This window comes from Equus asinus, chromosome 14 (assembly GCF_041296235.1).
Source record: "Equus asinus isolate D_3611 breed Donkey chromosome 14, EquAss-T2T_v2, whole genome shotgun sequence".
NCBI lineage: Eukaryota > Metazoa > Chordata > Mammalia > Perissodactyla > Equidae > Equus > Equus asinus.
Window position 1 is genome coordinate 12,491,660 of NC_091803.1, and position 72,089 is coordinate 12,563,748.

General features: G+C 41.4%; 1 protein-coding gene across 1 annotated transcript; it reads left to right on the plus strand.

Annotated features, from left to right (window-relative positions):
• The first annotated feature begins 22,549 nt into the window (after window positions 1-22,549).
• Window positions 22,550-54,843, plus strand: LOC106832276 (cytochrome P450 3A12-like). Its single transcript, XM_014842972.3, has 13 exons — window positions 22,550-22,742; window positions 26,836-26,929; window positions 29,033-29,085; window positions 29,679-29,778; window positions 35,069-35,182; window positions 35,446-35,534; window positions 36,864-37,012; window positions 40,312-40,439; window positions 41,525-41,591; window positions 45,046-45,206; window positions 45,818-46,044; window positions 52,220-52,382; window positions 54,537-54,843. Exons 1-13 carry the CDS (start codon window positions 22,672-22,674, stop codon window positions 54,630-54,632), a joined length of 1,512 nt encoding a protein of 503 aa, XP_014698458.1. The 5' UTR covers window positions 22,550-22,671; the 3' UTR covers window positions 54,633-54,843.
• Window positions 54,844-72,089: the final 17,246 nt, after the last annotated feature.

Sequence of the window (72,089 nt, forward strand, 5' to 3'; positions counted from 1 at the left end):
GAGACAGACAAAGGGATGAGCTCACTCCATGTTGCTGATGTCACTCTTAGATCACTGGTTTATTACAAAAGACTATAATGCAGGAACAGCCAGGTGGAAGAGATGCATAGGGAAACGTATGTGGGAAGTGTTCAGAACTTCCATGCCCTCTCCAGGTGCCACTTATCCCAAATTGCCATGTGTTCACCAACCTGGAACCTCTTCTTCTTTCTTAATGTAGGCTTTTATCACTATAAACTTCCCTCATAACTGCTTTTGCTGAATCCCATGTTGTATTTTTATTTACGTTTGTCTCAAGATATATTTTGATTTCCCTTATGATTTCTTCTTTGACTCATTAATGTTCAGGAATCTGTCATTTAATTTCCACATGTATGTGGATTTTCCAGGTTTCCTCCTGTTTTTGATTTGTACTTTCATACAATTGTGGTTGTAAAAGATGCTTGATATGACTTCAATCTTCTTAAATTGGTTAAGATGTGTTTTGTGATCTAACATATGATCTATTCTGGAGAATGTTCCATATGCACTTGAGATGAATGTCTATTCTACTGCTGTTGGACAGAATGTTCTATATACGTCTGTTTGGTCCATTTGGTCTAAAGTTTAATTCAGTTCCAATATTCCCCTATTGATTTGCTGTTTGGATGACCTATTCATTGTTGAAAGTGGAGTATTGAAGTACCCTCCTATTATTGTATTGCTGTTTATTTATGCTTTCAGATTTGTTAATATTTGCTTAATATATTTAGGTGCTCTGACGTTGGGTGCATGTATAGTTACAATTGTATATTCTCTAGATAAATTGACCACTTTATCATTATGTAATGACCTTCTTGTCTATTATTACAATTTTTGACTTAAAGTCTATTTTCTCTGATATAAGTATAGCTACCCTTGCTCTTTTTTGGTTTCCATTTAGGTGGACTATCTTTTTCCATCCCTTTACTTTTAGCTTATGAATGTTCTCAGGGGAAATGAGTCTTTTGTAGGCTGCGTAATTGGGTTTTATATTTTAATCCATTCAGCCTCTATGTCTTTTGATTGGAGAATTTAATCCATCTACATTTTAAGTAATTATTAATAGGTAAGGACTTATTATTGGTATTTTGTTAACTTTTTTGCGCATTTCATAGATCCTTTGTTCCTTTCTTCCTCTCTTGCTATCTTCTTTTGTGATTTGATTTTCTCTAGTGGTGTGCTTTGATTTCTTTCTCTTTCTCTTTTGTATATCTACTATAGGTTTTTGCTTTGTGGTTACCATCATGCTTATATATAACACCTTATAGCTATAACATTCTATTTTAAGCTGCTAATAACTTAACTTCTATCACATACAAAAACACTAGCCTTTTACTCCCTCCTTCCCCACATTTTATGTTTTTGATGTCACAATTTACATCTTTTTATATTGTGTATCCATTAACAAGTTGTTGAGCTATAGTTCCTTTTAATACTTTTGACTTTTAACCTTTATACTAGAGTTAAGTGATTTATATACACCATTATAGTATTAGCATATTCCGAATTTGACTATATACTTTTCTTTAACTGTAAGTTTAAACCTTCATATGTTTTCATGTTATTAATTAGCATCCTTTTATTTCAGCTTCAAGAACTCTCTTTAGCATTTCCTCTAAGGCAAATCTAGTGGTGATGAACTCCTTCAGCTTTCGTTTGTCTGAGAAAGTCTTTACCTCTTTTTCAGTTCTGAAGGACAGCTTTGCTGAGTAAGGTATTCTTGGTTGACAATCTTTTTCAGCACTTTTTATATATTATCCTATTCTCTCTTGGCCTGTAAGGTTTCAGCTGAGAAACCTGCTGATAGCCTTATGAGGGTTTCTTTGTATGAGCTGCTTTTCTCTTGCTGCTTTCAAGATTCTGTTTTTGATTTTTGACAGTCTTATTATAATGTGTCTCAGTGAAGTCCTCTTTGGGTTTAATCTGTTGCTGACCTAAGAGCTCCATGTACTTAGATGTCTATATCTTTTCCCAGACTTGGGAAATTTTTAGCCATTATTTCTCTAAATAATCTTCCTGCCCCTTTCTCTCTATCTTATCCTTCTGGGACTCTCATAATGTGAAGGTAGTTTTGCTTGGTGGTGTTTGTAATTCATGTAGACTTTCTTCATTCTTTTTCATTCTCTTTTCTTTTTTCTCCTCTGACTGCATAATTTCGAATGATCTGTCTTTTAGCTCATAGATTTTCTCTTCTGCTTGATCACATCTGATATTGATGCTATTTCATTTTTCATTTTGTTCATTGTATTCTTCACCTCCAGAATTTCTGTTTGGTTCTTTTTATATGATTTCTCTCTGTTGAACTTATTGTTTTGTTCACACATTGTTTTCTTGATTTTATTGAGTTGCCTGTGTTCTCTTGTAGTTTGCTAAGAATTATTTTGAATTCTTTGACAGTTCATAGATATCCACTTCTTTGGGGTCAGTAACTGGAAAACTATTGTGTTCCTCTGGTGCTATGATGTTTCCTTGATTTTTTTCTGTCTTATAGCCTTGTGTTCATGTCTGTGCATTTGATGGAGCAGTCATCTCTTCCAACTTTACAGACTGGTTTTGGGTGAGGAATACCTTCACCTGTGCGTGGGTGTGAGGGTGCTTGCTGGGTAGAATGTGGCAGTTCCAGCTCTGGGGAAGGCCAAGTGGCATAGTCTTTGTACAGCTCCATCAGCTTAGGTCAGAGTTGATGAAGATTGCAGCAGTTCTCAATTGTCAGTGCTGCAAATGTCTGCAGCAGCTGTTGGGGTCTTCAGTGGTGAAGGTCATGAAGGCTACTGGGAGCCTCCTGATCTCTTTTTCTCCCACAGGCTATAATAAGGCTGAGGGTATCCCATGGCTGTGGGTATCCCTCTTGGCACTATGTCCAGCTTGTGGGTGCCTTTGCCTTGGCAGTGACATTGGTGTCTGATGTGTGGGTGGCCATGTGGCAGCTATGGAAGAAACAGGAATGCAGGTGCTCATGAGAGTAGTAGCTCTAGGTTCTGGAGTGCTGGATAGCCTGAAGTGGTGATGGCACTGTTGCCTAGACACTGGCACTTGCAGAGAAGGAACAGAGCCAGAGTCTAGAGTGCAGGTACTCACAGAGTGACAGCAGCTCTGGAGTCCTGGGTGCTGGCTAGCCCACAGTGGCAGTGGCTCTGTTGCATCAGATGTGAGCTCATACCAAGTGGAAACAGAGGGAGGGCCTAGAGCACAGGTGTGTGTGGAGTGGCAGTGGCTTTGGGGTCTCTGTGTTGGCTGGCCTGCAACAGCAGTGGTGCTGGTACTTGAGACGTGAGTGCACAAGGAGCAGTCACAGAACTGAAGTCTGGAGTGAGAGTGCATGCAGAGAGGCCATGGAGTCAGGGTGTGAAGTGTGGATAGGCAAAGAAGTCATGGCTCTGGGGTCTAGAGCATGTAAAAGATTAAACGGGACCGACAGCCCTGGTCCCACTGTGGCACAACAGCAACTCGTTCTGTGGGGATGTGGCAGCATCTTCCTCTTTAGGGGTGTCTGCCATGGCAGTGGGCTGTTAGTTACCTCAGTGGCAATGCTGCCAGCGTTACCTGCAAAACAGGCCATTCAGGGTTGTGCTGATGAACACTATGGGAACCTCCACTGAGAAAGCTGTGGGGAGTCTGCAGTTCTTGAACTAAAATCTATTTTGTCTGATATTAGTATAGCCACCCCTGCTGCCTTTTGGTTTTCATTTGCATGAATATCTTTTTCCATCCTTTCACTTTCAACCTATGCATGTTGTTAGACCTAAAGCGAATCTCTTGTAGATACATTATAGCTGGATTCTATTTGTTTTACCAAATCTCACAATCTATGTCTTTTGAATGAATACTTTAATCCATTTATATTTATATTTAAAGTAATTACTGATAGGGAAGGACTTGCTATTACCGTTTTGATGTCTTCTATATGCCTTAGAGCTTTTTTGCCCACAGTTCCTGCCTTACTGCCTTCCTTTGAGTTTGGTGGATGTTTTGTAGTGACATGTTTTGATTCCCTTCTCATTTCCTATTGTGCATATTCAACAGAGATTTTCTTTGTGGTTACCGTGGGGCTTACATCAAACATTCTAAAGTTATAACAATCTACTTTAACTGCAATCACATAAACAATTTCTCCACAGGACCCCCTTATGTTATTGATGTCCTAAATTACATCTTTATATAGTGTGTTCCCATTAATAGAGATTTATACATATTTTTTATGATTTTGTCTTTTTTTGTGTGTGAGGAAGATTGGCCCTGAACTAACATCTGTTGCCAATCTTCCTCTTTTTGCTTGAGGAAGATTGTCACTGAGCTAACATCTGTGCCAGTTGTCCTCTACTTTTTTTTTGTTGGATGCCACCACAGCATGGCTTGATGAGCAGTGTGTAGGTCCATACCTGGGATCTGAACCCTCAAACCCCAGGCTGCTGAAGTGGAGTGAGCTAACTTAACCACTATGCTACCAGGCCGGCCTCATGATTTTATCTTTTAAATCCTATAATATAGTAAAAAGTGGAGTTACAATCCAAAGTTATAATAATACAAGTTTTTATGTTTGTCCATACCTTTATTGGAGAACTGTATATTTTTGTATGGTTTTGAGTTACTGAGTAGCAAAAAGAAAAAGAGAAAGGAAAATCCATTTCTTTCCACCTACCAGAGTCCTAAAGAATGTTACACAGTCCCTGCCTCCTTTCTGAGAGGTATTTGAAAATTCTGGTCTCTGTAATTGCTAAAGTAACTTCCAAAGCCTTGGATTTTATTTATGAAAGTCCCCCAGAAAATTTAATGGGTATGAACCTATTACGTTTCCATCAACTTCCATAGTACCTTTTCTTAGGTGATTATAGTGTCTAGGAATGCAAGTAACCGCCTTTTATGCTCTACTTCAGTGGCTACATTCCGGGAGAATTGAAACTGTCAAAGAAATCTTGACTTTGGGTGGCAGGCACTAGAGTTGTCCTACAACAGTGTGTTCCTGGGGTGAGCTGAATTCATATTCTCAACCTGCCTGAACTATTCTGATTATAAGTGAACTTCCTAAGGTTCTTGTGCCAAGTTGAGGCCATTGTTTAACATTCAACAAGGATTATGCCATTGAGGCAGTGCTATAGGAAGACATCAGATATCTGTTATCGCTCGTCACTTGATTTGAGTTGCAACATATTCCATCTGCCTGCTGACCTTTGCCACCACATCTGCTTTCTCATCTCTCTATCTCTGCAGTGTTGGAAGTTTTGAATTTAGCTCGTGGACTCCTAGTACCTGGGCACTGAGAACATAGAGTGCAGCCTCCTTATGTGACAGACAGGAAGTTGAGAGTGGAAGGGTCTGGCCGACAGTCAAATGAGTGAATGACAGATTGGAGTGGGACTCTGGGGTCACAACTCCCGGGATGACTTCCTCCCAACAAGACTGTTGCAGTTGTCCCTTCATTTTATCCGTAATCTCATGTCTTGTCTGATGTGGCTGTTTTCTGCTATCTACTCCCTGCCTTCTCCAATGCCCCATTCTGTAGGTTACTCTGACTCAGAGATCTTTTGTGGCCCTTGACCATATTCTTAGAAGCAATGTTTAGCCTCAGTTTACAAAGCTGTTCTGGGTGAAGCCAATGGGAAGCCTGGGCCTTATACACTTGATATTGTCATCTTCTGACATGTGTTTTCCACTTCTGGAGGTGGCCCCTGCTTGAAAAGAGCTGACCTAGAAGTTCAGACTTGACTCTGGCTGATCTTGGAGGGCTCACTCAAGCTCTGCCCTGTTCCTTCCTCCTCCATCTTTCAGGACCCTAGTCATGTTCTGTTCCAACCCAAGATTGCTGTATGTTGTCTCCCTGCATGGACTTTGTCTTCGAGGATTGTGCTGGACTCCATGGAGAGAGCTACAGGTCCTTGGGAGTGGCTTGAAGGCTCTGGAAAAGGAGGCGAGGGCAACATCAGCAGTTGGCAGACAAGGAGGAAAGCCTGAGCATAAAAAGACCCTCACTGTCATCCAGTGGGATAAGCAAGTCTTCCTATGCTGTCTTGCCAAGCATGCTGCTTGCTAGTGGAGAAATAAAAACAGTTTTATGTCTATCAAGATTTTCAACCCATTATCTATTACTTTCATTTTCCTGAGAATTTTGGGGTTATATGCTCCAGGTATAAAGGAGAAAGGGGAAGGAAAACTAACATTCAGTTTTGTGTGTATTGAAGTAGATGCTTTTGGTGCCTTCACATATCCCTGCAGAGAGTTTCCATGTCGAGGGCTTCCTGTGCTTCAGGGACTCGGGATGCTCTGTGCCACTGACACATGCTTAGCTCCCTAAGGGACAGGCAGGAAGTGCTAAGTGGTTAATGCCCAAAAGAACATACTGCTGAGCACATAGTAGGCCTTCAGTAAAAACATCTCATGACTGTTTTTGGAACACATGTTGGAAAACCACGTGGACTCCCACCAGCACCACTCATCCTTATGTCATTTGGGGGTTCTCCAATACCTGCTGTCAGGAGGTTCACCTGAAGCTTACCCCTGGGAGGTCAGCAGGAAAGTTCTTGTGCAGGCTTCTGTTTAGACCCACAGACATTTCTTGAGCACCACTCTGGGTCACACACAAGATGTCCACAGTTTGGTGGGGAAACATGAGACCCATGAACAGACCAATTCAATATGGCAGGAGTTCAGCCCTGGTGCTTTGGGATCGCAGATAAGGAGCACTTGTCCCCAAAGGGAGTTGGGAGGAGATGACACTTGATTGAGTCTTTTAAAAATTTATGTAAAAAAATCACATTTATAGATGTACATGCTTTATAATATTGAAGAATCCTAGAAGGTTTATAACAAATCTAGAGGCACCTTGCCCTACCTGATCTCCACTCTGATTTTTCCCTCTAGAATTTACTTTCCATCTGTTTAGTAGTTTCTTCTGGTGTTTGTTGCTGTGTCATTAAATGACATGCTTATACTCCTGTTTCTTGATTGCTCTGGAAGAAGAGAATTTAGGTTTCTGATATCCTCCTTGCCTCATACCCACTTCCCACCTTCCCAAACCAGGGATAGGGATTGGATTCCTAATCAATGTGTGCATCAAAATGACTTAAGTACTGGGTAGTCACTGTTGAGCCATGTACACTTCTGTGCTTCTGCTTTTGTCTTGACAACTTTTCACTTTTTTTGGAATCACTAATTCTTTTTTGTAATTCAATGAGTTTTCTATTTCCCATCATTTGTTTTCTACCAAATTGTAATTCTGCTGTTTGTGAGTTTAAGCCCTCCCAAGACTGTCTCCTTGCTTCAGTCCAGGCTCCTTACTTTATTGATGTCTGCAGGGCTGTCCTCCCTGGCATTCCTCTTGCCAATGCTTTGCTGAATTACATGCTTCTGAATCTCTTTTTTGGTTTTCTCCCTGGTTTTGGTAGAGGGCATCTTCTTGTAGCTTTTTGAAACATGGCTGATTTGACTGAGAAATCACCTTTCTGATTTTATCTAATTTTAGTTAATTTATGTATAAATTTAATGAGTTACATGTACCTAGGGTACTACCATGTTGGACATGCAGTACATTGGTCTTTGGTTCTGGGAAGTTTTCTTGAATTCTTTCTTTTATTTTTTTTTTGTTCTCTGTTCTGAATCCCTTATTGGTCAGATGATGGAACTCTTGGAATGATTCTTTAGTTGTCTTATTTTTTTCTCCTACATTTTCAGTCTCTTTATTTTTCTTTTGGAGCGAATTACTTAACTTCATGTTCCTACCTTCTGCAAAATATTACATATTCTGTTATATTTTTCTATTTCCAAGAGTTTCTTTTTGCTCTATGTACTGATTTCATGTAAGCACAGCTCTCAGGCTACTGTGACTGTTTCAAAGCTCCCTTCCTACTCCTGCATTGCTTCTGTTCCTTTGAGCTCCTTTCTCTGTTTGTTTTGGTCTTTCCCTTGAATACTGGCTGATCCTTGCATTCTGCTTGTATTTAAGAGTGTGTTGAATTTGTCCATGGTGGGCTTTGGTGTAGAGCCATCTGCTCAAGGACCCCTAAATATCAGGATCTGTAGATCATTCAGACTACTCAGGTTCCCAAGGGGAAATTCTCTGGTCTTCTGCCCAGGAGGTAGAGGGTGACGGTAATGTCATGGTTCCTCCTACTTTCAGTCCAGCATCCTGTTCTCCCCTCTGCCAGGAGTCCCCAAGTCCAGAGTCTGTCCAGTATAACATATGCAGAGAATTGTCCCCCCATCTTCCTCAGGGTGTTGAGGTGGTCATAATAAAGTACCACAAACTGAGTAGCTTAAAACAACAGAAATTTATTGCCCCACTGTTTGGCAGGCAAGAAGTCAGAGATCAAGATGTTGGCAGAGTTGGTTCCTACTGGAGTTTCTGGCGATAATGGGCTCCATGCCTCTTCCTAGCCTCTGGTAGTTACCAGCAATCCCTTGCTGTTCCTTGGCTTGTGAGAGTGTCAGTCTGATCTCCACCTCCATCTTTGCACAGCTGCTTTCCCTCTCTGTGTGTCTGTGTCTCTTCTTATAAGGATACCAATCAGGGATAGCAATCCTTATATCAGACAAAATAGTCTTTAAAATAAAAACTGTAAAAAGCGACAAAGAAGGGCACCACATAATGATAAAGGGAACAGCCCAACAAGATTATATAAAACTTGTAAGTATCTATGTACCCAACATAACAGCAGCTAAATATATAAAGCAATTATTAACAGACATGATAAGAAAAATTGATTGTAACACAACAATAGTAGGGGACTTTAACATTCCACTTACATCAATGAATAGATCCTCCAAAGAGAATATCAATAAAGAAACAGGGCCTAAATGACACGTTAGACCAGATGGACTTAGTGGGATATACAGAACATTCCATCCAAAAACTGCAGAATGCACATTCTTTCAAATGTACATGGAACATTCTCCAGGATAGATCACATATTAGACCACAAAACAAGTCTCAATAAATTTAAGATGATTGAAATAATACCAAGCATCTTTTCTTACCACAACAGTGATATGAAACTGGAAATCAACTAGAAGAAGAAGAAAACTGGAAAAGCAACAAATATTTGGATATGAAACAAAATGCTACTGAACAACTATTGGGTCAACAAAGAAATCAAAGGAGAAAACAGAAAATACCTGGAGACAAATGAAAATGAAAATACAACATACCAAAACTTATGGAATACTGCAAGAGCAGTACTAAGAGGGAAATTTATAGCAATGCAGGCCTACCCGAAAAAACAAGAAAAATCTCAAATGAAAACCCAACAGTATACCTAAAGGAACTAGAAAAGAGAACAAACAAAGTCCAAAGCCAGTAGAAGGAAGGAAATAATAAAAATCAGAGCAGAAATAAATGAGAGACTAAAAAAGAATAGGAAAAAATCAATGAAACTAAGAGTTGGTTCTTTGAAAAGATAAACAAAATTGAGAAAGCTTTAGCTAGATTCACCAAGGAAAAAAGAGAGAAGGCTCAAATAAATAAAATCAGAAATGAAAGAGGAGAAATTAGAACAGACAACACAGGAATACAAAGGATTATAAGAGAATACTCTGAAAAGCTATACACAAAATTGGATAATCTAGAAGAAATGCATAAATTTTTAGAATCATATTACCTTAAAAATCTGAGTCAAGAAGAAAAACAGAATCTGAATAGACCAATCACTAGTAAGGAGATTGAAACGTAATCAAAAACCAAAAGTCCAGGGCCAGACAGCTTCACCAGTGAATTCTACCAAACATTCAAAGAAGACTTACTAGCTATCCTTCTCAAACTCTTCCAAAAAATTGAATTGGACAGGACTCTTCCTAACTCGTTTTACAAGGCCAACATCACCGTGATACCAAAACCGGACACGGACAATACAAAAGAGAAAATTACAGGCCAATATCACTGATGAATATAAATGCAAAAATCCTCAACAAAATATTGGCAAATCGAATACAACAATACATTAGGAAGATCATGCACCATGATCAAGTGGGATTTATTCCAGGGATGTGGGGATGGTTTAACATCTGCAAATCAAGCAGTGCACTACACTACGTTAACAAAATGAAGAATAAAAGTCATATGATTATCTCAATAGATGTAGATAAAGCATTTGACAAGATACACATGCACTTATGATAAAAACTCTGAATAAAATGGGTATGGAAGGAAAGTACCTCAACATAATAAAGGTCATCTATGACAAAAAACCCACAGCCAATGTCATACTCAATGGTGAAAAACTGAAAGTTATCCCTTTGAGAACAGGAACAAGACAAGGTGCCCACTTTCACTGTTCTTATTTAACTTAGTATTGGAAGTCCTAGCCAGCGCAATCTGGCAAGAAAAGGAAATAAAAGGAGCCTAATTTGGAAAGGAAGACATAAAACTGTCACTATTTGCAGATGACATGATTTTTTTTTATAGTAAAACCTACAGAATCCTCCCAAAACTATTAGAAATAATAAACACAGTAAAGTTAGAAGGTACAAAATCAAAATATGAAAATCAGTTGTGCTCCTATACATTAACAATGAGATAGTGGAAAGAAAAATTAAGAAGATAATGTCATTTATAATCGCAACAAAATGAATAAAATAGGAGTAAATTTAACCAAAGAGGTGAATGTCCCAATGACATTTTTCATGGAAATAGAACAAAGAATCCTAAAATTTATATGGAACAACAAAAGACCCCAAATAACCAAAGCAATCTTGAGAAAAAGGAACAAATATGGAGGTATCACACTCCCTGATTCAAAAATATACTACATAGCTATAGTGTTCAAAACGGCATGATACTGGCACAAAAACTGACACACAGATCAATGGAACAGAATCAAGAGCTCAGAAATAAAACCACACATCTATGGACGGCTAGTTTTGACAAGGGAGCCAAGAACATACAATGGAGAAAAGAAAGTCTCTTCAATAAATGGTGTTGGGAAAACTGGACAGCCACATGCAAAAGAATGAAAATAGACCATTATCTTCCACCATATTGAAAAATTAACTCAAAATGGATTAAAGACTTGAATATAAGACCTGAAACCATAAAACTCATAGAGGAAAACATAGACAGTACACTCTTTGACATCAGTCTTAGTAGTAGCTTATTGAATACCATGTCTCATCAGGCAAGGGAAACAAAAGAAAAAATAAATGCAACCATGTCAAACTACAAAGTTTCTGCACAGCAAAGGAAACCATCAACAAAACGAAAAGACAACCAACAAATAGGAGAAGATATTTGCAATCATGTATCTGATAAGGGGTTAATATCCAAAATATATAAAGAACTCATACATCTCAACCACAAACAACCCAGTTAAAAAATGGACAGTGGATCTAAACAGACGTTTTTCTAAAGAAGATGTGCAGGTGGCCAACAGGCACATGAAAAGATATTCAACATCACTAATTATTAGAGAAGTGTGAATCATAACTACAATGAGATATCACCTCATGCCCCTCAGAATGGGTATAATTAACAAGACAAAAAATAACAAGTGTTGGAGAGGATGTGGAGAAAAGGGAACTGTCATACACTGCTGGTGGGAGTGCAAACTGATGCAGCCACTATGGAAAACAGTATGGAGATTCTTAAAAAAATTGAGAATAGAACTATCATGTGATCCAGTGATTCCACTTTGGGGTATTTATCCAAAGAACACAAAAATGTGTATGTGAAAAAATATTTGCACTCCTGTTTCATTGTAGTCATTCACAATAGCCAAGACTGAGAAACAACCTAAGTGCTCATCAATGGATGAATGGGTAAAGAAGATGTGGCATATATATACAAGGGAATACTATTCATCCATATAAAAAGTGAAAATCTTGCCATTTGCAACAACATGGATGAACCTTGAGGGTATTATGCTAAGTGAAATAAGTCAGAAAGAGAAAGACAAACACTGTATGATTTCACTCATATGTGGAAGATAGACAAAGAAACACATACATGAGGAAAACAGATTGGTGGTTACCGGAAGGAAAGTGGGGAGGGAGGAGGGCAAAAGGGGTAAAGGGGCACATGTGTATGGTGACGGATGGTAATTAGTCTTTGAGTGGTGGACACGATTAATCTACGCAGAAATTGAAATATAATGATGTACTCCTGAAATTTATGTAAAGTTATAAAGCAATGTTACCTCAATAAGAAAAATAAAATGAAAAAAAAAAAAAAAAGGGCACCAGTCATTCAGTTAAGGTCCAAAGACTCCAATATGACCTCATGTTAACTAATTACATCTGCAAAGACCCTGTTTCCAAATAGGGCCACGTTCTGAGGTTGCTGGTGGACTTGAATTTTGGAGGGAACACTATTCAACAGAGTACAGGAGGGAATCTGGAAGTCTAACTCTTTCTTATACAGACTTTAACAACCCTCTGTTGTCAGCCTCACTTACACCTTCTTTCAGACAGACTGGATACATTCAGTTCCTGAATCTTTCTGGGCCCCAGAAGCCTGTCTCTGCTTGCTTCTGGTCTCCCCAGTGCTGCAGCCTTCAGCTTGAGCTTTCTCTGCTCTGCTGTGTTGTCATGGAAGACATACGGTGATCATGGGCCTAGACTTTGAGGCCAGAGTCTGGATTTAAATCCTTACTCTGTGGCTGTGTGACTTTGCCCAAGTGACTTACCTCTCTCTGCCTGTAAAAGAAGGGTAATAATGAGTACCCACTGCATATGGTTGTTCTGAGGACTGAGGAGAGTGCTTAGAAAGTGTCTGGCATGAAGAGCTTTGATGACTCTTGGCTACAACTACTTGTTGCATTCAAACGTTTGGTGGCTTTTATCTCCTCTCTGGTTGTCTTTGTCTCTGTGGATTTATGCCTTTTAAGAAAGCCCTTTAGTGTACTTTACTGGGGCTTCAGGTGGCTTCGGAGGTAAATGCCCGTGTTCAATCTACCATGTTTAAGTTTCTGAAGGAATCTTATAGATGAGGAGGCATTTGGGAGAGAATAAGGCAGGCAGAGCAGCCTGAGCAAAGGTGTGGAGCTCAGGGTGGAGCTCGGGGTGTGCAGGGACCTGCAAAGACTCCAGTCTGACACAGCATGGGGTCTGAGGAGGCACACTGGGAGCCTAGCTGGGCGTGGTCACCTGTCACCTGTAGAAGACACAGGCAGTACTGGACTGAGGGAGTGGTCAAATTTGAGGGTGCCCTGATTAAATGGGCAAAGGTGGCCCTCTGTAGTGAGGTCTGTGGGAGGCTGTGGTTGTTGCCTAGGTCAGAGATGATGAGGGTCTGACTAGGGCAGGGAGAATAGGGAGTGAGGAGAGGTGGAAAGTTTGAAAGATATTTAAGCTCTTAAAAAATATTGCTAGTTATCACTTCCAAAATTTTATAACGACAATTCTTAAGTACAGAAATTGTGAACAAGATGGAAAAAATTGTTTAGTAACAACCATGTACCCACCACCTAGACTGAAAAATTAGCATTTTGCTTTATTTGCTTTATCATCTGTCTCCACCCCTCTATACATCCATGGACCCATTTTACCTTTTGACTTATTTTGGTGTAAGTTACAGAATAACACTTTGCCCCTAAACATTGCAGCATATGTGTCATCTTAGATTGAGACATTCCTGATTTTTTATTTTTTTCCAGTTAACAAAAACCACTTTTTTCTCTATTCTCTTAAGGAACTATGATTTATAGCAAATGTAAAAAAAAATTGAGACATTCATCTTTTTCTCCCTGTCTGAGCCCTCCAAAACGTAAAAACTCCTGATGAGTAAGTATTCTTATTCTCACGGCAATATGGTTGTTTGCATAAGTACAATAAGAATCTGTTCTTCTTAGAACAGGACACAGTTTGAAACACTGGTTGTATTACCAAGGCTTTGACTGGAGCATCATATTTGAAAAAAAAATACGAGCTTGGATATAACAAGACAGCTTTTGAGGAACAAAGGTCGATATGCTGGAATAAAACCACTTGGAAATATTGGCCTGGTACCTTGCTTATGGGTTCAGTGACCTGGTAAGGTTGAGCAAAGAATGTTGCTCCCTCTGGCATGCACAAGGAACCTCAATATTTGGGGGAACCTCACAAACAGAGGGATTCGCCCAAATATGTAGGTACTGCAGATGGAATCTGATGACAGGTCCTTTACTGGGCTTTCCTGGCCTGGAGAGGCCTTTAAAGTTTAACCTGAGATTCTTTATAAGGTTCCAGCAAAGCAGATTTAAAAGAGCCTATATGATCAATTACTATTCTTGCTGTACTTATGTAAATAGTTATGCCAAATTTACTAAAACTAGACTTATTTTGCAAACCAGTTAGTCTTAACTTGGCTATGTCTAGTAAAATTAAGGATAATTTTAGAGAAAAAGATTATGGTTCAATAGAAACTATAGTACACATTTGTGGATATTAGATTTGGTTTTGTCAATTGTCTTTAAAATTTTTGTTACATCTGTTAACTGAACTAGATCCTGAATTCTTTTGGCCTCCTGAAATATCTGGCTACAAACCTCCAAACTAACAAAGTAACATAATGATGGTTTTTTTTCCCCCATCATTTTCATTTGGAGTCATTGAAAACTAAATCTGCCATTTTTCCTAAAGCCTTGCAAACTGAAGCTGGAGAACCTAATATAAACTTAAGAGAGATTCATGTCTACTGCTGCATAAGCCACTCCAAAAACTACCTGAGTGCCCAATGACACCATCAGAGGCATTTCAAACTGTCAAAGATGCTTTGACCTTGACTTCTAGGAATCTTGATTGGCTGCCTCCTGGCCTCAAAAACCAGTTTATAATTTGTTCCAACCATTAACCTTGTTTTTCTCTTTTTGTTTCTCTAGAGAAACTTCTTATCAAATACCTGGTTACTTACTTACCTGATACAGGCCTAACTTTGGGAGCCCACTTGCATCACCACCTTATTAAAAGACTGGTTCAATGAGATGAAGCAACCTACACCCCATTTCAGCAGGAAGTAGCTAGATCGGTCGCCACCCCAAATCCCTCAAGATTGAGGGATGAACATAAGGTAGGGGGGAGTTGATACCGACCTTGATATCAGTTTCCCTACATTAAAGCCAGCACATACGGGGTTAAAATCAAAACACTCATTCCCTGCTTACTCTCTGGATTTCTGGCTCCAGAATCCACTGTTCTCCATGGAGACAGACACCACCAAGGACAAGCACCTGGATGCATTAACTCCTCCCCACAAAGAGATACGGGCTGGTGGGAAAGCCACTGACCAGCAAGATCATGGGTTCCCTCCTCTCTGCAAGTCATCCCAAGGCCAAAGACAGGCTGGTGGGAAAGCTCCGACAAGCAAGGCCATATGTTCCCCCTCCCCTACCTAAAACCCCAAATAAAAACCCTTCCTTTTAGCTTTTCAGGTAGTTTGGGATTTCACCATTAGCTGCCCTCTCTCCTTGTCCAGCACTGTGCAATAATAAAAATTCCTGCTTTCTTCCACTACCCCCGGTGTCAGAGATTGGCTTTCTGTGCAATGGGTGAGTGAACTCACTTCAGGTTCGATATCAAAAAGGTGGAAACAGGGCAAATCAGTGGATGAATAGATAGAGAAACTGTGGTACATACATACAATAGAATATTATTCCGCCATGCAAGGAGTGAAGGACTGACACATGTTCCAACAGAGATGAACCTTAAAAAAATTATCCTAAATGAGGGAATCCAGACACAAAGGCCACATATTACATGGTTCAATTTATATGAAGCATCTAGAATGGGTAAATCTAAGAAGACTGAATGTAGAGTCATGGATGCCAGGGGCTGGGAGAGGAGAGAGAGGGGAGAAACTGTTTAATGGGCAAGGGATTTTCTTTGGTGGAATGGAAATGCTTTAGAACTAGATAGAAATGGAGATTGAACAACATTGTGAATGTACTAAATGACACTGAATTGTTCACTTTAAAATGGTTAATTTTATGTTATGTGAATTTCACTTCAATAAATTGTTTAAATCCTGGAAATGTACCCTAACAAGTACAAGACAGGACAATCTGGTACCTGCCAAGCCCAGTGACTTGTTCCAGAGGCCCTTTCGAGTCTCCATCCTCCTGCTGACCCGTCCAGGGCCGAGCCTTGGCCTTAGGAGCAGAGGATCCCTAGCTTGGCCTATGATCTGATTACTTTCTATTAGCACTAAAAACAGTTGGCTCGATTTAGACACTGTCTTTGCAACCAAGAAATGACAGACATACTCAACAGTGATAAAGACAGTAAGCTAGGCCGTTCTCACTTGTCTTCTTCTGGCCAAACACTCCTGTAACCATGGTAGTGCAAGCAGAGTGTCACCTTCTCTGGGAAGCTCAACCCTCACCCCCAAATCCCCGCCCCTCCAGCCCAGGCAGCTCTACCTCTCACTTATCTCTGCCTTCCCAAAGCTCTTGATGCCCTTGGAGGTGTCTGCTCCCTGTGGAGCACCACACCTGGCTCCTCTGCGTAAGCACCTTTCGTGATGGTCTTGTTTACACTTTGCTCCCATGGTGCTTGATAGCACCAGGACAGTGAAGACCCAATTCAGACAGATAGAGAGGGCCCATGGCCTTGTGCACCACCATGTGACTGGTCATAACAGGACGTCTTGTGCTGGAGTTCAGGAGTGTGCTGAACTTGGCTGGGCAGGGACCCTGAAAAAGTCACTGGGATTGGCAGGCACCATGGTGATATGTCTCCTTGGAAACCCCTTGGAAGTGATATGTGAAAATGATGAGTGTTTGTTTATTTTCTGGAGAGATGTTTCATTATTTCCATCTGCTTGTCAGAGCAGCCTGTGTTCTAACCAGTGATCAAGAACTCCAGCTTCTGAACCTAGGTGATCTCTGTTGAATGAACCATTGGTCCTGTCCTTTCCACACTGCCTCTTGCTGGTCAGTTCAAGCTGCCTCACAAGGGAGAAAAATATTTAATTTTTTAAATGGTTTTCGAACTGTTCACCCTGGAAGCCACAGGTAGATTCCTGACAAAACAGGTAGTAACATTCTTTCCATTTACAGCAAAAGTTAACTGATGGGATTTTCTTTATTTAAAAGACATTATTCTGAGATGCCAATGCATTATATGTGCACATGGTTAAGGATTAAAGTGGAGGTAGAAGAGGCAAATGCTTTTATACTATGGAGATTTAGGTTTTCTTAGGTTTTCTGGTAGATAGTTCAATCAGATTAAGGAAATTACCTGCTATTAGTAGTTTAAGGTTTTTTTAATATCATAATTAGGAGTTAAATATTATCAAATGCTTTTCTAAAACTATTGAGATGATATGACTACTTTTTAAAATTGGTTAACTTGATAACTGATATTTATATTTTTCCTCTGTTAACTGCCCTTGAGTCCCAAGATCAAATCCACCGTGGCTGTGGTGTGTCATCACTGTTGCATTTGGTTTGCTACTAATTTCTTTAGTTTTTTTTTTTTTTCAGGAAGATTAGCCCTGAGCTAACATCTGCTGCCAATCCTCCTCTTTTTTGCTAAGGAAGACTGTCCCTGAGCTAACATCTGTGCCCATCTTCCTCTGCTTTATATGTGGGATGCCTACCACAGCATGGCTTGACACCCAGGATCCAAACTGTTGGCCAGCTGCCTCCTTTGGTTCTCCTTCCACCTGGGCCTTTCCATAAGGCAGCTCACAATATGGAAGCTGGCTTCCCTCAGAGAGAGTGAGAGAGGATGGCCAGGAAAGAATCCACAGTCTTTTTAAACCTAATCTCAGACATGGCATCCCATCTCTTCTGCTATATTCTAGTCATTCAAAGCACTTGATCCAGACCACAGCAAGGAGAGGAGATTACACAGGACATAGCTACCAGGAGGCAGGGACCATTTACAGCAATCTTAGAGGCTGTGACCACAGAGGTGAAGCCAAGATAATCTGGTATGTCACATAAAATCAATCCAGAGAATTGAAGAACACATCATGCCCAGCTCATTCTATAACGGAGTCCTGCTAGTGACCAACTAAGTGGACTTGAAAGTGGATCCTTCCCCAGTCAACACTTTTGATGGGACTGCAGCCCAGCTGGACAGCAGAACTTGTAACCTCATGAGAGAGCTTGAGCCAGAGGTACCCAGCTAAGCCACACATGGATTCCTAGCCCAAGAAACTGTGACATAATAAATGTTTGTTGTTTTAAGTTGTTACATTTTGGGATAATTTGTTATATAGTATTAAAAACTAATTTACCTCACCTACTCTTTGGCCACTTGTTCAGTTTCAGCCACTATAGCAGGGACAACCTTGGCGTGGATGCCACCTTAATTTGTGTAGGTGTAGCCTGACAGTGACTTCCAACTTACTAAATCCTGTAATACAAAAGTTTTGGAAAGTTAGTGCTCCAGGGGAAAAACATTTGACCAATGGGAAATCAAATGAGTGGATACTTTCTTTCCCCTTCCTTTCCTTGGATGGACTGTCCTAGAAAGAATTGCTTGCTTTTGATATCAAATGTTGGCCAGGTTGATAAGGAACCCTTGTATAGGTTCTCCTTCTTTCTCATGCTTTATTCCAATTTTCCTTCACTCTGCCCACTTGGGATCATATTTACAAATAAAATAGTAGCACAAATGCCTGTCCTTAGACTCTCTTTTTGGAAACCAGGATAAGACATATTTGTCAATTTCCTTCACAGACAGATGAGGAAACAAGCCCAGGCATGCCCAAGGTCACACACTTCCAATGCATCAAGTCCTCATGATTTTTTGTATTCTTATCTTTCAAAGGAGGAAATAGTTTAAGGAAAGAAGGGCAAACTGTGTCAATTTACTGCTACTTCACAGCATGTGTGTGATTTATAACTCAGTATTTATCTGTGTGGTGGTTTGTTTAGTATCCCTCTCCCTTGTGTCTTCATGAGGTCAAGGATCCTGACTCTTTTATATTCAGGCTTGGTTTATGGCCTGAGCACAGCAGCCGTGGAGCCTAACCAGCATGCAATGACATTGGGGAGAGGTGCCCCCTCCTCCAATGCCGAGAGAGAATGTCCATGGACCTGCCACTTTCCTCACCACTCCTCCACCAACTACGAGGCCCAGCCATCAGAACATAGATGGCACCTCGTTACCCCGAGTCAACAAGATCACGGTTTGTCCTACTGAGAAGAGTGGTGGCTTGAGAACTGAGTTACAGATACTCAATCTTGTTTTCATTTTTTTGCACACTCCAGATCGTGACCTATGAAATTTGAATGTAATGTAGAAATCATTCTAGAGCAACACTGCCTCCCCATTCGCTCAACCAGTGGAAGTCAAGACAGGCTTCCCACAAGAGGAGCCACTGGGGCTAAGAATATAAAAGCTCAGGAATATGAGACTGATGGTGCTCCTTGCATCATAGAGTGCTGACAACTCCCAACTGTGCTGAGATCTGAGCTTAATGCTTCCCTGAATGTTATCTGAAATTCAACTTTGACCGATTGCTAAGGAGACGGAGAAAGCAGATAAGCCACTCTCTGTTGATGAGGGCACTGTGTTTCTCATACCTGTATAATTACTTTAATTTAACCACACTATAATTATCCATTAATTTGTCTCTATCTTCAACCTGAATAATGTCTGGGTCTTAGTCATTTTTTTTACCCTAAGCTTTTAGAACTGACCTTTGAAAGTACATGTGGAGTCCATTAGTATATAAATGAATAGATGAGACACAGGGTGTGAGGGGTTTTCTTCTGACACACAGTGTTTTCCTTCACACATTCACCTCAACTGTTAGTATGTGAGTCTCTTCACGTTAGGTGTTCCATTCTATGAAATGAAGGGGCAAAAAGATAATGTTTTCCATTATTTCCACTTGCAGAGCAAGGCCATTTGCATTGGGTAGCACATGGTGCTGGCTACATTTTAGTCCTAAGGAATGATTAGCCTCTCCCCCTTGGGATAGACCCCCACCAGCTGGACCAGGCCCTGAGGTAACTAGGGCAAGCAGAGGGTCATATTAGGGTTAGTTGCAAAATCACTGTAGCTGAGCATGCATTTTGGAGGAAGATGAATGCATATTAGTTTCTACCGAAGTTTTGTTTCCAAGAAAAATAAGAAAGGCTTTGTGTTTAGATGAGGGAATTAAGTTGTCAATAGTTATTGGGTGACACTCTAGTCTTTCCTTATTTGGATGTATTCTGCGTACTTGTCTGGTTGTGAGCATTGAGGGGAGATCCTACCCAACAACACCCTTAGACCTTCCTGACTTGCATCTGTCTTTGTTCCTGCTGAGACAAGGTGGAACTCTTGTTCTGGAAGACCCATGGGATAGCTGCTGTGGGGGTCTCCACTGAGACAAGAACCATAATTTTCACCACTTTGCTCTTTCAGCCTTGGGTCTCATTAGTCCCCATAGTGGCCCTTACCAGGAAATGGCAAACATTGAATGTTGGTGTCTCAGAGCAGCAGCAGCCTTTTCAGTCTCCCCTCCTATCAGCTTATTTATACTCTGTTGTGATCAACTGCTGTTGGGAAGCCACTTGCTGTCACTGAACCTCAGTTTCTACATCTGTAAACCGGGGATAGTAGCATGACCCTATTTACCACTGCCCAGGGAAGGCAAAAAAAGGGGCTGGGGGCTAGAAACAAAGCGGAATTCCTGGGACTTTCTACCTTCCTTTTCCTGGAGCTCTCTTTCCAGCTTCCTATGTCTGTCCTTTGTTAGTATTCCAGCTTGCAGCCACTTCTCTCCTTAATTCCCTCTCTGTAACGCTCCATTATCCCAGAGATTCCAGAGGTAATCCATGTTCTGAGCACAGTTATGTGTCTGTCTCCATCCACTGGGATGCTGCTCCTGAAGAAGTGGACTGTATGGCTTCTAGCCCACAGCCTGCCGGATACCTACATATAACATTCACTCATTTGTCCTGGGATCAATGCACAAATGAGCAGATGTATTCGTGCATTATACTTTCCAGTGGCAGCTATGGATTTTGCCAGGTGCTTCCTTGAGTAAACCGCAACTCAAAGGTGACCAAGTGTCATGGTATAAATTTAAGGTTGCACAAGAAAGTCCCAAGTAAATAAAAGGAGGTAGTGAGATAGTTTACTAATGAGGCGTCCACCTTCTCAGGCCGGTGACACGCAGCCCTGGGGACTTTCAGGTCAGATAATTGGAAAGAGTTGGTGAGGGGAGAGTGTTACTTTCAGCAGAAGGGTTGAAATTCAGAAAGAGAGAAGGAAGTACACAAGCACTGGTTAAATGTCTCTGTTTCTGTCATGTTTAGAGTTTCATTTTCCATATAACCCACAGTTTCTCAAGCCGAGCAGACACAGAGCCTGGGTCAGAGTGGTAATGATGAGCTGGTGCAATTTCCAGATGCTCAGCCCTTGGATCTTTCCCATCAGGTGTGTGGTGGGGGGCTTCCAGGTGTCAATGACCACTGCTACAGGCTTTTTCCTTATAGCTCCTCATCACCAATTAGAAATTCCCCCACTGGTCAAAAAGCAGGAAGCCATATGCTCTGACCACTTTGCCACAGAGAAAAAGCTCATGTCATCTTTTTGTGGTCCTGGGTGCTACGTGTGCTACCCGTGGTGACATCTTTGGTGGCTAAAGTGGTTGGGGTCCATTTGGCCATCCAAGCTGCTTTCTCCTCTTCACTCCCTTCACATCCATTGTTCTTAGACATTGATCTTTCCAGAGAGAGAGAGGGCCATTCTGTGGTGAAGGATCTGTCTAACTGGCTGTCTACTGTAGGACCCTCTGAGGGGCTGGACAGGAAGCAGCATGAATTGATACCACGTGCTACAGCCATCACCACCTTGTCCATTTCCTGCCTCTCCGTCAGGTGCCCTCTTGAAAATAGAATATGATGGATCAGCCTAAACATGCAATGATGGTGGTCGAGGCATAGCCAGGCCCTCCTGTTGTATTAACTATCCCGGAAGATAGTGTGGCCACCAATGAGCCACAGAAAAAGGACACGCGGGGGCCCAGCATTTCCATCTCTACCAACTCAACTCCAATAATCTTTCTGGATGTCCCCTCTGCACAAGGCACTCTGTTAGAATATAACAGCGACTAATACTCAGACTGTGCCCTTGAGAATCTCTCAGTATAATAGGGGAACTAAGTGTGAAAATCAACAATGATGCTGGAGGGCAGAGAGGACAATAATAGAACTGGGGGGGACAGAAGATGCCCAGAGGAAGAAGTGGTTATATCTGTTCAAGGAGGTTGGTGAGGAAAGACTCTAACTGAGGGGGTTCTGCCTCTGCTGGGTTTTAAAGGATGAATAGGAGCCTTCTGGGGAGTCCAGGTGCATTTCTGGGCAGCGGAAACTGCATGGGTAAGATCTGTAGATCTAGCTTGTTTGAAGGAGTTCAAACACTTTGGAGTGCATGCAGCCATGGAGCCAAGTGCAGGTCAGAGACCGAAGGCCACTGGCTTTACTTGAGTTTCTATAACCTTTGGGCTTACTGATAACACTGATTGAGTTGTTTATTGATTTCTCACAGAACAGGAACTCAAAGGATGTCAAACTGGGAGTTCCCATGATGCTGTGCCAGGGTGGAGATGGCACCTGCAGGTGGAGCCCAGCTGGCCCTTCTACTGGCTGCAGCTCCAGCCCCACCCCCTTCCCAACATATAAATCTTCCAGCCTCAGTGACTCACTGCTTGATTGGAAGGGAAGCTCTGTACCCACAGGCCTGGGAACAGCGGCACTGACTGCTGAAAGGAAAATCAGAGGAGAGAATCTCAGCAGGAAAGTGGCCATGGACCTGATCCCAACCTTTTCCATGGAAACCTGGGTTCTCCTGGCTACCAGCCTAGTGCTCATTTATCTGTGAGTAACTGTCCAGGCTTGTGTCCTTTGTAACCGTGGACTTCAAGTGCTAATCAGCCCCCCTTTCCCTTACCTGTTTTGAAGCTTAAAAGAGTTAACGAAGGGGAAGTTGCTTAATGTTGGGTGCCACAAACACACGAGGGGTTCTTATTGATCTCATCCAGATCTGCCAAAGGAGTAACCCTCTCACTCCCAATTTCTGTGCTTAGCGGATTTTAGTGACACTATTTGCTTCTTGGAATGACCTTCTGATTGACCACCAGTGTGGATGTGGACTAACCAAGCATAATTCAGCAGAGACAGATTAAAAATAACAGACCCCTGGGAATTGGGGTCCTCACCCCCTTCCCAAGGTCTGAGGATCCCAGAGGCAGGAGGAAGTGGCTTGGGTTTTTGTCTCATTATCTTCGACTTCCAGGTTCTGTATCAGCTGCAGGAGACATGTAGAAGGACTGGCCCCTGTGTCACTCAGGTGGCTCCTGCTTTCTTCCCCCCCACCACTAGGGATCATTTACACAAGGCACCTGGGGCACTCAGACTTTGCAGGTGGGCTGGAGATTGCTCTGCCCTTCTCCTCAGACTCAGCTCTTCCCTCTTTTCTGTGCCCCTTCCCTGGGAATCCCCTTCTAAGAATCGACTTCCCTATCGTGTAATATGCAGAACTGTTTATCCCTAAATGAGAATCTTTAGAGCAGAGGAGATCTGGCAGAAATCTTCAATTTGTATTCTTTTTTTCACTTTTTCCTTCCATTCTCTGGGAGGGTTAGCATCAGTATAGAGATTTCTTTTCCCTCTGGTATGATATCTGCAGGCAGCCTGCAAAGGCACGAGCCTGAAAAACCAATTTGGATTTTAAATATTTTTCCCCTTTAAGTTACAGTACAGGAGGATGAATCAAAACCATCCGGCAGAGAATCCATTTCAGTGGTGGGTTTCCTGGTATCATGGAGCAGGTTGGGAGAGGAGTTATTCTCGACGTGTGAGTAGGGAAGGGCCCTCCTTGTCTCATTTGACCTCTGTCTCAATCTCACTTTCTGAGAGTAGGAAACCATGGACACAGATGTGAGCATCGGAAATAGAATCTGGGTTTAATTCATTGAAAGAAATGTTAGGAATTATGGGTATTTTGGCAACATATTTGCTGACTGATGACATTTTAAAGTTAATTGATGTGGTTTAATTTAATTATATTTAATAGCAGATTTTTTTTTTGAGGCAGATCAGCCCTGAGCTAACATCTTCCACCAATCCTCCTCTTTTTGCTGAGGAAGACTGGCTCTGAGCTAACATCTGTGCCCATCTTCCTCCACTTTATATGTGGGACACCTGCCACAGCATGGCTTGACAAGTGGTGCATAGCTCTGCACCCAGGATCCAAACCAGCAAACCTTGGGCTGCCGAAGCGGAACATGCCACTAGGCCAGCTCCAATTCTAGATGTTTTATTTAGATGAGACTATTTCCAGCATATACTTTCTGAGAGACAAAAGAAGCCTATTGATTCAGTATTTGTGACTAGAAAAGTGCATAAATAACCTCATCTTTGTAGGATAAACCAAGAGTATGAATCTAGGGTACAAATATATACTTCTATGATACAGACAGTATATATTTTTTTCGGGTGGGAAGATTTGCCCTGCTGCCAATCCTCCTTTTTTTTCTGAGGAAGATTGGCCCTGAGCTAACATCTGTGCCTGTCTTCCTCTATTTTATATGTGGGACACCTGCCACAGCCTGGCTTGATAAGCGGTGCATAGCTCCATCCCTGAGATCAGAACCAGCAAGCTCTGGGGCACAGAAGTGGAGTGCATGAACTTAACCACTACACCAGTGGGCCGGCCCCATGTATACATATTTTTAAACACCCCTGTTGAGCAGGTTCGTTTAATCTCTCAGTGCAGGTGAGTAAGTGGGACTATGAGCCAGTGAAGATATGAGAGTCATCCAGGTAGGAGTCAGGAGGAAGTGGGAGAATATTCCTCACCCCTCAGAACAGAGATTCTCCTCAGACCTGGTCCCACAGGTGGGCCCTCACAGGAGCAGAGTTAGCATCTCATCTGCTTGAAGCATGGAGATAAGGACACCATGTAAGTCACTCTGTGTGTGGTCTGCCTGGCAGTAGGACTGTCACTAGATATTGTCACCACTGGACAAACAACAGTGTACCTTAGAGACAATGGTGCAGCCAAGAATCAGTTGCTGTAGACACCGCCCTCCTTATGCCAACGCAGTGTGAATGTAATAAAAATGATTGGCTTTATTGTGAGCCCTTCATTTGTACCACAAGCCTAATTACTCTACCAAAGAGAGGGAAGCTGGAAAGAAACCTAAGAATTCACCAGCCCACCCTCTGCCATGATTTGGAACCATGAGAGTTTAGACGCCAGCCGAGATCTTTTCTTGGGACCAATACTGCTGACACACTCACTCAACTGGTTGTCCTCGCTTTCTCATGTAACACACTGAAAGTTCAGAAGCAGAAATTGGTTAATTGATTTGCCATGGTTGTGATGACAAAGGAAGGACCTGGGGTGGGCCTAACTCAGGCCACCCCTGTTTTGGCAGTTGGTGCACATGCTTCTACCAACTGTTCTGGACGAAGGATCCAAATGCTCAGCTGGGCCTAGTTGACGTGCCTCTGCAGGGTCCTTCAAACAAAGGTCCTTTCCTGCAATTTTGGGGGTTTATTTTATCACATAAGATTTTCTGGATTTATACAGAATATTTGGAACTTGTACTGCCTTAAAGGCTAACTTCCAAAGAAGAGGAGACAAGGTATTAATTCAACTCTCCGGGACATTTTATGGTTACCCATTGTATGTTGCATAGGGCACGTTGTCCTATCAACAGGAAGGTACCTGAAGTTGGGAAGGCCTTCAATCTTTTAGCTGAAATCTGTTGTAGGGCATGTTGAACTGATTCTAGATACCATACTTTTGAGCCATACTTTCCTAATTTACCTCTATAGTGTTAGCCTTGTAAGCCTAGCAGCTTCATGGTTAAAATGGTTTTTGGCTGCCTCTTCCCTCAGCCTCTTTTGTTCGTCCCCTCTGCCACCTCTCAGTAACCCTGGGGTGGGAAGACTTGCAAGGATCCAGAAGCCCTAGTTGTGAGATCCCGTACATGACACATGGAAGATGAGTTGCAAGCAGCCCTGCCATAGGGAGCACCCACCCTGATGGGTTTCTGAGATGTTTGATGCACAGAGACAGTAAAGTAACTGCTTCATGACTGACCATTTTGAAAAAAAAATTGTGTACGTGGCCGGTGAGTGCCACAGGTGGGGAATCAGATGCCACGAGAGGAAGAATAGTCCGGGAGTGGATTCTTTAGTCTTGGTCCCTTTATACAGTATCATTCAGGAAACATATGAGTCAGTCACCCTTGTCTTTAGCTCAAATCAACCACATTGCCTGACAACAGAGTCTTGGGCGAGACTGAAAGATGCTCACATTTCTATGAGGCCAATGGAAGCGTTGAACACAGTCTTCATTCTATTGAAACAAGAACCCTGGCTGCTCCAAGGCCCGTCTGAAGATAGATTTAAGAAGGACCAAACCCTAAACTAGGGCCAGTACATAGGGGAAGGAAAAGCATAAAAGTCTTCGAGCAAACTGTAAGAACAATGTCACAGTGGGGTCTCGGTAACTCTTATGGTATTGAGTAGATGCAGTTATGGAAAATCCCATCAGAGCAGAAAAATTTTTTCCCCTTTCTACCTAGAATGAGATTCTCCAAGTCATGGGAAAGTCAATTTACTAAATGGACATGAATGAATTCCCTGGAAGGATTCCAGCCTGAACCTCTCAGGAGCACTCTAATTTGGAAACATTTGTCACGTGTTCATTGTAGGATGGGACCATGGAGACTTCAGCTGCTTTTAGCTACTCATCATTCCATTTTTCGGGTCTCACAGTGGAGGAGGGAAAGGAGAGGAGGAGTGAATGTAATCACTGCCATTGGAGTTGCTGTTATTATTTATCTCCTACATGTTAACTCCCTTTCTTGACCGTTCCAGTTCTGAGTCAGGGACGGGCCAGCCGCAGCACCTACTCCACAATCCCTGTGACCTGGCTTTCTCTTTCACCTTATAGATATGGGACCTCTACACATGGACTTTTTAAGAAGCTGGGGATTCCTGGGCCAACACCTCTGCCTTTTTTTGGAAATGTTCTGTCCTACCGTAAGGTGAGTGTTGTTTGAAGTCCCTCTTTGCTTTTTATGGCTGCAAATTCCAGCTTAGTTTCCTAGTAAAACTGCTCCTCTTCAGCAGGAAGTTCTGAGGCCTCACACATCCCACTAATGGCATCATAGGCCCCACCCGGCACATGGCCAGGTTTACCCCAGGGATCTATTGTCAGCTGTCAGGAGTCTCATGTTTTGCCTCAGTACGACAGCCCAGTTCTCTGGCTTATTCAGCACAGGACTTGATGTTCCAACTTGTGAGCATTGTGAAGAGGGTGTTCTTTCTTCCAGATGCAGATTCCTAGGAAGGCACAATTGTACTGAGTATTAGGAGAAAAGAATGAAGGGAGTTCCCAGTAGCTCATTCAGCTGTGTACACTAGAGTCAGACTCCCCTGTTTGAGCATAAGCTCTGGGCAGCTTTTTTTCTTCTCCTTCCTCCTGGGTGGTTTATTTTTGCTGAGGAAGATTAGACCTGAGCTAACATCTGTTGTCAATCTTCCTCTTTTTGTATGTGAGCCACCACTGCAGCATGGCCACCGACAGATGAGTGGTGTAGTTCTGCCCCCGGGAACCAAACCCAGGCGATCACAGTGGAGTGCACTGAACTTAACCATTAAGCCACTGGTGTTGGTGCCCTCCCGGGTAGTTTTAAAACTTCAGTTTACTAGTCAGTGCCAGTATTCACCATCAGGTGTTTTGCACATACTTGAATTCTCTCAAGAACTGCTAAACCCTGCAGTTATACCCACTGCTCTATTCCACATTTGCTACCCATGGTAACTTTTGGGATTTGGGAGATGGAACAAGAGCTTCCTGCTTCACGTCTCTTCCTTCAAAGGAGGCTCCCTATGGATAAGTCTGAATAGAGAGTGGATATAACTGAGACAAGGTGGTGCTTGTGTATTGACATTAAATTTTTAACTACTTATTGAGTTGTATGGTTTTTTTTTTTAAACAAATGCAGACTCACTTATATAAAACCACTAGAAGGGAGATGATTTGACAGCATTATTAAAAATTTAATATAAGTGAACGGATTATAGTAGGTGATGCCTGGACTCTGAGCTTTGGTGGAGCCTTTGTGGTTCATCCAGCTGTGATGCCTCTCCCAGGGCCTGGCCACTGGATGGAAGGTTCCAAGCTCAAGTCCAGAAGGCCAGCAGGCAGAACCATGCATGCAGGCTGCCCTCCGCCTCAGATTTCCTTTCCTGCAGACCTGAGGCTTGCTTCTCAGATCCCAATTCTCCCACCAGGGGCCTTCAGTGTCTAAGTCCTGCTGAAGAACTTTCACATATTTTTCTCTAGAAAAGCAATAATTTCCTTTCTACATTTTGCAGATTAACTCCTTAGCAGATGCATCCCAAGACCCACATTTCTGGGACCTTTCTTTGCATTGTCAAAGCGTCATAAGTGAAACTTAGTGAGGGGGAGATTTTTTGTTTAAGTTACAGAGTTGAAATCTCAGAGCAAGTGTTTTAATTTCCTCTGTCCTTTGTGGAGTGATGGCTTCTCCCATCCTATCCACGTTGTACTGGAAAACTGGAAGGCAAGTCCGCTTTGTCATTGATTCATTCACTCACTCACTTTTTCACTCAACAAACATGGCTTAGACATTTAAATCTGCTGGTCTGAAAAAAGCCCCTGGTGTCTTAAACTTCCTAATTCTGCTAGAGTTCTAGAGAGGGCTCATGAGATAAATGAAAAGGTTCCTTAATAGGGGGTCAAAGTGTGTGCAGGCCATTCTCGCTTTCCCTCATCTTCAGTTTTCTCACATGTCCATTGAGGTAATAAGTCAGAGGGTTATTTGATTTCAGAGACAACACATGCACCAGTGGAAACACTTAAGAGGAGTTACTTAATATTCATAGACATGGATAAGTCATTTAGTGTCTATGATACTTGGAGAAAATTCAAAATTAAATTCTCCTTGTCAAATAGCTCCTCTGTTTTCCCTCCTTTGCCCTAAGACGCCTTTCCAATAAGAGCTTCCCTGTCAATGAAAGAGAGTAAGACTGATTTCATGGGATTTGTGTCATTTTTGTTCCAATTATAGGTATGGTTCAATACATTTCGATTAACAATCTAATTTTGTTTCTCCCTGCAGGGTATTTGGAATTTCGACAGGAAATGTTTTAAAAAGTATGGAAAAATGTGGGGGTGAGTATTCTGGAAACTTCCATTGGATAGACTTGTTGTTACGATGATGGCCTCACCGTGTGTAAGACAGTCTCAGTCCAGAGCCTCTTTTAGCAATTTTAGAAATAGGAGAATGAAATCATTCATAATCCTACTATTGCTTTTTGAGCATTCCAAATCTTTTTACATTTGTAGACAGCTTTTTACATATTTGTGATCAGCAAATCTACAATTTTCATCTAATTATATGTCATATGCATTTGTCATGTTTTTGATACATCTTCAAAATTATAATTTTTCATGACTGAGTGGGTGGACTTTCCTTAATTAATCATTGTTTTGTTCTAGAAAATTTAAATTGCCTTCAATTATTTACTAACCTGCCTTTATTTTTATAATGAAATATTTTAAATGTGGAAAAGATTATGGGGAATTGTACAGGAAATACCCATGTACACACCACTTAGACTTAGCAAATATTCTAATATTATTTCCAAGCATGATCTCTAGGGTTATGGATTATGTGACATAAGGATGAAAGTCTGGACTCCCAGGTGTGGCTCCAGCTCTAGAATCTGGCTTATTAAATTTATTCAGCTCTGTTTTCCCAACAGGGTTTATGATGGTAGACGGCCTGTGTTGGCTATCACAGATCCAGACATGATCAAAAGTGTACTAGTGAAAGAATGTTATTCTGTCTTCACAAACCGGCGGGTAGGCATTAATTTCTTTTAATTTAAAATTTGATTTATTACATTTTTATTTAGAAATAATTATAGGTTCACAGGAAAAGGGGAGGTGCCATGTCATGTGCCCTTCATCCTGCTTTCCCCATTGGTAATAACTTGCATGGCTATAGCACAGTATCAAAGCAGGAAATTGACATTGGTACTATCCACTGAGCTTATTCAGGTTTCATCAGTTTTCTGTGCGCTCATTTGTGTGTGTATGTGTTGCTCTATGAAAATTTATCATGTATGTAGATTTTTGTAACAACCACCACAATCAAGGTACAGAACTGTTCCATCACCACAAGGCTCCCTCTTACTTCTCTTTTATTGTCACAGTGTGTAGCTTGTATTTTCCTATTCTCAGGTCTTTCGCAGGGCTAACAGTTTTTTCTGATGAGGCCAATTTATTAATTTTTCCTTTTATGTGTTGTGACTTTGGTGTCAAGTCTGGAAACTTCACCTAGCCCTAGGTCCCAAAGATTTTCTCCTATTTTTTCCCCAAACATTATATAATTTGATGTTTTACCTTTAAGTCCTTAATCCATTTTGTGTCAATTTTTGTGTAAGGTGTGAAGTTTAGGTCAAGGTTCATTTTTTTGCCTATGGATGTCTAATTGCTCCAGCACCATTTGTGGAAAGTCTATCTTTCCTCCATTGAATAGCTTTTGCACCCCTGTCAAGAATCGGTTGGACCTATTTGTGTGTATCTATTTCCCATTCTCTGTTCTGTTCAATGATCTATAGGTTTATCCCTCCACCAGTACCACACAGTATTGATTACTGTACCTGTAGAGTAAATCTTAACATCATGTAGAATGCTTCTTGTCATTTATTTTTTTTCAGAATTGTGTTAGCTATCCTAGGTCATTTGCTTTTCCATACAAATTTAGAATAAGCTTATCTATGTTTACAAAAAAATTGCTGAGGTTTTCATAATATCTAAAGATCAATTTTGGGAAAATCCGTATCTTTACTAGGTTAAGACTTTCAATCCATGAACACAGTATGCCTCTCCATTTATTTAGATTTCCTTTGATTCCTTTCATCAACATTTTGTAGTTCTCAACGTAGAGATTCCATACGTGATTTGTTAAATTTACATGTAAAGTATTTCATTTTCTTTGGAGTGATTGTTAATGGTATTATGTTTTTAATGTATTTTCACAAATCCATTGTTATTATATAGAAATGTGGTTGATTTTTGTGTGTTGATCTTGCATCCTACAACCTTGCTAAGCTGATTTAGGAGTTATAGAAGGTTTTCTTTTTATGTTCCTTGAGATTTTCTACATTGAAATTATGCCATCCAAAAATTGGGACACTTCTATTTTTTCTTTTGAATCTATATGCCTTTTCTGTCTTTTTCTTGCCTTACTTCACCAACTAGGACTTCCAGTATAATGTTGAATAAAAATAGTGAGAGTGGATATTTTCCCTTTCTCATTATATTGGGAGGAAGAACTTATTCATTCACCATTTAAAAATTTTTACTTACTTATTTTGGACAAATAAAAAATGTATACGTTTAAGATGTACAGTATGATGTTTTGATATATGAATACATTGTGAAACGATTACCACAAATGAATTACCATATCCATCACCTCTCATAGTTACCTTTTCTCGTGTGTGTGGTAAGAACACTTAAGATCTACTCTCTCAGCAAATTGAAAGTATACAGTACAGTATTGTTAACTATAGTCACCATGCTGTACATTGGATCTCCAGAACTGACTTATCTGATAACCAAATGTTTTTACCCTTTGAACAATACTTCCCCTTCTCCCTGACCCCCAGCCTCTGAACCATCATTGTACTCTCTGTTACCATCAGTTTGACTTTTCGTTTTTAGACTCCACCTATGAGTGAGACCGTGTGATATTGGTCCTTCTGTGTCATTTTGATGACTTAATTTTCTTAGTACGTTGTCCTCTAGGTTTATCCATGTTGTCACAAATGGAAGGGTGTTTTTTTTTTAAGCCTGAATAATATTCCACTGTATATTCACTGTATATTCCACTGTATATAGACATATATATACACACATATTTATATATACAGATATGCACACACGCACACATATATATATATATACACACATATTTTCTTTATCCATTCATCTGTCCATTTACATTTAAAGTAGTCATTGATTGAAAGGACTCATTATCGACATTTTGTTAATCTGGGTGCTTTGCAGATCCTCTGTTCCTTCTTTCTCTCTTCTTCCCTTTTTCCTTTCTGAGTTGATGCTTTTCCATAGTGGTATGCTTTGGTTCCTTTCTCTTTACCCATGCCATAGCTACGATAGGTTTTTACTTCGTGTTTACCATGAGGCTTCCATAAAACGCCTTAAAGATTTAACAGTCTAATTTAGGCTGATAACAATCTAACTTTGTTCTTACTCAGAAATTCAGTGCTTTTACTCCCCCTGACATTTTATGTTTTTGATGTCACCATTTACGTCTTTTTATATTATGCATCCATTAACAAATTACTTTAGCTATAGTTATCTTTAATTCTTCTCTGTTAACATTTGCCCTAGAGTTCTAAGTGATTTGCACACCACCATTACAATATTACTGTGTTCTGAATTTGACCATATATTTGTATCTACCAGTGAGCTTTATGCTTTCACGTTACTAGTTAAGGTCCTTTCTTTTTAGCTTGAAGAACTCCCTTTAGTGTTTCTTCTGAGACAGGTCTGGTGGTGATGAACTCTTTCTGCTTTTGTTTGTCTGGAAATGCCTTTATCGCTCCCACATTTTTGAAGGGTCACTTTTCCAGGTAGAGTATTGTTGGTTGCCGGATTTTTTCTTTCAGTGCTCTGAATACATCATTTTATTCTCTCCTGACTTTCACGGTTTCTGCTGAGAAATCCACTGATACCCTTGTGGGGGTTCTTTTGTAGCTCTTATTGCATTTCTTAGTTTAGTCTTTGTATTCTTCAGCTATAAAATTTCTTTTTTTTTTGGTTCTTTTTTATGTTTTATATCTTTGTTGAACTTGTCATTTTTTTGGGTAATTTTTTTCTGATTTTGTTAAGCTGGTTTATATATGTTGTCTTGTAGCTCTCTGAGCTTCCTTAGAACAATTATTTCAAATTCTTTGTCATGCAATTTTGGGTCTCCATTTCTTTGGGGTCAGTTACTGGAAGTTGATTGTGTTCTTTGTGGTGTTACTTTTCCCTGAATCTTTGTGATCCCTGCAGACTTGCAATGGTGTCTGTGCATTTGAAGAAGCAGTTACCTCTTCCAGACTTTATGAACTAATTTTAGTAAGCAAAGACCTTCACTTGTGGTTTGGGGTACACTGTAGTGTGTTGTGGTTGTCACTCTGTTGGTGCTTGGTGCCAAGAATGGGGGTGTGTGGTGGCTCCATGTTCAGGCAGCCATGGCTGGCTCAGGCAGCGGGGGTTCACAATATCCTCAACTGCATTATCCTTGGCAGCAAGAGCTATGAAGGTTCCAGAGTGGCTTCAAAGGCTGTTGAGGTCTTCAGCAGCACCTCTTGCTCCAGCAGCAAGGGACTGAGAGGCGGCAGTGGTTGCCAGAGTTGGTGGTATGTGCACGCTCGTCTGGGGGAGCTGACTGCAGGCACATGTACTGCCTTGGGGACTGGTGACTGGAGTTGAGGCTGGCAGTGTGCAGGTGTGCGGCTGCAGGGGTTAGCTGTGGGCACACATGGCAGTGCAGTCCACTGACAGGAGTCAAGACGGGCTCCAGGCACCTGAACAGCTATGGAGGCCTGGGCTATTGTCATGCACACGCCTTGGCATGGAGAGTGGGGCTGGCTGCTGGTGTGGATCCCAGGGCTCTGGGAGTCACTGGTGGCACTGGCTAAAGCATCTTTGGTAGGAGAGGAGTGGGACAGGACAGGACTCAGGCAGCTGGAGTCTGCGAATGTGAAAACCTGTGGGGCTGTCCGCGCCCAAATCTGCAGGGTGTCTGCAGCATCTATGCTGGCTGTTGGTTTCCTCAGCAGCAAAGGCTTCTGGAGTCTTCTGCAGAATAGGCCAGAGAGAAGCATAGTCACTCCCACCACATTGCTGTCACTGGCAATCTCTGCCCTTGTTTGTTCCTAGCTGTCTTAAGACGTGTCAGCTATGCCACTCTCTAGGTGTGGTGAAACCAAAGCAGGTCATTTGCGCAGTGCCCTGAAAGGCTGGGGAAACTGATCACTTACCTGCTGTCCTATTCCCAGCAAGTAGAACTTTCTCAGGCTGCTGAGTGCCCTCTTGGCCCTAGCAGTGCTGGCCTGGGGCATCAGATGACTCCGGGAAAATGAAACTATTCTCCTTACCCATTTTGCACAGTTATTCTCAGGGTTTTTTTGCTCCGCTGTGTTGCTGAAGCATCTTGATTGGACTAATGAACTCTCCTAGATCTATTTTCATTTGTGGGTAGCTGTCTAGTTGTTGTTCTTGGAGGGTTGATGGAGGCTGGGGTCTTCTACTTGGCCATCTTGGTGAGGTCACTCCAGTCTTTCATCATTAAGGGTGATGTTAGCTGTAGGATTTTTTGTAGATGCTCCCTATGAAGTTGAAGAAATTTCCCTCTCTTCCTATTTTTCGAGTTTTTATCGTGAATGGGTCTTGGAGGTATCCATTTAAAAACAAAATATAGTTTTGGAAGATGAAAGGAAGTCTTCAGCAGGTTGGCTTGGTTGGCAGTCTCAAGCTGAGAAATAGAATGATCTCTTTCTTTTCCTTTCTATCCCTAGCAGAAAAATGTAACGGAAAGGGATTTCCATGTGATTGTATCATTTCTTCGGAATAGCAAATAGATTATTAGTCCTTTAAGTATTAACTATTTTTTTAAAAAATCACCATTTTTGGACATCCCTTTTCCAGGTTACTTTTGCTTTAGTTATATCTAAAGGCAAAACTGGTCTGAGGCAACACAGATATTGGCAAGGCTACCTGGCTATCTGTCACCAATCCCTTTGTATTCCGAGCAGCTTGGAGGATGTATTAGGTCTTGTTCTTCTCATTCTCCTGGAAGAACAGTTTCCCTACCACATGGGTCATTTGCATTCAAAAGGAGATTGGAATATGAAGTGTGGAAACCACATCAGTGGCTGAATGCCTCCTCCACACTTACAGGAACCTAGACATTTGGGATAAATATATATTAAGCATCAATCATAGGGTCTGCTACTAAGTAGACAGTCACTAAATATTTGTTGAAAATTTATGCCAATTTAACAAATTTTCCACAGTTGTTGAGACATCCAAAACTCATGTAGGGCAAAATGTCTTTTGCTTTTGAGTCTAGCCTTTTCGTCCAGTGGGATTTATGAAAAGCGCCATCTCTCTGTCTGAGGATGAGGAATGGAAGAGAATACGAACGTTGCTGTCTCCAACCTTCACCAGTGGAAAGCTCAAGGAGGTGAGAAATTAAGAGGACTTTTAAATAGAAACGTAAAGAATGCATCTGGCATCAGGTAGAAAATAAGGTCATAGTCCATTTTTAAGGAGTATTTTGCTGAATTTGAGCCTCCTAAAAATGCTGTTTTATCTTTATGTTCTAGAGGAGACATTATAAGATTCATTATAAAATGTCACTTACTACTCCATGCTTGTGAAAGCAAGGCCGTTCTAAGACTGGAGTCTCTGCATTTAACTTCAGATGATGTTGTATTTTGTATTTAGATGTTCCCAATCATTGGCCAGTATGGAGATGTGTTGGTGAGGAACTTGAGGAAGGAAGCAGAGAAAGGCAAACCTGTCACCTTGAAAGAGTAAGTAGGAGTGCGCCTGCTGGGATACTGACCTTGGTCACGAGACACTCCAGCTGCTTGACACGGAGCTGAAATTCCCACAGTTGAGTCACTCTAGTGACCAAACAGAAGTAGGTGTGTGTTGTTACAACTCCAACGAGTCACCCAAGAAGATGTGGCTCACCCAAAAAAGCAGCACAACTAGGAGAGAAATCTTCTTCTGTGTGCATGAGCCAGGATTAATTGATCTGCTTAATTGTCACCTTGGATATTCTGGAAGACAAAAATACATAGTTTAGAGAGAAGACACAAGATCATATCAAAGATTTGAGAGTAAAGGGTATAGAATGGTGAGAGAGAAAGGCATTTGGTACGTATTGGTGGTCATGGGTGGGGCAGGACAGTTCCAATGTGAAACTTGGAACGCTTAAACCCCTTCACGATTTTGCTGGGCATACCAGCAAAATACTAAATACAAAGTCTTACCACCACTTCTCTTTCCTTCAATCTCAGAGGAAAGAAGGCCCTGTACAGGCTTCGAGTGGGGTGATCATATCATGTATTGTCTAAAGTGGGATATTTTTAATTATTCAGGAACTACAGTTGTAAACTTGGAAAGTCCTTGGAAAACTTGGGACTTATGATCACTTAGCTGTGGGATCACCTAAATCAATGTTGGAATGATTTATTATTATGTTTTTAACTAGCAACATTCTTAGTTCTTAGATTTACCATGATGAGCACTCAGGACAATGTGAGACTACTGGAGTTGAGGAAGAGTGGGTCATTCTGGGGCCTTTGCAGGGGTGTAGAAAAGGAGGGATGACATTCCTGGCAACTCAGAACAGGGTGATGCTGTTCTGTAATACGCTAAAGAGGAATCAGCTTTGAGCATAGATACTGTGGTGAGGCAAGTTCCAGATCAATGTCATCTTTCTTGACTCTCCTGGGAAGAGTTAATTATTCCACCCTTTGTCCTGCTCCAACACAGTGCTTATAAAGGCACTATTGCCCATACTGAAAACATACTCCTGTAACTTGCCTATTATGGGTTTCTATTCCTGTATGACTCAGCTCTTTGAGCTCAGAGGTGGGTCTAACTTGCCTTAGTGTCCCCATCACCCCTAGCACAGGGCCAGCTGCATCATTGGAACCTGATAAACACCTCATGGGTGAGTGTGAGGTAGCATAGGCTCTTCAGATGATCCAACAGAAGGTTCTGAAGGTGTGTGGCTCTTTACCTGTCTTGTCTGGGCATATGAATTTACATGCACTTCTTGCTGCTTGTGTTGGATAAGGAGAGTAAAGAGGTGCTGATTTTAATTTTTCATGTCTTTCTTTTTCACTCAGCATCTTTGGGGCCTACAGCATGGGTGTGATTACTAGCACATCATTTGGAGTAAACATCGATTCCCTCAACAACCCGCAGGATCCCTTTGTGGAAAATAGCAAGAAGCTCTTAAGATTTGATTTCCTCAATCCACTCATTCTTTTAATGGGTATGTGGACCAGTATTTTTCTTTTCCTTCCTACCTTGTTTCCTTCCTTCTTCCCACCCTCCCTCCTTTTTTCCCTTCCTTCCTGTTTTCCTTCTTTCTGTAACAGCTTTACTGAGATATGATTCAAATACCATATATTTCACCCATTTAAAACGTACAGTTCAGTTGCTTTTACAACCTAGGCATCCATGCACAGATGAATGGATAAAGTAAATGTGTTATAAATATGCAATGAAATACTATTCAGCCATAAAAAGGATGGAAATCCTGCCATTGCAACAAAGTGGATGAACCCTGAGGGCGATAAGCTAAGTGAAATAAGTCAGACAGAGAAAGGCAAATACTGTATGATTTCACTTATATGTGGAATCTGAAGGAAAAAACCAAACAACTAGGGATAAGATATCCTACCTGTCTTTACCACAGGCAGGGGTTGGGGTGGGGGAAATGGAGGAAGGTGGTCAAAAGGTACAAACTTTCAATTATAAGATAAATAAGTACTGAGGATGTAATGTATGGCATAATGTCTATAGCTAACACTGCCGCATGGTATAGTTTTAAGTTGCTAAGAATAGATCCTAATAGTTCTCATCACAAGGGAAATTTCTTTTTTGTGGATATAGGAGGTGATGGATGTTAATGAAACTTACTGTACTAGTCTTTTCACAATATATGTATATCAAGTTATTGTGCTGTATTCATAAACTTATATGATACTGTATGTCAATTATATTGAATGCAACTGAAAAAAAGATTTTTATTACATTCACATATATATTCAATCATCACTACAGCCAATTGTTAGAACATTTTTGTCAAGAGAGACCATGTACATTTTAACTACCACCTCCCACTTCCCTTAGACCTAAGCAACCGCCAATATACTTTCGGTCTCTCTAGATTTACCTAGCTTGGACAGTTCATATAGACTGAACCATACAATATGTGGTCTTTTGTGGCTGGCTTTCTTCATTTAGCATAGTGTTTTCAAGGTTCCCATGCTGAAACATATTTCAGTACTTCATTTCTTTTTATGGTCATGTAGTTCCCTAGGGTTTCCATGAAGAAGATCATGTTATCTGGCAATAGAGTTTTACTTCTTCATTTCCTATGTGGATACCTTTTACTTCTTTTTCTTGCCTAATTGCCCATGGTAGAACCTCTAGTTCAATGCTGAATAGAAGTGGTGAGGGAGGCATCCTTGCGTCGCTCTTAATCTTAGGGTAGAGCATGCAGTCTTCCCCTCTAAAGTACAGTGTTGGCTATGTTGTTTTGTGGATGCCCTTTATCACGTTGAGGAAATTCCCTTCTACTCTTAGGTGGCTGAAGTTTTTTAACACAGAAGGGTGCTGGATTTTGTGAAATGCTTTTTCTGCATCTATTGAGATGATCATGTGATTTTTGTTTTTTATTCTGTTTATATGGTGAATTGCACAACTTTGCACTCCTGCAATAAACTCCACTTGGTTTTGGTGTGTACTTCTTTTTATATTTTGTTGAATTCAGTTTTCTAGTATTTTTTTGAGGATTTGTGCTTATGAAATGTTGTTCATAAGATATATTGGTGTGTAGTTTACTTTTCTTATGATACGTTTGTCTGGTTGTAGTCCAAGTGTCACAGTGACCTTGCAGAATGAGTTTGGGCGTATTCCCTGCTGTTCTATTTTTTGGAAGAGGTTGTGAAAAATTGGTGTTAATTCGTTTTTAAATATTTGGTATAATTCCCCATTAAACCATTTGGATCTGAGCTCTTCTTTGTGATTGGCTTCTTGGTTACTAAGTCAATCTTTTGACTTGTTATTTGTCTATGAAGATTGTCTTTTTTTAATTGAGATCACATTGGTTTATAACTTTAGATAAATTTCAGGTGTGCATCCTTATATTTTGACTTCTGTATAGAGTGCTTTGTGTTCACCACCAAAAGTCTAGATGCCATCCGTGACCATACACAAGCACCCCCTTTACCTCTTTTACCTTCCCCTCACCCCATTCTGGTAACACTACAGAGTGTATTTCTTTTTGAGTCAGTTCCTGTAGTTTGCGTCTTTCTAGGAAATTTTCTATTTCACCTAAGTTATTTAATTTATTGGTGTACAATTGTTCATAGTATTCCTTTGTAGTTCTTTTTATTTTATTTTATTTATTTTTTGCTGAGGAAGATTAGCTCTCAGCTAATACCTGTTGCCAGTCTCCTTCTTTCTTTTTGCTTGAGGAAGATTAGCCCTGAGCTAACATCTGTGCTAATCTTCCTCCACTTTATATGTGGTTTGCTGCCACAGCATGGCTGAGGAGTGGTGTAGATCCACACTGGGGATCCGAACCTGTGAACCCATGTCGCTGAAGTGGAGCAAGCCCCACTTAAGCCCACTGCCATGGGGCTGGCCCCCCTCTTTTTATTTTTTTAATGTCAGTAGTAATGTCCCCTCTTTCATTCGTGATGCTCATAAGTTGAATCTTCACTCCTTTTTTCTTGGTCAATCTAGCTAAAGGTCTTTTCAAAGAATCAGCTTTTGGTTTCATTGATTTTCTCTACTGTGTTTTATTCTCTATTTCCTTAGTTTCTGCTCTTACCTTTATTGTTTCCTTTCTTCTGCTTGCCATAGTTTTTGTTTGCTTTTCTTTTTTCAGTGTGTTAAGGTGGAAAGTTAAGTTATTGGTTTGAGGTATTTTTTCTCTTTAAATGTAGAAATTTGTAGCCATAAAGTTTTCCCTCTGAGCACTGCTTTTGCTACATCCCGTAAGTTTTGGTATATTGTGTCTTTATTTTTATTTATCTCCAAGTAATTTCTATTACCCTTTTAATTTCTTCTTTGACCCATTGGTTATTTAGGAGTGCAATGTTTCATTGCCACATATTTGTGAGTTTCCCAATTTTCTTTCTGTTATTGATTTCTGATTTCATTTCATTGGGGTTAGAAGGCAGCTTGTCTTATTGCTATCCTAAGTCATATTTCTTGAACTGCATGGGTGATTAAAGCAGCAGACTATGGTCTGGATCACCCAAGGAGACTGTAGTGCAATGGATAAAAGGCTGAGAACTCCAGCAATTTAATCCTGTTCCTTGAGTCACTCCAAAGATGCAAAGAGCCACGGACCTCACTGCTATAGTGATGGCCCCTAAGTGTGGTGTTGCTCATGTTCAGCCATTTGCTTGGAACTCTGAGCAAAGGTGATAGAGGGAATGGCTCCTCGTTGAGACTTCTGGTGTCTTTTATTCTTCTGATTGTTAGAGGAAATTATAATTGTCTCCAGGTAAAATTTACATTTTTATGTGCTTTCTTTTTTCTTTTCCCCTACAGTACTCTTTCCGTTTCTTCAGCCAATTTTTGAAGTATTAAATATCTCTCTGTTTCCAAAAAGTGTTATTGATTTTTTCACAAAATCTGTAAAAAGGATGAAAGAGAGTCGCCTCAAAGATAAAGACAAGGTAAAATCTGGGGTGGTTACATGAGGGTGTTCAGTTTTCATAATTTATTGAGCTGTACGCATGTGATTTGTGTAGTTCATTGTAAGTTTTTTCAGGTGGCAGAGATCTCTAGGGTTTAGAGCAGGAGACTTCTAACATTTCGGGGAAATGAAGCAGGAGAAAATTGGGGAGGGAGATAAGAAAGTGAGTCAGAGGACAATGTTTAAACCTTAATAATAGGCATGACTATTATTCTGTCACTGCGTGAATATTGTTGAGACAAAACTTTACCGCTTCCCTTCAATAAATTGTCAAAGGATAAAAATTTCTATTTAAAAATTACTTTACTTGGTATTATAATTCCCCCAGATCTCGGATTGGCAAAGAATCATTTCTATTCTAAGCCTCTTATTTTACACATTCCCCAATGGAAGCCCCCATCAGGTTACTTGTAGTGTAGAGTCTGTGTTAAATTGGTGACCTCTCCTGGTCTGGAGTGTGCAGGAGTATTCTTTGACATTGAGGCTGCAAGTTGGCTCACCCAGCTTTGCCTTCATGAGGCCTGGAGAGCAGCACTAGGATGTCTGCAGGTCAGGTAGACAGGGCTGGGTACTCCCAGTAACTTACTGAAGATTGTGTAGAGTTCTGGGAGTTTGGGACATTTGAAGACGTTCAGAGGAAAGCTGCTGATGAACTCTGCAAATGTCAGGGGATTAATATATGTGGCCATTCATTTAAAATTAAGGCTGGAGACAAAAAAATGGAATTGAAGTCAGGAACTTCCTTCTGAGCAAGTAGGCATGACAGGAGAGGGAGCAGGCAACTCTTTGGCTGAGAAAGTGTGTTCAAAAGCCAGAAATACTGAAGATCAGAGAGAGGGAGAGACAAAAAACTGTTGGACATGAAGGCTGGATATCTCTTAGGGAGACGTCTTGCTGTCCCAGATTTGTAGCTGGTGGTTCTGTTCACTGGTGACTCAGGCAACACTAGTTAGACTTCTGGACTTAAAGGGGTCATATTTTCAGGAAAGCGGATAAGCACTCCTGATTTATTTCTGACTTCAGATGTGACTGTGTACATTGAAATGTCTCTCTCTCTCCTTCCAGCACCGAGTTGATTTTCTTCAGCTGATGATTAACTCTCAGAATTCCAAAGAACTGGACACCCATAAAGGTAACCAAAGAGTCTTCAGAGGGCCAACATGGGAAAGCTCAGAGGGAGAAGATGCTTCTGAAAATGTGCAGGAAGCTTTTCCAGACAAATGAGAATTTAAGCCAAATGGAAGAAAGATGCACTTTCAGATATAAATGGTAGCCAGAGGTACTTTCTAGAAACATGCAGGCACAATTGTTTTCAAAGCTTGAGAGACAACCATAACAAGTATTCCACGTCCCAAAGACAATCAGTAGTCTGTTGATCCCCTACATCAGAGCCTCTGGGGATTTTGTTTCCATGTCAATTCTCAGGCCTTATCCAGGCCCACTGAATCAGAACCTCCACCTGGCAATTTGCATCAAGGTTTCATTACAGAAGACAATTACCCCAGTGTTGGTGACTTTAACTTAGAGGATTGTTTAAAGTTGTGTTCACTAGTTTAATCTATTGTAAAGTTTTATTTTTCCCTTTGTATTAGTAAGCAACTTGTGAAGGAGGCCTCTGAGACTGTGTAAATATTCTGTACCTCTTCAAATTTCTCCTACTAGTTTTATCATCCATTGATGGTTCTAGATTGAAGTCATTATTACTATGACAGTTGCCAAATGATGACTTTCCAATTTCATCATTTCTTCTACCTTCATGAGTTGATGTTCCATTGTAAGGCGAGCTTTCCATTCTCTTTCATTTATTTATTTGTTTATATAGTTGTATCAATAAAATCTAATATATTACTAATTTACTCTTTTATAGCATTCCTTATTTTGATGCTCAAATTCTCTCAGGTTTGTCCACTGGAAGCCCTTTCAAGTGGATTCCTGTGTCCTTTTTTCTTCTTCTTCTTTTTAATTTTATTTTTTCAATAGACTTATTTAGAGCAGTTTTAGATTCCCAGCAATATTGAGTGGAAGATACAGAGATTTCCAATATACTCCCTTCCCCCAACTATACACAGTCTCCCTCACTGTCGAAATCCCGACCAGACTGGTACATTTGTCACAATCAATGAACCTGCATTGACAGATTATCACCCAACGTCCATAGTTTTCTTTAGGGTTCACTCTTGCTGTTGTACTTTGTATGGGTTTGAACAAATGTATAATGTTGTGTATCCACCATTATAATATACAGAGTATTCTGTATCATTTCACATATTATTTTCCGAGTGCTTCCTTGCTTTGTGATGGAAGATATTCTGCTTTTCTCTTCTATTCCCCCAACCAGCCCTGGAATCAACCAATTCCCCAAGGAGTTCTGGTTCTTTGCAATGAGAAATGGTATTTAAAAACTGAAATCTGGGATCTAGGAGTGCCCATTGCTACTAGGGTTTCTTTCCTTCTAGATCCTCTCAGTGGACAAAGCTAAGAACACCAAATATATTTGCACAGAATTGATAAACTTAAATATTTCTATATTGACACCTAACCAGTGGTGTAAACATGCTCTGTATCTCTCTTTCTCTAAAAGGGCACTGATTTATAATTTATTTCCTTGACACGAATACTCCCATGTGGTTTATTTCAAGTACCAATCATTTGACAACCATCTCACAGAATTCCTGAATATTTAATGTTGGTTCTTGGGGCTGGCCTGGTGGCATTAGTGGTTAAGTTCATATGCTCTGCTTCAGTGGCCTGGGGTTTACAGGTTCAGATCCCGGATGTGGACCTATGCACCATTCATCAAGCCGTGCTGTGGCAGCGACCCATATGCAAAGTAGAGGTAGATTGGCACAGATGTTAGCTCAGGGACAATCCTCATAAGCAAAAAGAGGAATATCGTCAACAGATGTTAGCTCAGGGCCAAACTTCCTCACCCAAAAAAACCCCCCCAAAAAAATTGTTTCTGAAGAGCAGGGCTAATCTGAGTCTAGCACACCACTATTAATGTATCCATGTCTATGTCTATGTCTATGTCTATGTCTATCTATCTATCTATCTATCTATCTATCTATCTATCTATCTATCTATCTATCTAACTGCATGGTCCAATACAACTTTCTGTGATGAAGGTAATATTCTGTATCTGCCCTGTTCAATGCAGTAAGCACTAGACACATGTGGCTATTGAATACTTGGGATGTGGCCACTGAATCTCATATTGTATTTAAATTTAAGTGATTAAAATTTAAATTTAAATAGCCACATGTGGCTACCATATTGTTTATAACAGCTCTAAACTTTGAGTATCATGAGGTTCATGCTAACCAGGGGGGAGCACTTGGCAGTTGAATTTACCTACAGCAGCATCAGAGAAATCATCATTGGGAAGTCAGAACTCTGTAGATCTTTCTTAAACTTGTTTTCTAGTGTTTTAGTTGTGAATCTTATGGTTGGAGCAGGTAGTAACCATGTTTATTTCAGCACTCTAAGTATCTACATGTTCTAATCTACTCCCAAGCAAATGGATTAGAGTATGACCATGCTTAGTTTCTTCCAGGAGAAATTCAAAATGGAGGCTAACTTATAAACACAAGGGTTCTTTGCTGACCCTACAGGAGGGCAAAGAAAGGCTACATGTGCTGAGGAAGATGATATTCAGGCGATGATCAAACAAACATTGCTGTTCCACTCACTGGAACCTATTTTTCTACATTTCATGCTGGCCAATGCCCTCTACTGACATATTCTTTTTTTTGCTGTTTGGATGCCTCTGATTAGACTAGGGTCAATCACCACTCCTCTGTCATTTTGTGTGTCTCTGTAGTTTCTGTTCATATCTGGGATCTTCCATTTGAAGACTTGTGCCTCAGGTTTTCCATTACCTGATGCCTCTCAATGTGCAATCGATGCTTCTGAAGTTAGGTTGTGCACACAAAGCACATCTCGTGAAATCAGATTTTGATTCGATCACTCTAGGGTGAGAGTTGAGATTCTGCACTTCTAATGAGCTCCCAGCTGTTGTTGATGCTGCTGGTCCACGGACCACATTTTGAGTAGCAAGAGTTTATGTGTAGTCCATTATTATTCTCTTAAATTTCCTCATATATGTTAGGGAAACGATCCTTTAATTTTCTCTATGATTAAGCCTTATTCTTGTACACGCTCTTAAAAAATTTCCAGCTGTATTTTAGCTGAGTTATTAAGTTTTTCCTGTGGGTAATGCTATTCCATACTACTTGTAGCTAAAGTTCTTTTCAGACTCTCCAGGGGACATACTGAACACTGTTTATGTTAGACAGAAATGCTATCTCTTAAGTTACCCAGCTGTGTTGCTGGAGATGGGCAGCATAACCAGGAGGAGATGGCCAAGAACAGTGTAGACCTCAGGAGAAACTGAATTAAGACAATCTTTTCCTTTTTCTGTTCTCTCAGATAGACAGCAGAGTGCAAACCACTTTCAGTTAGACTCTTACCTGCTTTTCTCTCTTTTCCCCTATGGTATTGAGAGTTTCCTTTGGATTTATAAACATCTAAACTGTGCTGTGTTATATTGACCTGCTTTACCTAAAATGTCTTTCCTCTCCTTTTAGGTCTGTCTGATCTGGAGCTCGTGGCCCAATCTATTGTCTTTATTTTTGCTGGCTATGAGACCACAAGCACTTCTCTTTCCTTCCTTTTGTATCTTTTGGCCACTCACCCTGATGTCCAGCAGAAGCTGCAGGAGGAGATTGATGCAACTTTCCCGAATAAGGTGAGTGGATGATACCTGGAGAGGGAGGGAGAAGGTGAAGTCTTAGGAAGAATGTCTCCTCACCTCTTCCCAGGAGTTTTGCAAAAAGCATAAGTATCAATTCTTTCACCTATTCTATTTAAGATGGATCTAAAGAGACAAAAAAAGGGAGAGACCTAGGCAATGTATGCTACTGACATAAATATAAGATCTTTGAAAAAGTGCTGATCCAGGCATATCTGTTGTCTTTCACCACATTGTCGCCAAGTGAAATTCACAAAACCTCAGTGGCATCTGACAGTACGTTATCTCTGTTGATGTTGGCTGGAGTTACTCTGGTCTGGTTGTGAGCTGGTCTAGGCTTGCCTTGGCTAAGCTGGGTGGGATGACTCAGCTCCTCCCATCTCTCATGCTCCAGAAAACCAGCCTGGATGTCCACTTCTTAGGGCAATGGCAGAAGGCAAGAGCAAGAAGCCCAGTCACATGGGTGCCTTTCAAAACTGTGCTTGCATCACACTTAGCCAACATTCCATTAGTTCAAAGGAAACCACAAGGCCAACCCCAGAGTCAGAGACTGAGGGAAAAGTGGATCCCAAATCTCATTTTATCAAAACCTGTTTCTTTCTTCCAAGGCACCTCCCACCTATGATGCCCTGGTACAGATGGACTATCTTGACATGGTGTTGAATGAATCTCTCAGATTATTCCCAGTTGCTGTTAGACTTGAGAGGCTCTGTAAGAAAGATGTGGAGATCGATGGGGTGTTCATTCCCAAAGGGACAGTGGTGATGGTGCCAACCTTTAGTCTTCACCGAGCCTCAGAGTTTTGGCCTGAGCCCGAGGAGTTCCGTCCTGAAAGGTACAGGGCTCCTGGGAAAGGGAACCCACCCTGATTATGGCAGCTTTGAGCATATTCTGACATCTCTTAGTATAGAAATGTGTGATTGCACAATCATTTATTTGTACCTCTTATTATTTTTGGCTTCTTCTTTTCTTATTACAATAGGGGTCATTGTTGTCAAAATTTTATGAACTGAAGACCAGAAAAAGGAAAATTGTAACTGTCCACATTGCTGATACCTCAAGATAGGCCTCATTAACAATGTGATATATATCCTTATACACATATTTCTATACATATTTACATTTAAAAAATTAGAATGGGGAGCTGGCCCTGTGGTGTAGTGGTTATGTTCAGCGTGCTCTACTTCAGTGACCCAGGTTTACAGGTTTACATCTGGGTGCAAATCTACACCACTCACCAGCCATGCCATGGTGGCAACCCACCTATAAAGTGGAGGTAGATTGGCACAGATGTTAGATCAGGGCTAATCTTCCTCTGCAAAAAAAAAAAAAAAAATTAGATTGGTATTACATTTTATTTGGTTTTGAACTGCTTTATTTACCAATAAATTATAAACAACATTCTATGTTACTGTATCCACATATATTATATGTATTTTTGTGTGATTGCATGCATTTGCCATAATTTACTGAACTGCTATCTGATTTTGGGAATATTGGCTCATTTTTCCTTTATGTTTTTCTATGATGTTCTCTTCAGCTCTCTTAATTTACCACCAGCATTCCCACATTCCACTTTTTAAAGCTTTTCTACTGTTTCCTCTAGCACTATTGTAAGAGTGCTCATGATGACGTGCAAAGTCCTCATCCCTGATGGTTTAAGCAGCCTCATTCAGGGTGAATGTGAACCCATGTCCTCTGGTACTGTCTGTGGCTGCAGTCTTGTCCCAGTTCCCTTCTACTCTCAGTATTCGGTAACCTTTCCAAAGGGTATTCACCTGCTGTCTAGACATCTGAGACATCCTCCTTGGTGGGGTCTTGGGCATGCTCTTCTGGGAATTCAGAGCCCAGGTCTGACTTTGGGCACAGCTTGAACTCTGGGAAGAGCTGATTCTTTCACATTTATTGCATTGGTGAGCAAAATTTGCAATGAACTGTTTAGGACACTAGCAGGGATCTAGACTTTTCTTAGCCCCTGACTTTAACCTCCCTGATGGCAGGGACCTCGTCTTGTTGGCCATGGTGTCCCTAGTGCTGGCATAGCATTTCCACATAGTACTAGTTGAAAGAAGAAGTCAGAGTTGACCAACTCTGTTTCCTGGGCCAGAGAGCCTCTGTGATGCTTCCAAGCTTAGCAGTTCTCCTGTGGTTTCACCAGCATCAAACTAGAGAGTGCTCGCTGTACTTCTCTTTGATTAATTCAGTCATCACACAGAGAGTAAGTGATTTCTGTGTGTCAGGGACTGGGCCAGGCAATGAGAAATCCAAATGTTAAAAAAAAACCTATCATGAAGGATTTTGATATATACGCGAGTATATGTGTTTTGACATATACATAAGTATATTCTATGGACACAAGTCTATGGACTACTTTTAATGTACCTATATGTGTCTACCACCTGCCCAACAACCATCAGCCTATGTCAGCTGTGTCATCCTCATACCATTACTACCCTTCTCCTGATTCCCGTACTATTTTAAGGCATATCATGTATAGCTATTCCAGGATGTCCTCCAAAATATAAAGACTCTTTAAAATTAGATAGCCACAATGCCATCATCACTCTCCCGACATCCACAATTTTTCTTCATGTGATCACATATTGAGCAATCAAATTAAATAAAGCATAGGTCTAACCTTCAAGGAATTTATAGCTTAGTGGAACAGATAGAAAAGGAAATCAGTGATTATAGCAAAGTAGAGTAGCATCACATGCCCATGTAAATTATCTGATGTAAGCTATTCTATGGGAGACACACACACACACACCACACACACCCACACACACACAGGAAGACAGAGAGAGACTGAGAGAGAGTAGAGAGAGAGAGATAGAGAGAGAAGGAGAGAGAGAGAAGGGTAGGGAGAGAAGGGAAGAGAAGGGAAAATAACAATTTAAATAATAGGAGGCATTTCCCCTGCTTTTTTCAATAATTTCTTATAGTTTTCAGTGTATAGGTATTTCAGCTACTTGGTTAAATTTATTCCTTGATATTTTATTTTTTGCTGCAATTGTAAATGTAATTGTATTCTTGATTTCTCTTTCTGCTAGTTGGTTGTTAGTGTATAGAAATGCAACTGATTTTTGTATGTTGATTTTGTGCTCTGCAACTTTGCTGTATTCATTGATTATTCCTAATAGTTTTGGGGTGGATTCTTTGGGTTTTATATATATAGAATCATGTGATCTGCAAATAGTGAGAGTTTTACTTCTTTGTCTCCAATTTGGATCCCTTTTGTTTCTTTTTCTTGCCTAATTGCTCTGGCTAAAACTTCCAGTACTATGTTGAATAAAAGTGGTGAGAGCGGGTATCCTTGTCTTGTTCCTGCTCTCTGAGGAACAGCTTTCAAGTTTTCATCATTGATTATGTTGTTGGCTGTGCGTTTGTCATGTATGGGCTTTATTATGTTGAGGTCGTTTCCTTCTATACCCATTTTATTGACAGTTTTTAAAATTATAAATGAATGTTGGACCTTGTCAAATGCTTTCTCTGCATATATTGAGATGATCTTGTGACTGTTCTTCTTCATTTTGTTAATGTGATGTATGACATTGATTGATTTGTGGATGTTAAGCCATCCCTGCATCCCTGGAATAAATCCCACTTGATCATGGTGTATGATCCTCTTAATGTATTGTATTCAATTTGCTAATATTTTGTTGGGGATTTTTGCATCTATGTTCATCAATGATATTGGCCTGTAATTTTCTTTTTTTGTGTGTTGTCCTTGTGTGGTTTTAGTATCAGGGTAATGTTGCCCTTGTAAAATGAGTTAGGAAGCATCCTGTCCTCTTCACTTCACAGTGTCTGAGAGGATAGGTATTAAATGTTCTTTGAATGTTGGTAGAGAACATTCATAGACAGAGAAGCTGTGGAGTCCTGGACTTTTGTTACTTTGAAGTTTTTGATTTCTGTTTCAATCTCTTCACTTGTAATTGGTCTATTCAGATTCTCTGTTTCTTCTTGATTTGGTTTTGGAATGTTGTGTGATGCTTAGAATTTGTTCATTTCTTCCAGGTTATCTGATTTATAGGCCTATAGCTTTTCATAGTGTTCTCTTATAATCTCTTGTATTTCTGTGGCGTCTGTAGTAATTTCTCCTCTTTCATTTCTTATTTTATTTATTTGTATCTTCTCTCTTTTTTTTAGTGAGTCCTGGTAAGGGTTTGTCAATTTTGTTTATCTTTTCAAAGAATGAGCTCTTACTTTCATTGGAGCTTTCTATTGTTTTTGATCTCTATTTATTTCTGCTCTAATTTTTATTATTTCCTTCCTTCTACTGACTTTAGGCTTTGCTTGTTCTTTTTCTAGTTCTTTTAGATGTAGTGTAAGCTTGTTTATTTGAGATTTTTCTTGTTTCTCAGGTAGGCCTGTATTGCTATAAACTTCCCTCTGTACCACTTTTACTGCATCCCTTAATTTTTGGTATGTTGTGTTTTAATTTTCCTTTGTCTCCAGAAATTTCTTGATTTCTCCTTTGATTTCATCATTGATCCAGTAGTTGTTCACTAGCATGTTGTTTATTCTCCATATGTTTGTGACTTTCTCAGCTTTTTTCTGGCAGTTGATTTCCAGTTTCATAGTGGTGTGGTTGGTAAAGATGCTTGATATGATTTCAATCTTCTTAAATTTACTGAAGCTTGCTTTGTTTCCCAACATATAGTCTACCTTTGAGAAATTTCTATGTGCACTTCCATATCTTCCACTGTTTTTGATGGAATGTTCTTTATATATCCATTAAGTCCATCTGGTCTAGTGTTTCATTTAAGGCCACTGTTTCCTTCTTGACTTTACAGGAACTGTCCGTTGATGTAAGTGTGGTATTAAAGTCCCCTACTAATATTGTGTTGCTGTCAATTTCTCCCTTTAGGTCTGTTAATAATTGCTTTATATACTTTGGTGTTACTATCTGAGGTTTATCTATATTAATAAATGTTGTATCTTTTTCATGGTTTGTTCCATTTATCATTATATAATGACCATCTTAGTCTCTAGTTATCTTTTTTGGCTTGAAGTCTATTTTGTCTGATATTAGTATGGCAACACCCACAGTTTTGGGTTGTCATTTCCTTGGGGTATCATCTTTCATCCCTTCACTCTGAGCTTATGTTTATCTTTAGAGCTGAGATGTGTTTTCTGGAGGAAGCATATTGTTGGGTCTCAGATTTTAATCCATCCGGCCACTCTGTGTCTTTTGACTGGTGAATTCAATCCATTTACATTCAGAGTGATTATTATATATGAGGGCTTCATACTGCCATTTTATCTTTTGTTTTCTGCTTGTTCTATATTTCCGTTGTTTCTTTTTCTTGTATTTCTGTCTTCCATTTCAGTTTGGTGGTTTTCTGTGATGTTTTCCTCAGTTTTCTCTTGATTTATGATCTGTGACTGTGCTCTGATTTTTTGTTTCATAGTTATCATGAGGTTTGTATAAAGGATCTCAGAGATCAGGTAGTCCTTTTTCTGATAGCCTCTTATCTCCAATAGCCTATGCTTGTTCTATCCTTTCTCTCTTTCCCATGTACCTTATTGTTGTCATTAATTATTCCGTTTTTTGTGTTGTGAGTTTGTGACCAAATTGAAGTATGTATAGTTATTTTTGATGCTTTCTTTCCCTTTAGCCTTCATGTTATAATTAAGTGTTTACTAACCTATTCTGATAGAGATTTGAAATTTTCTGATTCTGTCTATTTATCACCTTGCTCAAAACTTTGTAAAGCTTTGCTTTGTTGTTTCATGTAGGAGGGATCCTTTCAACATTTCTTGTAAGGCAGATCTTGTGGCGATATACTCCCTCAGCTTCTGGTTGTTTGTGAAAACTTTTATTTCTTCATCACATCTGAAGGATAATTTCCCTGGATATAGTATTCTTGGCTGTTAGTTTTTGTCTTTCAGTATGTTGAGTATATTATTCCACTCTCTCCTGCCCTGTAGGGATTCTGCTGATAAGTGCACTGAAAATCTAATGGGAGTTCCTTTGTGAGTTGTGTTCTTCTCTCTTGCTGCCTTTAATATTTTTCCTTTGTTATTGACTTTCGACAGTTTTAATATTACATGCCTTGGAGAAGGTCTTTTTGGATTGATGCAGTTAAGAGTTATGTTGGCTTCAAGGACTTGCATGTCCAGTTCCTTTTCCAGGTTTGGGACATTCTCAGGTATTTCCTGCAGCTGATGGAGCTGGTGTTGGTGGTGCCACCAGTGGGGGCTGAATCACTGGTTGTGCTGTGGTTCCTGATGCTTCTGGTCACAGGTCCGCTGTACTCCCATAGGTGGAGAGCATGGGCTGAGCCAGGAGAGGTTGTTTTTGCTGCTTCTTCATGCAGCCTCTGGTCTCTGGTGCTAGTTGGTGTGTTTTGAAAACTCAGGTCAAGCTAGGCCACTCCAGCCATGAAAATCTGAGTTTTGTATACTATCCCTACCTTGGGAAGACCTGGCCACTGCCAGGAGAGGGGAAGGGGACACACATGCTGGATCCCCTGGAAGACAGGAAGGGACACATTGATTTTGCTCTGACCACATCTGCTTGCAGTTGTGCGAGGCATGATGCACACTTCCTCTCCTCCCGCTGTGCCAGCTCTTTCTGCTCTTCTCAGAGTTGCATGAGCAGTGGTGCCTGCTGTTTATGCTCCACTCGCAGTCATGCTAGCCATGGCATCTGCTATTTCTTCTCCACTTGCAGTGACTGTTTGCAGGTGCATGCACCGGCATAAGGATCCACACCCTGGATTGCTGCTGCCAGGGGAGGGAGAGGTGTCTGTTCCCCTAGTTCCACTGCCTCCAAGGATTGCAGTCCACCTCCCTTCAGATGTACAGATGTATGGATGTCTTATGCACCTTGTTTTGCTGTGTAGGGAATCCTCTGTTGATGAATGGATGCTTGATCAGTTGTAACTTACAGGAGAGAGACAGAGGAACAACTCTCTCCACTATGATGCTGATGTCAGTCTCCTACCTCTTGTGATTTTTATGTTTCAATAACTTGTTTTTATCTACTATTGTGGAACCAGATTCAGTAAGAAGAACAAGGACAACATAAATCCTTGTATATACATGCCTTTTGGAAACGGACCCCGAAATTGCATCGGCATGAGGTTCGCTATGGTGAATATGAAACTTGCTCTTGTCAGAGTGCTGCAGAACTTCTCCTTCAAACCTTGTAAAGAAACACAGGTCAGACAGTTAACATTCTGCATAAATAATGTCTTATTGGGAGTTTTTTTTTTTTTTTACTTGGCGTGGGGTCTTTCTCTCTTTATAGGAAAGAATGTGTTCTATTCAAAGAATAATTTACTACTGTCCAGAGAATCTGTTTGGAGCCATCTGTGACTTTAGGGCCCTTCAACTCTGGACTGCTAAGTCTGTGGTGTTAATAGACCCAACTATAAAGGTCATCTAGAGTCAATTCAATTAGCATGACAGGAATATGTGCAGGCCTTTGAACTAGAGCAAAGTTTTAAACTCTCTTTCAAGTCCACTGGAAGGAAGGGGAAGTGTTGTGAATAGCCATGAAATACAGCAATTACCACATCATGACTTTTGAATGATACTCTTCTCCACCAGACCTTAAAGAAGCTTTGTGAGAGCAGTTCTCAACCACTGTCGATATAATGAAATCAATGGAGAGCTTTAAAAAATGCTGATGCCTAGGTCATCTCAGAAATTCTAAAATAGCTCATGAGAGTGGGCCTTGAAAGCACCCCTGTTGTATCTCATATGTAGCCAAAGTTGAGAATCGTTGATTTAAAGCTTCTCTGCCAGATGTGAAGGACTCCCACAACCAGGGTCATCCTGGGTATTTGACCTCACCTTCCAGGAGCCCTGCTTCAGTCAAGATTGGCTCCTTTTACATCCTCATAATAACTTTATGAATATTTGTCCTGCTTTTCTCCACATTCTGTTCCCATCCTTCAAGTCAAATTTCATCCCCCAAACACCTCCATGGAGCCTTCCCCATATAGTCCAGGAGCCCATTTTCTCCTCTGCTCTGTTATGAGTTTCTGCAGGCTGGTATCATTGGTCAGACCACCTAAGCTAATAGTTTGTCATTAAACCATCCTGTTTGGTTCTCTATGTTTTCTTTGTACCTAAGAATGTCTTTAACTCTAGCTGGTGCCTTGAAGTCATCCACTAAATGCTTAAGGAGTGATTTGAGTTGATTTCGAGCTCTTGGACACAAATTTTGAACTATTTTAACTATAAAAATGTAAATGACATTTGTGTATGTGCATGTTGTATGTGTGTGTGTCTGTCTGCAAGGGAAATATATGTATGTCATGTTAAATTATAAAATAACAAGGTTTTATATTTATGGAAAGATCTGGAATCTCTCCTCTGGAGAACATAAAGAATGGTTGCCATTGATTCAAGTCCCTATAATAAGGATTATTTCTAGGACTCGTGCGTTTAATAGTTAAGTCCTCCCCTTAAATAAGTTCTCTTCAGGGGAGAGGTGGATAGAGATGGTTTCCATCTTAGTTTTCACTTTAGGGCAATTGTGTGGCAGTCCTGTAAGTGTGTACAAACAGGGGACTCAGTCCTGAGAGAAAGTCAGCCTCTGACACACCTGGGGTGGGCAGACACTCCCTATAAGCTCCCAGTCATCCACAGACTGGTGCTTCTCACCCTCCATGGCAATTTGCTCGCCCTTCAGTCAACTGAGTCCCAAAAATGACTCTGCTGCTGGCTCAACCACCACTGAAGGAATGACTGGGTGAGAATGAAGCTAAAACTATCAGTCAAAACACTGTAGGTGAGAAGTTCACCATTTGCACTACACGTGGGATCCAAGAGATGTTAGAAAACAGGCATAATGCTTCACAAAGACCCCTTTCCATCATGAAACTGGATGAGTTCCACTGGGAGTGATGACTGGACTCTTTAGAAGTTGAGGATGGTTCATACAATTAAAATGTCTCATACTCATTCAGGAGTACTTTGCAAGTTCCAACATACAGAAAATTAATTCTACATGGCTTTTCACAATAGTTTGCCATAATCCCTAATAATCTGGTTTACATTTTAATAGTTCATTCATTTTACTTAAAATTTATGTCAAAAATGAAGAGAAGCCAACATGATTTTGTCTCTGGCCTGCTCCAAAATGGTGCTGCATAGATATTTTTTTGAATGAACGGATGGATGAAAGCTTTACTGTCCAGTCTCATGCAGCTTATAGACTAAATATAAAGAGTCAAAGATATGTGATGTTAAAAGTAGTTTATATGTTTTAAAAGTATTATTGTCCTTAATGTATCTCATCTACTTTGCTTCTGTTGTTGGGAGAGTTTATCAGTCAGTTAACACATGGTTGTTTAACTTTTGCAGATTCCCCTGAAATTAGGCAATCAAGGACTTCTTCAACCGCAAAAACCCATTGTTCTAAAGGTTGAGTCCAGAGATGGGACCGTCAATGGAGCCTGACTCTCCCTAAGGACCTCCATTTTGTTATTCAGGGAAACTTTATTCCAGAACCCCAGAGACATCAATTTCTTTTGTGAATAAAACCCAGAATGAAGATGGGCTTAGCCTACTGCACTTGATGGATGCCTAGGGATTCTTACATCCATTGCACTTTCTTAGTGTCTGTGTACAGTATTATAGGTTGTGTAATAAAAAGGAGGGGACTAAGTAAGTACCAGAAATGTGGACTCAGCTTATCTGGTTCTCACAGGATGGTCTCCATCCACCCCCACTTAGTACCATCTACTCTTCCTGAGCACTGATCAAGAATAAAGTTTCTCAACAATTTTATTAGCAAACTTTAATGAAAACAAGAATTATTGTGCTGATTGTCATAGTGACATTTATATCACATGTTAATTTTGAATCTTCTGTGAAGTATTATATACTGAGCAAGTCAATTAACATCTCTTTACAAAAGTATTATCTGATGCCTTTGTGCACATTAGGGGGAATCAACAGAACTGAACCAGTGAGAGCCAGAGAGTAACTGTTTTTGACAATCACAATCACCAGTTGGGTGGGCCTTTTCCAGAACTCTCCTTTGATACATTAATATAGATGAGAGTTAATCCACTGTGACTTTGCCTGTTCCTTAGAAAGTATATTCATAGTTTAATCTCCCTTTTTTGGGGCACACATTTTTTGTAACACTCAACTAGGGCACTTATTACATTGTTTTGATTTAATTTTTGCATCTCATCTCCCCTGACATCTCTGAATGGCAGGAATCATGTTTGCTTCTAACACTTTTTACTCCATCCAAAACTAAATGATTGGTTGGTCAAATGATTGGACAGAAAGGCCACTAGTTTTCATCACTTTCAGTTGGTATCAGAAGCTGCACAGGTTCTTCCTTTTCCTTTTTTGCCCCTCCCTTCCCCTTCCTTCCTTTTCTCTTCCTGGATAATTCAGTCCTAAAGCCAGTAGGTAGGGCACAGCAAGGTTGGCAGCCACACAGTGGGGGCCAGGGGCAGAAACAGGAGTCACAGTGGCTCCAAGTCAGAGCAGAGTAGGATGAAGGGTGTGTAGAGGGAGGGGCAGGCTGGCATGGGTGTGGGAGACAAGCAGGGTGACTCAGGGGTCCACGCAGAGCAGTGGGCTGGTGAGAGCAGCCTGAGCCTAGATAGGGTGTAGAGAACCCAAGTATGGTGAGGAGGGCATCCATGAGTGGAAAGGGGTGGAGTGGGGATTGACCATGTAAAGGGGGATTGATCAAATAAGTAAATATATTAAGGATGATGGAAGCCAGGTTTCCCATTGTTGGGGAAGGGAATCACTGAGTTGGAAAGGGAGAGAACCTTTCCAAATGGAACCCTGAGGAGCCAGAGATGGAAACTTAATATATCAGTGTAAATTCATGTTTTCTGTATAGTATATGGTTGATAGACAGGAAGGGGTGTGTGTGTGTGTGTGTGTGTGTGTGTGTGTGTGTGTATGTGTGTTTGTTTAGATATAAAAACATATCACTCCTGCTTGTCTCCACTAATAGTACTTAGAAAGAGTGACACCCTAATATCAATCACACACCTCGTGCCCAGGTATTGGCTTATAGATACTATTTTTTGCTAAAAGGAACCAAGGCTCCTTAGAGAAATGGCTGATTTCAGGGCTGGGACTGGGAAAGTACAGGATGAGCCTGAAAGATTTTGTGGTGCTAGGAGGGAACAGGATGCTAAAGTGTGATGGTGACATGTCAACAGGGCCCAGAAGCCAGCCTGAAGGGCTTCCACTGACCAATTCAGAGACAATTTGAGCATCATAATAGAGAAAGATGGTCAGAGATTATGACCCACTGTATAAAGGGAAAACATTAATACATACAATATGTATAAATAAATGAATAAATTGCAATTTGATGAACATAATTACACAGTTTCAAAGTGCTGCTGCTCAAAATACCCATTAATTATAATGGCAAAGTGTAGCTTCACGGTGAAGACTGGGAGACACCCCCTTAATCAAATGATTAAAGACAGCATCATCAGGAACAGGGGGAGTTGATTGAGTGTCACCTGATGGGTTTGCAGAGAGAACTTATTGTCACCTCTGTGACAGTCCTGCCAAGGAGGGAAGCCTGAAAGAAATCCTGAAATAGTCAGACAAACCCAAACTGAGGAATATTCTACTCCTCCTCATCTGTGACTGGTTTATAACCTTCAAAAGAGTCAAGGTCATGAAAGCCAAAGACTGAGGCAGGGTTCCAGACTGAAGGAGACTAAAGGGAGGTGACATTTAAACACAGCACATGGTTTGGGTCCTTCTGCTACGAAGGACATTGTTGGGACAACTGGGGGGATTCAATGGGGAGTTAGGGTTAGATGGCAGTAACGTAGCAGCATTAACTCCCTGACTTTGATGGTCGTATTGGGGTAATGTAGGAGAATGTCCTTTTCATAGGAAATACAGGGGGTTATAAAGTATTGGGTCGGCAATTTACTCTGAGATGGTTCAGGAAAATAGTTCCTTGAACAGTCTCTTCTGTAAGTTTATGATTGTTTGTGGGGTAAGAACCACAGAGGCACCTTTTCACTTATCCAGCTTTCCTACCCTCTCACTGTAGTCTTACTTGTATTATTTTAATATGATGAGGCAACACCTCGTGGTGATTGAGAGATGGGGGCTCTGAAGCTGGATCTCCTGGGTTGTGAATCCCAGCTCAGTCCAGGGCTGAGTCTGGACCAACCAATGGCTTTGGGCAAATGCTTAAACTCCCAGCTGAAGTGGCTTTAGTTTGGCCAAGGGTGATTCTATAGAGAATGGGGCAGCTATGAGCTAGTAACAGCCCATACTCCCAGCACCTGGGGATAGGTGTGCAGCCCAGGGAAAGGGACCTGGCACCTTCCTACACTACATACATTTACAAGTGCAACCTTGAACACGTTGCTTAATACCTTCCTACCTTCGTACTTAGTGCCTCAGGGTCCCCATTGTGAAATAGGGGAATAACACACTACCTAACTCAAGTGACAATGGAATCAGATGATGTGTGTGGAGTATTTAGGACACAGACCACGGGGCAGGAAGTGAGCACTTAATACATGTAAGCTATTATTTTCATAGACATATTATCCTCCATCCTCAGGGAGTTGAAGTTTGGGCTCCAGTATGATCCACTCCAGCTTCGTCTTCCGTTTTAGAAAATAATTGCTTACATCTTTCTCGGAGGTTTAAGTACGCAGTCATTGGTGTCACAACTAATGCTGTTCAATAATTTCCCTAAGAACAACATAAACATCCCCATTTTAGGAGTGCCTTTGTCATAGCAACTAAGTGTAGGCAACTTTGTGGGGGATGCGTTGAAGTCGGTCAAGGGAAATGCTCTCACTGCATTCATGTGGGCCCTTTCCTCCCCTCCCTTAGAATTGCTTTTCTGGTCCCAGAGTTCTGACAAGTCTCTCTAGTCATGTCCAGGCTGTGTGGTGTCCAAGATACATGAAAAGCTAGGATGAGACAGATTCATCCCTTCAGGGCTCAAAGACAGGCAGGACCAGGGAATTGTTGAGTCAGTGCTGGTTTCTTCAGGGATTCACTTCATCTTCTCTGAGGGACTAGCTGAGAACTTCTGCAGAGTGAGCGATGATCCGTTGATCTCGTAGGCCCTCATTTGGGTGTCTGAACTTCTACCTTCACTTCTTTAGGCCAAGAATTGTCCTCTTCATGGAGTATGGTTTGAAGATGCAAAATGTCCTTATAAGTGTCATAGTGTGAGTCTGTATATCATTCTATATCATCTACCTATCTATATATCTGTCCATAACTCTCAATCATGTATCTATATTTTCCTCTTTACCTACCATTTATCTATATCGATCTATCTCTCTCTTATCCATTTCTGCATCTATATCTATCTACCTACTTATCTATCATCTATCTACATTTATTTATCTATACATATCTATCTATCTATCATCATCATCTTTGTATCTAGCTAGAAAGGCAGAAGTGACTTTGGAGACCCAGGCATTCCAGCCCCCAGCTGTTTGAGTCTTTCCAACCCAGACACGTGAGGAGAGCCTTTGTGATGACCCAGATCCAGCCTGCCTGCAGCCACATGAGAGACCCCAAGCAAGAGCTGCCATGTGAGTCCAGTCAACACCAGATTCATGTGCAAAATAAAGGATCATTATTGTCCTGTCTTTCAGGTAGTAAATTATGCCACAATAGATAATTTGAACATCCTTTCTTCACTTAAGGTAGAGTAAGATGTATAGGACCCAGAAGAGAGATGAGAACTGAGGGAAATTGGATGAAGCAATGAATCTTTAAGTTACTGTGAATCACTGGAAGCAGCAGTGGGGTAGCAGGTCAGCTCAGAGGAAGGTCTGCCAAGGTCTAAGTGAGGTGACAGTAGGAGTCACATGGAGAAAAGGGAAAGGGATGGTACTGACTTTATTGAGTACTTATCATGTGCAGCGTCTCCTCAACACCAAGCCTTCGTGTTCCCACAATACCTTTCAGTAGGGAACTCTGTGGCTGTAGGCTGTCCAAAGCACCCTGAATGATTCTTTCCTCCTGCCATTCACAACCTTGTGTGCTCTCCTTCCACATGAATTGGCCTGACCTCTGCATATCCTCTGAAGCCACTAGGATATTGTGGAGATGATAATGTTTGACTTCTGAGGCTGAGTCATAAGAGATGTAGATGCTCCACCTTGTTCCCTCTTGATCATTCACTCTGAGGGAAGCCAGCTGCCATAATGTGAGGACACTCAAGTAGCCACATGGCAAGGAACTGAGACCTCCTGCCACAATTAGTCCCGACTTTCCAGGCTCATGACTGAGCTACATTTGAAATCGATTATTTAGCCCAGTCCAGCTTTCAAATGATGGCAGTCCCTGCCAACAGCTTGGCTGCAATCTCATGAGAGACTCTGAGCTGGAACCACTCACTGAAGTCACTGCTGAATTCCTTACCCAGAGAATCAGGGATAAAAAATTGTTAAGTGACTAAGTTTTAGAGTAATTTGTGACAGGGCAAACTGTAACTAATACAGAGATAGAGGAGCTGAGACATCATCTTGGATGGCTGCAGCAGAGAACTCTGAAGACTGTCCAGGGACAAGACTGTCAGCTGAAATTTCTGGGCAAGTGAGGGACTTAGTTTTAGTGGTGATGTCTGTGTGTGTGTGTGTGTGTGTGTGTGTGTGTTTACAGGGATATGAAGACAACTGTGAAGGGTGTGGTCCCAGCAGTTGTCCTGAAGGGAGGTTGAAGATACTGCTGCCAATAGAGTGTAGCAGTTGAGAAGACAGCTCTCCCTGGATTCATTAACCAGTTCTGCCACTTGCAAGCTGGGAGAACTAGTTATTTAACATTGCTGAGCCTCAGTTTCCTCTTCTTTGAAGGAGTGATGATAACAGCACCTATTTCATGGGGTGGTAGGGAGGATTAAGAAAGTTAATACAATTGAGACTCTGAGAATGATTCCAGGCACATGGTGAACCCCCAACAGTGCTGGCCATTGTTGTTCAGATTCATACCCCTGAGCTGCAGAAACGATGGAAGCAGCTCTGTTTGTCACAGATCAATTTGCTGGAGAGTCTGTTTGCTAAATGACTCAGTCACTAGATTTCTTAGGATACTTTCTGAGGTTTCAGTTCTTGCCCCACCCCTAACCTTTGTGATGCTGCACTGTGAGGTGAAGAAGTGGGTTTTCCCATAAACACACTTTACTATTGTCACTCTGGACTTATGTCCTGCCCTGACTTCTGCCCCACCCCCTCCATTGTCCCTTTCTTGGGTCCACCTGCTGCTGCCATTCTATGGGCACCTTGATGCATTGGTGGGCTTTCCCTCAAACCCACATTACTATATTGTCTATTTTTGTGGGCTTATGTCTCTCTCTGGCAGAGAAATGGCAGTGACAGAATATCTAGGTCTTAATATCTTATGGTTTATATGAATTGACTTATTTTGAATTGACTTCAGGTGAAGAGCCATAAGCAGTCATTCGGCTTACAGCCAGCTGCTGCAAGTGTCCATGGTCCCATGGCCCTAGCCACACTTGCCCAAAACTGGACACTCCCTATACCAGTGACTTGCAAGTGGCTAACGTCATTGCACCCATGACACTCATGTTATGCCATTAAAACTGGTACTAATGATTAATTAATTGTCCTACTTACAGAGTGATGTGACCTCTGCACTCCCCATCTTACTAAAATTTGAAAGTACTTGTGTAAAGTGGAGACAATTCCTTCATTGAAGTATTCATTCAAAATCACCATCCAGCTATAGCACGCTTGGGCCCCAGGGATATAGAAATGGACAATTAAAGTTCCTACCCAGGAGGATCTCATAAATTAATTAGAGAGACAGAAACATAATTACCGTATGATCAGTGTAGTCCTAGACACCCTCTGCCTTGGCCCACAAGGGAAGGAGGAGGGATCTGTATTAATTTGCTGGGGCTGCCATAGCAAAGTATGACAGACTGAGTGGCTTAAAGAACGGAAATATATTCTCTCACAATTCTAGAGGCTAGGATTCAAAGATCTAGGTGTCACTAGGGTTCATTCCTTCTGAGGCCTCTCTGATTGGCTTACATATGGCTGTCTTCTTCCTGGTCTTCACACGGTCTTCCTTCTGTACATGTCTATGTCCTAATCTCCTCTTCTTATAAGAACTGCAATAAATTGGACTAGGACCCACCCATATGACCCCATGTAATCTTAATTAGCTCTTTAAAGATCCTATTTCAAGTACAGTCATATTCTGAGGTGCTGGAGGTTAGGACTTCAATGTATAAACCTGGAGGGGCCACAGTTTAGCCTATGATAGGATCTGAAGAGAGAGCCTGTGGGTCTGCAGGTGGCTGTCACAGGAAAGCTAAGGGGACTGGAAGCAGTGCATGTGCACTCTCTGCAAGACAGGGTGGAGGGTGGGGCTGGCACCTGGGTTCCAGTGAGAAGGTCCCAGGTCAGCAGGGGTGACACTCAGCTCTGATAGAATCAGGAACACAGCGTGAATACTCGAGGACCTTCTGCAGAACCAGGGCAGGGAGCAGGTTTCACCTGCAAGGCCCAGGTCAGGGGAGGGTCTCAGCCCACTTTCCCATTCCCGTAAGTTATACCCCCAAACATCCTGACCTCATCCTAAGAAGACCAGGGAAAGAAGGGGGTGGATCAGAGAGACCAAACTCAGAAAAGTTTGTAACCCAAGTGAGACCAAGAAGTTGTTTTCTGTTAACAAGAAATTCTACCTCCCTAATCCCACCCATGGTCTCATGGGGATGATCATCTCAGTTATGAGAAGTTAAAAAGCTCCATTTCCTTTGAGCCTCTCTATGCAGTTTCAAAAGCACTATGTCTCTCATTTCTGCAGTTGGTATCATAACAAGGTTGATTGATGAACGTAGATGTAATGAAAGAAGCGGAGAGTTGGAAGGAGTCTCAGTGTTTGAGTACAAGGCTTTAATCTGACAGATTTCTCACTTAACCCTCCAAGAGTTCACTGAAGAACCTGAGGCACAGAGAGGTTAATGACTTGCCCAAGGTGAGAGAGCAGGAAAAGGTGGAGCCACCACACCTATCGCTTTAATCCTTATGCTGTGCTGTTTCCAAACAAGCTCGTTAGTCTCACTGCTGGGATGGTGCCCAGCAGGTCCCCAAAGTGCAGGGGTGGCTTTGAGGCCAATGTTGGCCCCAGTGGTGTCCTCTCAGGGCCTAGAATGCTGCAGAGCACATAGTAGGAGTTCAGTGAAAACATCTCATGGCTGTTTGTGAAACGTGTATTGGAAATGCCAAGTGGACTCCCACTGGCACCACTCATCCTTATGGCCTTTGTAGATTTCCCAACACCTGCCATCAGGAGGTTCATCTGAACTACAAACACCCCTGGCAAGTCAGCAGGAAGTTTCTTTTCCAGTCTTCTGTTTTGATCGACGGATATTTCTGAGCACCACTGTGGATCAGGTACGAGATGTTCCCAGTTTCGTGGGGAAACATCAGACCCGTGAACACACCCATTCATTATGGCAGGAATTCAACTCTGGTGCTTTTGGTGCACGGAGAAGGAGCACTTGTCTCCAGAGGGCGTTGGGAGCAGGTGACATCTGATCTGGTGCTTTAAAAAATTTATTTTTAGTAATAAAGTTTATGGATATACATGCTTGATAAAGTCACACAGTCCTACAATGTTCATAACAACACTAGTGGTGGCTTGCCCTCCCTGATGTCTACTCTGATTTTTCCCTCCGGGGTCCACTTTCAACCTGTTTAGTAGTTTTTTTCTAGTGTTTATCATCATGTTATTAAGTGACATGTGTTTACTACTGGTTCTTGATTGCTCTGGAAGAGGAGAGGTTAGGTTTCCTATATCCTCCTAGCCTCAGACCCACTTCCTTCCTTCCCAAACAGGGTTAAGAATTGGACTCCCATTCGGGGTTTGAATCAATATGACCTAAGTACTTATTGTTCACAGTTGAGCCAGGCACTCTTCTATGTTTCCATTGCTGTTCTTGACAACTTTGTATTTTCCTTGGAATCAATAGTTCCTTTTTGTAATTTGATGAGTTTTCTCTGTCCCTATTATCCATATTCTGCAAGAAGTGTAGCTCTGCTCTGTGAGTTTGAGCCCTTGCGAGGCTCTCTCATTGTGTCAGTCTAGGCTGCTTGCTCCTGGCAGCTTCTGCAGAGCTGTGGTTTTGGGCATTTCCCTCCCCTCTCTCCTGCCCTGGATTGCCTGGTCCCGAATCCAATGCCTTCTCTTTGTTGGTTTTCTCCCTTGTTTTGGTAGAGGGCACTTTCTTGTAACTTTCTAGGAAAGATGTGCAAGAGTAAATCTTTTTTGAAAGAACTTGCATGTCTGAATAATTCTGTATTCTACCCTCAGGCTTGATTGATAGTTTAGACGTAGAATTCTAGGTGGCATAGAATTTTTTCTCTGAATTTGAAGCCATAGAGTCTTGCTTTTACTATTGTTGTTGAGAAGTTGAATGCCCTTCAGATTTCTGATCCTTTGTAGGTGACCTCCTTCTTGCTCCCCTACCCTCTTTGGAAGCTTTTGGGATCTTCATTTTGTTCCTGGTGTTCTGAAAGTTCATGGCCTTGTGCCTTGGTGGATCTGCTTTCATCCATTATTCTAGGCCAGGGTTATCCAATCAGGGTTTCTCCAGTGATGCAAATGCTCTATGTCTGTGTTGTCCAATATGGTAGCCTCCATCGCACGAGGCTATTGAGGACCTGAATTGTGGCTGGTGTGACCAAGAAATCGTATTTCTCATTTTATCTGATTTTAATAAATTTGTACTTAAATTTAGCCACATTTGTCTAGGGGGCTCCTCTGTTTGACAATGCAGTGTATGGGCCTTCGGTTATGGGAAATTTTCTTGAATTATTTCTTTCATTTTTTCTTTTCTCTATTCTGAAAACCCTATTTGTCAGATGAGGGAACTCCTGGAATGATTCTCCAATTTTCTTATTTTTCTCTTGCATTTTCATCTATTCTCTTTTGGAGTCAAATGCTTAACTATATCTTTTTACCTTTCTACAGACTGTTACATCTTCTGTTATATTTTTTTATTCCCAAGAGTTCCTTTTTGCTCTCCATTCTGATTTCACGTGAATTCAGCTCTCAGGCTGCTGTAACAGTTTTCGAAGCTCCCTTCTTCCTCCCACATTCATTCATGTCCTTTGAACGCATTTCTCTGTTTTTTGGGTGTTTTTGACATGCCATTGAATGTTGGCTGGACCTTGCCTGGCAGCTTGTATTTGAGAGTGCATGGGATTTGTGGATGGTGAGCTTCCAGGTAGAACCATCGGGCTGGAGACTGCCTAATATCAGGATCTGTAGATCCTTTGGGCTGTGCAGCTTCCCAAGGAAGAATTCTCTGGTTTTCTGCCCAGGAGGTGGACATCTGGCCTCCTGGCCAGGTGGCTGAGGGTGATGGAAATCTCATGGTTCCTTCAAGTTTCCATTAAGCATCCCATCCTCCTTTCTTCCAGTGTCTCCAAGTTCAGTGAGTGTTCAGTTCAATAAGTGCAGAGAATAGTCCTTCACTCTTCTGCAGGATTGATGAGTTGGTCGTAGCAAGGTACCACTAACTGTTGTCTTAAAACAACAGAAATTTATTCTCTCACTGTTCTGGAGTCTAGGAGCCCAAGAGTAAAGCGTTGGCAGGGTGAGTTCCTACTGGAGACTCTGAGCGAGAATCTGCTCCATGCCTCTTCCAAGCATCTGGTGGTTGCCAGCAATCCTTGGTGTTCCTTGACTTGTGGCAGTGTCAGTTCAATCTCTGCACTGAGCTTCACACAGCTGCCTTCCCTCTTGGTGTCTCTGTGTCTCTTCTTATAAGGACATCAGTCATTGAATTAGGGCTCCCTCAACTCCAGTTTGACCATATCTTAACTAGTCACATCTGAAAAGACCCTGTTTCCAAATAGGGCCACATACTGAGGTTGCCGGTGGACATGAATTGGTGGAGAATTATATTCAACCAAGTACAGGAGGGAATCTGGAAGTCTAACACTTTCTCATACAGACTTTAAACAGTTTTCTGTTTTCAGCCTCACTCTCACCTTCCAATTTCAAACATACCTGGTTAATTCAGTTTCTGAGTGTTTCTGGGCTCCAACAGCCTGGTTCTGGTTGCTGCTGGTCTCCCCAGTGCTGTGAGCCTCAGTTTCAACCTTCTCTGCTTTGAGAATTGAGAGATATTTCATGGAAGACATACAGTGGTCACAGGCATAGACTCTAGGGCCAGACCACCTGAGTTTACATCGTGGCTCTGTGGTTGTGTGACCTTTCCCGAGTGACTTAACCTCTCTGTTCCTGTAGAAAGGGGGAGATAATAAGATGATAAAACTTACTGCATACAGTTATTCTGAGGACTAAGGAGAGCACTTAGAAATTTGTCTGGAATGAAGAGCTTCTGATGACTCTTGGCTACGTCTACTTGCATGTTTAAAGGTTTGGTGGCTCTCATCTCCTCTCTGGTTGTCTTTGTCCCCATTGACTTATGTGTTTTAAGAAAGTCCCTTAGTGCATTTTTACTGAGACCGCAGGAGGGTTTAGAAGTAAATGCACGTGTTCTATCCACTATGTTTAAGTTTCTGAAGGACTCTGAAAGATGAGGAGGTATTTGGGAGTGAATAGGCAGGCAGAGCACCCTTAGCAAAGGTGTGGAGCATGGGGTATGCAGGGACCTGCAAAGACTCCAGTTTGAGACACTATGGGGTCTGAGCAGGGGCTCTAGGAACCCAGCTGGGCTGTGATCTCTCACCGGACAAAGCACAGCAGCACTTGACCATGGGAGGGGTCTAACCTGGGAGCACCTGAGTAGATGTGCAAAGGTCCCCTCTGAAAGGAGATCAGCCAGGAGGCTGTGGTTATTGTCTAGGTCAGAGATGATGAGGGTCTGACTGGGGCATGGGGAGTGGGGAGTCAACTAAAGTGTATTTTGTCTGATATTAGTATAGCCACCCTTGCTCCCCTTTGGTTTTCCTTTACATGGAACATTTTTTTCTAGCCTTTCAATTTTAAAATCTGTGTGTCATTAGATCTAAAGCGAATCTCTTGCAGACACAACATAGTTGCATTCTATTTGTTTTACTTGATCTCACAATCTATGTCTTTTGCTTGGGTCATTTAGTTCATCTATATTTACCTTTATAGTAATTACTGTTAGGCAAGGACTTGCTCTTGCCATTTTGATGTCTTCTGCACGTCTTACCACTGTTGGCCCCTCAGTTCCTCCCTTACTGCCTTCCTTTGAGTTTGGTGGACGTGTTGTAGTGACATAGTTTCATTCCCTTCTCATATCTTATTGTGCATATTCTACAGAGATTCTCTTTGTGGTTACCATAAGGATTACAGAAAACATCCCAAAGTTATAACAATATGCTTTAAACTAACTTCAATTGCCTAAAAGTCTTTACTCCTTTACAGCTCTGCACTGCCCCTCCCATGTTATGTTACTGATGCCATAAATTAGATCTTTATGTAGTGTGTACCCATTAATATGGATTTATAGTTATTTTTTATGCTTTTGTGGTTATTTTTTTTCCTGAGGAAGATTCGCCCTGATCTAACATCTGTGCCATCTTCCGCTATTTTGTATGTGGTTTCCCGCCACAGTAGGGCTGCTGCTGAGTGGTGCAGATTTGCACAGGGGAACTGAACCCAGGCTGCTGAAGCAGAACATGCCGAACTTTACCACTAGGCCATGTGGCCAGCCCCTATGGTTTTGTCTTTTAAATCCTATAGTAGAATAAAAAGTGGAATCACAAACCAAAATTACAATCACACAGGTTTTTATATTTGTCCATACATTTACCTTTACTAGAGAACTATATATTTTTGTATGGTATGATTTATTGTGTAGCAACAAGAAAGGAAATGAGAATCCATTTCTACAAGCCTACCTGAGTCCTAAGGGAATGGTACACAGTCCCTTCTTCCTTTCTGAGAGGTATTTTAAAAATATTGGCTTCTGTCGTTGCTAAAATAAGTTCCCCAGTTTTGGGTTTTATTGATGAAAGTCCCCCAGATAATTAAGTGGGTATGAACCTATTATGTTTCAGTCAACTTCCATAGGGCCTTTGCTTTGGTGATTATAATGTCTGGACATCAAGAAACTGCCTTTTAGGTTCTACTTCATTGGCTACATTCTGGGAGAAGTGAAACTGTCAAAGAAATCTTGATGTTTAGTGGCAGGCACTAGAGTTGTCCCATAATAGCGTGTTCCTGGGGTGAGTTGAATTCATATTCTCAACTTGACTGAACTTTTCTGATTATAAGTGAACTTGCTAAGGTTCATGTGCCAAGTTGCGGTCATTGTTTAGTATTCAATAAGGATTATGCCAGCGAGGCAGTGTTGTAGGAAAACATCAGATAAGTGTCATCATTGGTGATTTGATTTGAGTTGCAACATATTCCATCTGGCTACTGATCTCAGCCACCACCCCTGCCTTATCCTCTCTCTATCTCTGCAGTCTTGGAAGCTTTGAACTTTAATCATGGACTCCTAGTACCTGGGAACTGATAATATGGAGTACAACCTCCCTATGTGACAGATGGGGAGTTGAGGATGGAAGGGTCAAGTGAGTGAATGACAGATTGGAGTGGGACGCTGGGGTCTAGAGTCCCATTATGACATCCCTTAACAAGAAGCTTCCATTTGTCCCTTCATTTCATCCATAATGTCATGTCTGGTCTGATCTGGCTGTTTCCTGCTTTCTACTCCTTGCCTTCTCCAGTGCCCCCTTCCATAAGTCACTCTGTGACTCAGAGACTGACTGTGACCCTTGGCCACAGTCTTAGAAGGTATGCTAAGTCTCAATTTACAAGGCTCTTCTGGGTGAAGCCAATGGGCTTGTCCACTTGGGCATTGTCATCTGCTGACATCTGTTTTCCACCTGTCGTGGTGCCTTGGCTTGAACAGAGCTGATTTAGAAGGTCAGACAGGACACTTCGGCTCATCTTGGAGTGCTCACTTAAGCTGCTGCCCTGTTTTTTCCCTTCTCCATCTTTCATCCTCTAGACATATCCCCTGTTTCAACCCAGGAATTCTGTGTGTTGTCTCTCTGCAAGGACGTTGTCTTCCAGGACTATGCTGGACCCATGGAGATTGCTGCAGGCCTTTGGGAGCAGCTTTTTGAAGGTTCTGTGACAGGACACGAGGGCAGCACCAGCCGTTGGCAGGCCAGGAGGGAAGGCTGAGCATAGAACGACCCTCACCGTCATCCTTGGATACGCAAATCTTCCTAAGCTCTCTTGCCAGGCATGGTGCTTGCTGGTGGAGAAATAAAAGGAATTTTACTTCTATCAAGATATTCAACCAGTGATGTTTTACTTTTCTTCTCCTGAGAACTTTTGCTTTAGGCAGAAAGGAGAAAAGGGAAGTAAAACTAATATTCAGCTTTGTGTGTATCAGAGTAGGTACTTTTGGTGCCCTCACACATTCGTGCACTCGCTCCATGCTGAGAGCTGCTTGGCTTGAGGGACTGAGGATGCTCTGTGCCCTCTAGTATGTACTTGGCTCCCTGAGGGACAAGCAGGAAGTGCTTGGTGGTTCATGTCCAAAGGAGCTGCTGCTGAGCACATAGTAGTCCCTCAGTAAAAACATCTCATGGTTGTTTGTGAAAGACAGATTAGAAACACCACATGGAGTCCCACTGTCACCAGTCATCTGTATGGTATTTGGGGAATTTCCAACACCTGATATGAGGAGGTCATTTGAACCTCAGTCACCCCTGGGAGGTCAGCCGGAAGGCTCTTCTCAGCGTTTCTGTTTGGACCCACAGACATTTCCTGACCCACTCTGGTCAAGCATGAGATGCCCAAGTTTGGTGGGGAAAAGTCAGACCCATGGATGCACCAATTCAATGTTGTGGGAGGTCATCCTTGGCACTTTGGGTGCACCAGGAGGAGCACTTGTCCCCAAAGAGGGTTGAGAGAAGCTGACAACTGATCTGAGGCTTTAGAAAATTTATTTAAAAAATGAAATTTATGGATGTACATGTTTTATAATATCACACAGTCCTACCAGTTTATAACAACATGGGGAGTGCCTTGCCCTACCTGATCCCTACTGATTTTTCCCTCCAGAATCGAGTTTTGACCAGTTTAATGGTTTCTTCTGGTGATTATTGCCATGCCAGTAAATGACATGCTTATAGTACTGTTTCTTGATTGCTCTGGAAGATGACAGTTTAGTTTTCTGACATCCTCCTTTCCCTATACCCACTTCCCACCTTCCCCAGACAGGGATGGGAATTAGATTCCTCTTTGGTGTCTGCATCAGTATGATTTAGGTACTTCTTATTCAAAATTGAGCCACACACACTTCTATGCTTCCGTTTATGTTCTTGACAACTTTTCATTTTCCTTGGAATCAAGAATTACGTTTTGTAATTTGAAGAGTTTTGTATGCCCCGTAATCCGTTTTTCACCAGAAGCGTAACCCTGCTCTCTGCATGTTGAAGCCCTCCTAATGCTCTCTTCTTGCTTTAGTTCAGCCTGCTTGCTCTTGTCGCTTCCACAGTGCCATTGTCCTGGACATTCCCCTTGCTTCTCTGCTGCACTGGAGTGCCTGTTCCCAGATCCCACGGCTGTCTCTTTCTTGGTTTTTGCTCTCATTTCCTAGAGAGCATCTTCTTGTTGCTTTCTGATGAATGATGCAGAGGAGCAAGTTTGTTTTTATAGAATTGCTTGTCTGAATAATTCTGTGTTCTACCCTCACACTTGATTGATAGTTTGGGTAAAGAATTCTAGGCAGGCTAGTATTTTCTCTCTGAATTTGAAGACATGGAGTCTTGCTTCTAGTATTGCTGTTGAGAAGTGTTTCCCTTTCTGATTTCTGAGTCTTTTTATGTGACCTGTTTCTTGTTCCCCCTACCCTTTCTGGAAGCTTTTGAGATCTTTGTTTTGTTCTTGGTGTTGTGAAATTCCATGACCATGTGCTTTGGTCACTCTGCTTTCATCCATTACACTAACACCAGAGTTGTCCAATCAAACTTCTTGATGATGCAAATATTCTGTACCTGTGTTGTCCAATATGGCGACCTTCACCACATGAGGCTATTGAACACTAGAATCATGGCTGTTGTGACCAATGAATTGCATTATCTAATTTTAATAAATCTATATTTAAATTTCACTAACTGCGTAGGTGTAGGAGCTAGTCTTTTGGACAACACAGAGTATTGACTTTTGTTTCTGGAATATTTTCTTGGATCATTTCTTTGCTTTTTCTATTCTGTTTTCTGAAACCCCTATTGGTTATATGATGGAACTCCCTGAGTGATTCTCTACTTCTCTTATTTTTCCTCTCCCATTTTCCATCTCTTTATTTTTTTGGGGGTGACTAAGTTAATTTCGTCTTCCTACCTCTACAGAATGATACATTTTATGTTATATTTTTTATTTCCAAGAGTTCCTTTTTTGCTTCCTGTTCTGATTTCACATTAGCACTGCTCTCAGGCTGCTTTGAATATTTTCCAACATTTTCTTCCTCCTCTCACATTGCTGCAGTACCCTTGAGTCCCTTTCTTTTTTATTTATTCATTTATTTTTCATCATTTCCTTGAACGTTGGGTGGTGCTTGCCTCTCTGCTTGTATTTGTCAATGGTGGGCTTCAGTATAGAGGCTTCTTGCTGGACACCCCCCTCAATATCAGGATCAGTAGATCTTTTGAGCTCTGCAGATTCTTGAAGAGGAATTCTGTGGTTTTCTGCCCAGGAGATGGTTGACTGGTCTGCTGGCCAAGTAGCAGAGGGTGGTGGAAATCCCATCATTTCTCCCGCTTTCAATCCTGCATCTTGCTGGTCTCTCTACCAGGGGTCCCCAAGTCCAGAGTCTGTACAGTTCAGCACGTTCAGAGAAAAGTCCCTCAGTATTCTGCAGGGTACATGAGGTAGCTGTAATAAGTACCACTAATTGGGTGGCTTCAATTAACAGAAATTCATTTTCTCCCAGTGTGGAGGCAAGAATTTCAAGATCAAAGTGTTCACAGGGCAGGTTCCTACTGGAGGCTGTGAGGGAGAATCTGCTTCATGCCTCTTTTAAACTTCTCTTGGTTACCAGGATTCCTTGGTGCCCCTTGGCTTATGGCAGCATCACTCCAGTCTCTGCCTCCATCTTCACACAGCTGCCTTCCCTCTGTGTGTGTCTCTTCATATAAGGACACCAGTCATTGAATTAGGGCCCACACACTCCAGTATTACCACATCTTAATTAATTACATCTACAAAGACCCTATTTGCAAATAGGGTCACATTCTGAGGTTGCTGGTGGACTGGAATTTTTTGGGGGGAACACTATACAATCCAGTACACGCAAGAATCTGGAAGTTTAACTCTTTCTTATTTGGACTTTAAACAATATTCTGTTTTTAGCCCCACTTGTACCTCCTGATTTCAGAGGTCCCTAGTGCGTTCAGTTCCTGAGTCTTCCTGGGCTCCAGCAGCCTGGTTCTGTTTGCTTCTGGTGTCTGCAGCACTGCAGGCTTCAGCTTCAACTTTCTCTGCTCTGCCCAGTGAGTGCCCTTTCATGGCAGACATACAGTGGTCGTAGGCATAGACTCTTGGGCCAGACCACCTGGGTTTATAACCTGACTCTGTGTCTGTGTGACCTTGCCCAGGAAACTTAGCCTTTCTGTGCCTGTAAAAAGGGGATGATAATGAGTACCTCCTATGTACGGTTATTGTGAGGACTAAGGAGAATGCTTAGAAAGGTGTCTGGCATGAAGAGCTTGTGATGACTCTTGGCTACATCTACTTGTAGGTTCAAACTCTTGTCTCCTCTCTGGTTGTCTGTCTCTGTGGATTTATGCCTTTTAAGAAACCCTTTAGTGTACTTTACTGGGACTTCAGGTGGCTTCAGAGGTAAATGCAAGTGTCAAACCACCATCTTTAAGTTTGTGAAGGAGCCTTATAGATGAAGAGGCATTTGGGAGAGAATACGGCAGGCACAGC

Excerpts from the sequence above, each read along its gene's own strand:
- LOC106832276 (XM_014842972.3), top strand. The coding sequence starts at position 22,672 with ATGGACCTGATCCCAACCTTTTCCATGGAAACCTGGGTTCTCCTGGCT. Across the intron at positions 37,013-40,311 it reads TCCACTCATTCTTTTAATGG|TACTCTTTCCGTTTCTTCAG; the intron begins GTATGTGGACCA and ends TTTCCCCTACAG. Across the intron at positions 46,045-52,219 it reads GAGGAGTTCCGTCCTGAAAG|ATTCAGTAAGAAGAACAAGG; the intron begins GTACAGGGCTCC and ends TTGTGGAACCAG.